The sequence below is a fragment of the Pecten maximus genome, chromosome 12 (assembly GCF_902652985.1).
Source record: "Pecten maximus chromosome 12, xPecMax1.1, whole genome shotgun sequence".
Taxonomy (NCBI): domain Eukaryota; kingdom Metazoa; phylum Mollusca; class Bivalvia; order Pectinida; family Pectinidae; genus Pecten; species Pecten maximus.
The window spans coordinates 20,360,718-20,420,774 of NC_047026.1; the positions used below are offsets into that span (position 1 = coordinate 20,360,718).

Here is a 60,057-nt window from a genome sequence, read left to right on the forward strand (position 1 = left end):
GTTTTAGCGCAGGATCAGTTACGAATAAACCGAAAGATTTCTCTTTTATTTTTCAATGGTCTCTGTGAAAATCTTTCTATTGTTAGCAGGTTGTTATTGTTTATAATATTTATACTTAGAATTGACTTTCCTTATAAATTTAAAGGAGCATTATCTTAATTTTGGAACTCGTAAAGCATACGATTGCAATATAGAGATAGTAATTTAAGACACCTTTTGCAGCGGTAACTTTGCGTCAATGTTGATGCAAAAGAGACAAATCTGTGAATTCGTCGACAAATATTAAATTTTGGGCTTATTTAATGTAGGCTCTTATATATCACTTATTGTGGTTTAGGGTGTCTTTTCATCACATCAAATCTGAAGCAAACCTATTTATGTAAATAAGCATGCATGATCTACAAAATTGTATAATTTTTAAGTCAATTTGTCATCAAAATATGTTAATTAATTAATTTTACTAGGTATGTGTCGTCCATCTTGTTTTAAATTGATTTATTCATCAAATATCTAATTTAGAGCTTTTTTACGTATGTATAATTTTTCCAGAAAAAAAAAGATTTGGGACACGTTACACTGTATATGATTGGATAAAGATTTTTTTTAGATAGAAAAATAAAAGCGATAACAAGATAAAATTACCCAATATAAACATAGATAAATTTTCAATATCAATATCACTTTTTTTATCGGAATTCCGACAGAGAGACTATGAACACGTCTGTATATAGAGTATAATAATGTATATGGACCATGGGTTAGGAATTCGTGTACAGTAGTCTGTATATTTCAACCTCTTTGTGTGCATTTGATACAAAGGATTGTTTACTTAACAGTTAATTGCTGATAACATGATCATGTCATTACTTAAAATATATTTGATACTTTTTTTTAGTATTATAACAACTTTCACACTTTTTAACAAAAACGCGTCTTTCAATAAATTTGCTAATTGTTATATAAAATATACAAACTTACACTAGTCAAAATTACATGTCAAGCTATACAAAATACTAAATGATTACTATCAAGATAACAAGTAATCATTTTTCATGTTATCTTGCATCACTATTCCTACCTTGTTATTCAGCAACATGTAGCAAGTACATAGGTATTCTTCTAAATCCAATTGGCTTTGTTTTGATAGTGACGTCATAATAAAAACAGCTATGCTTCTGTTAGGTTTTTCCCGCTAACACTTTTATTTCTTCTGACACCACATCGTTACGTTAATCGATGAAATTCAAAACAAAACATACACAAGTATATAAAATTCCTTCAGTTTTATTAAGATATGACTTTCATTCAAAGTACTTGCCAAGTCAAGATATATCTAAATTCCAATCCAATATATACTCCAGGAGTAGAACGTATAAATTCACAAATAATTCACAAAGTAAATAAGAAAGCCTGAAGTTGAATAAATTCCAGCAGTATCTAAATAAAATCCACTCCAATTCTTTTAGAAGTAACCAACTTGAAGAAAATAACTGTACGATACAAGGTTCTGCTAAGTTCCTTACTGACATTAACTAAACTACAACTCAAAACCATAAACTAAACTACTCTACACATTTCTATACTTTCTATCTAAAACTAAGATAATAAAATCCAACGTCTCTCTGTTAATAAGACCAACTCCAAACACTAGCCCTAAAAACTCTCTAAAACTAACTCCTTGTTCCAGACTCACTCTGAAAACTCCTCTAACCACTCGATGTCCAAAAAGCCCCTGCTCTAAGTTAACAGCCCTTTATATATGGCCAGCAAACTATTCTTGACCAGTGACATCCCTTACTTAACCCCACTACACAATAGATGCTAAACTTAAACACCAACACAGTCTAATAAAAGAATGACATCATGGTCAAGTTCTAAATATACAACCTCTAGGAACCGACTATAAACAGATCATAACCTCATACCTATTTATACCTCAGCATGCATATCTATTTTAAGGCAGTCCACCCAATGACCACATACCTATTTATACCACAGCCTGGGAAGCTATTTTAAGGCAGTCCACCCAATGACCACATACCTATTTATATACCAGAGCTGAGAATCTATTTCAATGTAGCCCCGCCCCCTGGATGATCGCATACCTATTTATAAACCAGTCCTCCAGACTGACCAGGCGGCTATGCATATACCAGTCCTGGAGACTGACCACGAGTCTATTTATAAACCACCCATACGGACCTAACCCAGCCTCTGATAATATATACACACCAGCCTCTGAGAGTGACCACCAAGGTACAATATATCATCCCCAGAAGGAACTGACAACTATTCACATCTAACATACTTAAGACCTAATAATTACACCACAGGCTTAAACAACCTCCACTGGTGTTAACTCTATCAATTACTACTCTAAACCTTATCTCTGATCTTCACAGTCGCCAAGGCCATTTAGAGGCCACTTCCATATTACCACTGAACTGACCCTCTTCAATTTACCTCTTACATTTTACTCACCTCAAAAATAGGAATCAAAGAAAAATCCAAATAAATGAAAATGAGAACCTCACAAATATCTCCTGCCAGCTTGTTTTACTCCTGGAAAACACATTGGAAATATAATGATCACAAATAAATTTTATTGTCAAGTTCACTAATTTTATCCGTCACTGCACTTCTAACCCAATATGGTAGGATAATTGTCCTCACGTACTACAATAGAATGTCCACAGTTTATATCTCCATTAAACGCCTTAGGATTAAATCCAGAATATTTTAGTCCTTGAGATAGTTATCCAGTCCGTATAACACTTAACTAGCTATTCTTCATATTTATTTTTCACGAAAAAATGTCTCTAGTATTTCCAAAATACAGTTACTTAAGCACATTCATAAGTCATTTCTCCATTTCCAAATTATTAAAGTTCAAAAAGGACGCACGCTGCAGTGTTACTTAGTCCATTTATCTTCCTGTGCTTTTCGTTTGACTGTTCAGTCACTCTTTACTTTGTTTAACCCAGTTTAGCTTTAAATCCCAAATGTTGATTTTTACATAAAATGATGGTCCAGACAACTTTAATTGACGGTCCTCTTCGAAATCTCCCTAGATCCCAGATCGTACTCTGTTAAATCCATTAGGTACATTTGTGTATCCAAGAACGATGTCTGATTTATAAAATTTAACACATTAATCCGAATGGAACTTGTAAATTTCCACATTATGTTTTCTTCCAGAATGACTTCGTCATAATAAAATCAGAAATTCATAGACTTTCACATATCACCTCTATAAGGGCACTGGTAACTCTATCGAAAAAACACTATTACTTTTAACAATAATGATAATCACACAGATTGCTTAGCACTAAACTGAACTCGAGATATCCAACAAAAGAAACGAAAATAATCACACTAATAGAATTTTACCACAAATTCTATAACACACGCGGATTTTACTATAAAATCACATACTGAACTGATAAATCCAAAGAATATGGGACCACTGATAGAATTTCACCACAAATTCTATAACACACGCGGATTTTACTATAAAATCACATACTGAACTGATAAATCCAAAGAATATGGGACCACTGAAAGAATTTCACCACAAATTCTATAACACACGCGGATTTTACTATAAAATCACATACTGAACGCAAAATATTAAACAAATAATATTCACACTATCACAAATTCTATAACACACTTCAATATGACCTACTGAGGTATAAGTATAATCTCAAACACTTTAATAATTCCTCAGAAATCAGAATATCTCATTTGTAATCCTTCCGAATATCCTTTGAATATATCAAACAAAAAACTTTTTAAAACATTCTCACGATTCACAATTCCATTGGCCAAACAAAATAAATCCGCAGAAGACAAAGCTATCATTTTTCGTATTTTCAACATGGCATTCCTTGAAACATTCTGATTCACAATCACATTGAATCCAAACTTAATTCCTGATGACATCCCCGTTGCAATCATTTTTGTATTTCCAGTATAAAATCAACACCAGCTAGCTAGGCACACATCTACATTTCTCAATACTCTTGAGAATGATATCACTTTACACTTCCAAGATTCCTTTGAAACCGGACATTAATATTTCCAACATTTAACTTTTCATATCCAAATCTAAATCAAATCACATCTAATGCCTTGGCCAACAGTTTCTTAACTGACCCTACCAAAGTCGATTAGTGTATATCTCTCCCCCTTAATTTCCTCTTCAACCAATCAGATCACATATGACGACATTTTTCACCAATGAAAATCTTAGCATCTACAATGTCAACTTATCCCCCATGACCTGTGCATGTACCTTAGCTTTGATAGCAAAGGGTTCATAAACACATTTAATTGTTTTCAGTGCTTGACGGGTCTCAAACAGATATAGCACATCAAGGAATGGACCAAACATCATCCTGTCATACGCTTTGGGGTTCTCATTAAACACTGTGTTCTGTTATCTAGTTGTCCACTCCTAATTTATCAAACTACACTGATTTCTAGCTCTCCTTTTCAAGTTCTCAGGACCCGTTCCTCTCAATTGCCCTATTGACCACATCTGGAATTTTTCTGACACCTTTGGTGGAACAGCCTGTCTGTTGGTCACCCATAACTTTTCTTTTAATGTGCCTCTCTGACATACTCAATGTTTGCTTCTTCTAATCTGTTCTTAAATTATCTGATTAATTCCACCGTGACTTGTCTCTTATTAATTAACCACATCATACCATCTTTCCTGTACTCAAAACTATTTCAAATTAATTCCTATCCAGGGTTCACTTCATGAACTATCTCTATGTAGGTGAATTATAACTAAACATCCAGTCACCAACATTACACTCACAGTTATCTTCTCAATAAATCCAAAATTGTCAGTTTTCAAAATCCGATTTACACAGGACATTATCAATCAAAACACCTTCTCCATATTGCTACTTTCTCTACATGTTCAATAATTTCTCCCAAATTATAAACACCTATCTATATCTCGAGCAATTACTATCCATAATTGTCGATAACACCAAACAATCCATCTATGACTGTATTCCTGGTGATCTCCTGCCAAGAGTAGACTCCCACTCCAGTTCTTTTTATACATTCTGTTGATAACCATTGTTATTCGTGAATCTAGCTGATGAACACCTCACCTACGTGAACCAATGAGACTTATGTTATCAGATTCCATGAAAACACAAGATTGTTCATCACCATATTCCGTCCAGCTGTCGAACACAAATATGATAATCAAAATATCACAGCTTAGAATGTATACCTTCGATTAACTAATACAAGCAATGTCAAACACTTCCAAGGCCTTAGCTATTTTGAAATCCCATCAAAATATGACACAATTGGACAATAACGGAACATTTCCTAGTTTCTTTTCCAGCGATATCTCGTTTTAAAATCCCATTAAAACCATCTCACTAAGACAACCGGACAATGTGTATTTCCAACTTGACTCTGTCACTGCACTGTTCCGAAATCTCATCAAAACAGTCTCTCATGAATGGACAGTGTTCTGACATTCCGATAACATTTTCCAAGTAAATGATCTTTGCACAATCGAATCACAAGTTATTCTAACATATCAACAATACATTAATTTTATTACCGGATGTCCGTTCTATGTTCTAGTCGTTAGGCGATGACAGGCATTCTGTAGTTCATGGTATATTTTCCAGGATCCCACTGTTTTAAGTTGTATAAAACAAAACAATACCTTGAAGCAAACATCAAATTCATGGAACCAATTTTACAACTGAGTTCAGGTGTTACACACGAAATACACACATCGTCCGCATATAACACAAACAGACATTCATGTTGTCCACATATCAGATAAATAATTAAAAGTTCCAAAATAATTCCGCATAAGCAAGACATTTTACTTAAACATGTCAAGTCTGTCGCTCGAAATCTGGATTAACTTGTTACTGGCTGTATTCCATTTCCGATTGCACGTGTTAAAGTTTGTATCCCACTTCTGACACCAATTTGTTAGGTTTTTCCCCCTAACACTTTTATTTCTTCTGACACCACATCGTTATGTTAATCGATGAAATTCAAAACAAAACATACACAAGTATATAAAATTCCTTCAGTTTTATTAAGATATGCCTTTCATTCAAAGTACTTGCCAATCAAGATATATCAAATTCCAATCCAATATATACTCCAGGAGTAGAACGTATAAATTCACAAATAATTCACAAAGTAAATAAGAAAGCCTGAAGTTGAATAAATTCCAGCAGTATCTAAATAAAATCCACTCCAATTCCTTTTAGAAGTAACCAAGATGAAGAAAATAATTGCACAATAAAAGGTTCTGTAAAGTTCCTAACTACATATCACTAAATTATGACTCAAAACCATAAACTAAACTACTCTACACATTTCTATACTCTCTATCTAAACTAAGATAATAAAATCCAAAGTCTCTCTGTTAATAAGACCAACTCCAAACACTAGCCCTAAAAACTCTCTAAAACTAACTCCTTGTTCCAGACTCACTCTGAAAACTCCTCTAACCACTCGATGTCCAAAAAGCCCCTGCTCTAAGTTAACAGCCCTTTATATATGGCCAGCAAACTATTCTTGACCAGTGACATCCCTTACTTAACCCCACTACACAATAGATGCTAAACTTAAACACCAACACAGTCTAATAAAAGAATGACATCATGGTCAAGTTCTAAATATACAACCTCTAGGAACCGACTATAAACAGATCATAACCTCATACCTATTTATACCTCAGCATGCATATCTATTTTAAGGCAGTCCACCCAATGACCACATACCTATTTATACCACAGCCTGGGAAGCTATTTTAAGGCAGTCCACCCAATGACCACATACCTATTTATATACCAGAGCTGAGAATCTATTTCAATGTAGCCCCGCCCCCCTGGATGATCGCATACCTATTTATAAACCAGTCCTGGAGACTGACCAGGCGGCTACGCATATACCAGTCCTGGAGACTGACCACGAGTCTATTTATAAACCACCCATACGGACCTAACCCAGCCTCTGATAATATATACACACCAGCCTCTGAGAATGACCACCAAGGTACAATATATCATCCCCAGAAGGAACTGACAACTATTCACATCTAACATACTTAAGACCTAATAATTACACTACAGGCTTAAACAACCTCCACTGGTGTTAACTCTATCAATTACTACTTTAAACCTTATCTCTGATCTTCACAGTCGCCAAGGCTAATTAGAGGCCACTTCCCTACTACCACTAAACTGACCATCTACAATTAACCACTTACTCACCTTAAAAATAAGAAACCAAGAAAAATCCAAATAAATGAAAATGAGAACCTCACACTTCCAAGTGATATAAATTCCATGACTATTTGCGTTCTTTTCTATAGATATTAATCCTGATGAAACCCAAGCAAAAATGAAAAATGAAAAAAAAAATTATTTAAAAACTAATATATTATAATACGTATATTCTAAGATATATTTCCAGTCTCCTCCATTTTATTGAAATTCATAAAAGGCAAACAAAAATTATTATGGCAATGGGAATACTTTTTTTAAATACCCCCAATGAATGGCTGTAGCAAATTGTATGACACTATTTTAATGTATGTTTGATTATCATTCTTCCGTGATACAATTAAATCACAAATTGATCACAATGAACATTCTGCCTACAATTGTTTTTCAATAGCCACAGAACTTAAGAACCAATGAAGTGTTATCGAAATTATTTAAAAGGAGAATATCTGTCAATATCTGTGTTCACATGAGGACGCATTTATCAGGCAATGTAAAAAATCCCTTGTTAAATGCTTCAATTTCACTTTCATCAGATACAATGCTAATGTGTCCTTAATAACGAAAAACACTAGAAAATGTCTGCAAGACATAAATCCCCATGCTGCCACTTAATTACGGAAACACAACAATGTCAGAAGTATACTAATAATTGATTAGTTGTTACATTACATCGGGACGGGATGGGACGGGACGGGACGGGACAGGATGAGATGGAACAGACATGATATGGCGAACACTAAATATTCCCCCCCCCCCATTTCATGTCGGGGCATAATTATTGGCTATATATACACCCTACACAATTTGGGAATACTAGATGGACAACACTTACTATGCACGGTTTCTAAAGCTGCAGATAGATGAAAAAGAATAAATCTTGTAGTCAAAATTGGGACCTTTTAAAAAATGCAAGTACATGTATCTGTTAAGGCCATTAATTAATTTCAACAATACTTTAATGGGAAAATAACTAGTTTGGTCTTTTTTGGTCATTAAAGATGTGGTGTAGTATAGAACACAATTCAGTTGGTTAGTACATGTATGTATTTGATATCATTTTATTGTTCTATATAAGTATTAGATCAGGACAGGAAAACTAATTTTATAATCACTGGTCCTTCAGGCAGGTTTGGGATCTGAAAGTACTTGGCCAAATGTAAAACATAGTGGTCCAAATAAACTAGCTGAATTAGTAGTATCTGAAATTACTCTAGGGAAAAGATAAAAATTATGTGAAATGCACTTCGCAATCGGGCCTGTAGTCACCAGTGTTTGCTTGCCCCCTGACCAAATCTACTGGCCAGGCCAAATGGACCCAGACTTTTTCCTGCCCTGTAGATACATGTATGTTCTGCCTCTATATTTCATAAACAGCGAACTGACATATCATATCATTTTTTTAGGACAATCAATGCTACTTCTTTATGACTTTGGCATCTTTTACCACACCGTCATTAGTATGGTATGGAACATATAATTCCTATAGACTGATGGCCAGTACAACAGTTAAAGAAATAAACTGTGTGTTAAAACGATGAAAGGTTTAACACTGATGAACATATTTAATATTCCTTTTGGAAATCCTGTGCCTTAGTCAAATTGAAAATATCATATGTTTCTGTTTCAAGAAATCCAAAATATCAAGAGTGTCTCTTATAAACATGTTTTAATGTTATTTCATTATACACATTTTTTTATACGTGTCATTCATCGTCCCACAATGAGGGGTCACACATTGTTTCTTTGTATGGAACACAGTTAAATAATTTACATCCGTAGCATTCTTCAAATGTCTGTACTTTATAAAAAATGTAAAACAAGAAAAAATACACCAGAAATATGAAGGGTCCACAAAGACATAGAAGGATGATGCGGCAATGCTTCTGCTGCTTTGTGAAGGACAAGAAAGGTAGAAATAATACAGAGCAGAAGAATCCCAAGAGGAATCCGGATATGATGCTGTAATTATCAATGTAAGGAAGGGTACCACACATCAAGAATATGACAAGAAGTCCACAGATCTTGGTCAATTCCACAGCAGGATTTCTGACAAGATGCCAGTAATGTACCAGTTCAGCTGTGATCAATCCAGCCATTCCAAACACTGTCGCTGTGCCACCTACATGTGGTATGTAGGGACTAAATATAGCAGCAGTCTGAAATAGTAATACAGAACAAAGTCAAATCATTGTTTTCATAATTATTGGGCAGACCAACCTTTTATCCAAATTTTAATCTCTATTCTTTAAGGATGCTTTACACCAAATTTTGACAAAATCGCATCATTCCTAGAGAAAAGGGATTTTAAAAATGTGCTATATTCCCTGATTGGGCCCAACATATCAGCCCAGCCTCTCAACCCCAGGGAGTCAGTCCCATCATTTGTATAATTTTGAATCCCTTCAACCTAGGGATGCTATCAGTCAAATATGAGTTACATTCTATATGCATTGCCTAATGTAGTTCCAGAAAAGAAGTTGTTTATAACAATATAGCCAAAATGCCCCTTTTTTGCCCCACCCTTCAGCTCAAAGGGTCTGTCAGTCCCGCCATTTGTACAATCTTGAATACCTGGAGATGCTACCAGTCAAATATTAGTGATATTCATTGCTTATAGTTCTAGAGAAGAAGTTATTTAAGCAATATAACTCAACTGATCCCTTTTGGCTACACTACTCTTCCACCAAAGGGTCAGCCAAACAATTTGTACAATTTTAAATCCCCAACATCTAGGGATCATGCTTCTAATCAAAGTAAGTTAAATTTCAGACCAGCAGTTAAGAAGTCATTTGAAGAAATTGTTGATGTACAGATGCCTTGGTATGCTATAGCTCACCTTGTTGCTACATGTATAGATTTTTTAAAAAGTTTTTACTTATTACAGATCACAACTGAAAAATGAATTGTTGAAACATTATAACAATGAAGGAGTATCAGAGCGTATCAGATTCTAAGTGCCCTAATTAAAATCATACAACAAACTATTACCTTAACAAAACTTCCAAGGAATACATGTATATCCAAAATAATATTTTTGGAACCTTAATAAATTGCAGTGCTTAACATATTTGTATATTTTACATGTTGATCATGTTTTAAGGGACTACATTATGGATTCTTCTACCTTGAGGGTGTGTGGTAGATTTCTTTCATGTTCCAAGGTAGGGGATGATCATTTTTCTCCCATCATACTTTTTTATTTTAGCAGGGTCCAGTAGTTTAAATACATAAGAAATATTGCAATGCAATACATTGTTGATGTAACGTGACTGAATTGTTAACATGTGCTATCTGTCATGCCTAGGCACTGGCAGTGAAATCATAACGGAGACAAATCTGTGTATGATGTGAGAAAATCTAGTCAAATAATACCTTTGATAACAGACAGGTCACAAAATAAACCACTCCTTATGAAAGTTCATGTAGTTGATAATGAGATTAACTTCAGCCAAAGTCCACTGTGGTCAGTTTTATCTCTCGGGGGGAAAAACTAGTGATAAATATAGCAATTCCCAAAATACACCCGGCAGTCCAATGGAAAAAATGAAAATTCACAGAATACTTAGCTCTAATGAAGATGCAATTGTTTTTATTATAATGGTAATTATAACCTAAGGAAAAAGTTCTTCCATGTTCTCAGAGTGACTTACCAGAAGTCCACCTAACCCTGTCATAAGATATAAAATAATGAGTCGAAGCCAGCCAAGAGTCTGTTCTATCTTCCGGAAAAGTAGAAGTTGAGCAAGGCTCACAAGGACAGCATGAATCACTCCATGGTGATAGACTAAAGACAGGGGTAGTCTCCACCACTGGATAGGCTCCCTAGGGAGCCATGGTCGTGCAGAGTCAGCCTCTAAGCCTCCCATCCCACAAACTGAGCTTAGGCAATTCACCTTCAACATACATATAAATTACAATTGACTTTTACATTATATATATATATATTACTGAAATGCCTATCAAATCTAACAAAAACATAAATGGACTCAATAGACCATTACCCAGTAATCAGTTTAACTCAAGCCTGAAGATAGCAAAAAACATGAAGATGAAAGTTAAGGGTATTTATTTTCAATGCCTTTGCTCAGGGTTATAGAACCTGGAACCTCTGGTTTATAATTGGTACACTAGCTATGTTTGTTTGTTTGTTTGTTTGTTTGTTGGGTTCATTGTCCTGTGATCAATCATGGTTATGTTGAGGCTGGGTCTCCTTGTAATAGTTGGTGACTACCCAACAATCTTACTGAACAACATTTGGGAGGCTGATCACAGGCCATCCACAGAAGTTGAGGTAAAATGTCTTGTCCTAGGATACAACCATGACAACACAGACCAGTCTGTTTCTCAGCTTCCTGAGACACACAAACCACCACAATTAGGAAGTGTCAAACCATGCACCTTCAACTGAGGTTCTGCGGCCGGCATTCTAATCAACTGAGCTATCGCAGCCCCGGGTACAAAGCAGTTTGTATTTTTGCAGGGTAACAAATACATGACAGTGTCTGAATTAACATTCAGCACTGTAGAGAGTAAATATACTAACATAATTTTTGTTCCATTAAAAACATCTTTGAAATACCTGAGGTGGCTTTCACTCAAAATTTTAGCCCTTTCACTTCAGTTATAATAAAACAAGTCAATGTATAATATATTGGTTGATTAGGGCCATTTTTGCTTTTTCAAGGCAAAAAACCAAAAAGGTGTCATTTTTTATTCAACAAAACATCACTTTTTCACCTTGAAAATTAAAAAAAGAAAACTGTTTTTTTTTTAAAGAATGTTAAATGGCACTACCATAGGAAGGGATAGTTTTTATACCTGGCTACAGTGTTCTGGTCCATACACATGAAAGGTGCCTTCCAGAAACTGACAGTGTTCGTGTGACAACAACTGACACTGGCCTCGGAGTCCTGTACAACAGGGCTTCAAGACATGACCCACAGAATTCTGTCCTGATGGCCGCTTACTACACACAACACCTTCTTTCCAAACTCCTACTCCTGAAACAGTGATTATTCTATAAGAGTAAATAAGGTCTTATGGGGTACAGTCCCCGACCAATAACCAGAACTTACAATTGAGATAATAAATCTATACATGTATTGAAGGTTGTCACTCAGAATATTTATTCCTGTGGCTAATTGGACATGAAACACACATAAACTGCTATCTCCCAAGACAAAGATTTCAAATAGAACATCAGACCTACATCTGAGTACAGTTCCTAAGCATATGTTTATTGACAGGAGCCATGTTGGTCTGTGACACCAGGAAAACAACAGAGCCCGATGAAATATAAAGAGGAGATAACTCCTCCTTATGTGATAAATAGAAAAACGACAATGTATTGTATTTTTTTCATAGTGAGCTAATATGTTTGTTCTTCCTTAATCTAATATTCATCATAACCTATCACTGCAAGAAAGGTTATATCATTTCAGTAGTTTTTTGAGAAGAAAATGTTAAAATTTCCATAGTTGGTAAAATAACAAGAGGCCCAATGGGCCTGTATCGCTCACCTGGCTTTACAGCAACTTTGAAGTTGATTGAGGTCATTTCGAAAGATACTATGTTGATTACCTCTTTATTCAAATATCATTGTAAGCTAGTTTTATTCATATTAAAAATTTTCTAGTCCTTCATTCCAGCATTCTATTGGCCTAATATCAGGTCTTGGAGGCTCTTGGCTATCGCAAAATTATTGTTTACAGATTAAAGCCGATTTCACCCCTGTGACCTTGAATGTAGGTCAAGGTAATTTATTTGAACAAAATTGATAGCCCTTCACCCCAGCATGCTACAGGCCCAATACCAAGTCCCTGGGCCTCTTGGTTATTGAGAAGAAGTCGTTTGAAGATTATAGCCTATTTGACCCTTGTGACCTTGAATGAAGGTCAAGGTCATTTATTTGAACAAACTTGGTAGCCCTTCACCCCAGCATGCTACAGGCCCAATACCAAGTCCCTGGGCCTCTTGGTTATTGAGAAGAAGTCGTTTGAAGATTATAGCCTATTTGACCCTTGTGACCTTGAATGAAGGTCAAGGTCATTTATTTGAACAAACTTGGTAGCCCTTCACCCCAGCATGCTACAGGCCCAATATCAAGTCCCTGGGCCTCTTGGTTATTGAGAAGAAGTCATTTGAAGATTATAGCCTATTTGACCCATGTGACCTTGAATGAAGGTCAAGGTCATTTATTTGAACAAACTTTGTAGCCCTTCACCCTAGCATGCTATAGGCCCAATATCCAGTCCCTGGGCTTCTTGGTTATTGAGAAGAAGTCATTTGAAGATTATAGCCTATTTCACCTCTGTGACCTTGAATGAAGGTCAAGGTCATTTATTTGAACAAACTTGGTAGCCCTTCACCCCAGCATGCTACAGGCCTAATATCAAGTCCCTGGGCCTCTTGGTTATTGAGAAGACGTTGTTTGAAGATTATAGCCTATTTGACCCATGTGACCTTGAATGAAGGTCAAGGTCATTAATTTTAACAAACTTGGTAGCCCTTCACCCAAGCATGCTACAGGCCCAATATCAAGTCCCTGAGCCACTTGGTTATTGAGAAGAAGTTGTTTGAAGATTACAGCATATTTGCCCCATGTGACCTTGAATGAAGGTCAAGGTCATTTCTTTGAACAAACTTGGTAGCCCTTGATCTCAGCATGCTACAGGCCTAATATCAAGTCCCTGGGCCTCTTGGTTATTGAGAAGAAGTCATTTGAAGATTATAGCCTATTTCACCTCTGTGACCTTGAATGAAGGTCAAGGTCATTTATTTGAACAAACTTGGTAGCCCTTCACCTCAGCATGCTACAGGCCCAATATCAAGTCCCTGGGCCTCTTGGTTATTGAGAAGAAGTTGTTTGAAGATTACAGCCTATTTGCCCCATGTGACCTTGAATGAAGGTCAAGGTCATTTCTTTGAACAAACTTGGTAGCCCTTGATCCCAGCATGCTACAGGCCTAATATCAAGTCCCTGGGCCTCTTGGTTATTGAGAAGAAGTCGTTTGAAGATTAAAGCCTATTTCACCTCTGTGACCTTGAATGAAGGTCAAGGTCATTTCTTTGAACAAACTTGGTAGCCCTTCAACCCAGCATGCTACAGGCCAAATATCAAGTCCCTGGGCCTCTTGGTTATTGCGAAGAAGTTGTTTGAAGATTATAGCCTATTTCACCCATGTGACCTTGAATGAAGGTCAAGGTCATTTCTTTGAACAAACTTGGTAGCCCTTCACCCCAGCATGCTACAGGCCCAATATCAAGTCCCTGGGCCTCTTGGTTATTGCGAAGAAGTTGTTTGAAGATTACAGCCTATTTGCCCCATGTGACCTTGAATGAAGGTCAAGGTCATTTCTTTGAACAAACTTGGTAGCCCTTGATCCCAGCATGCTACAGGCCTAATATCAAGTCCCTGGGCCTCTTGGTTATTGAGAAGAAGTCGTTTGAAGATTAAAGCCTATTTCACCTCTGTGACCTTGAATGAAGGTCAAGGTCATTTCTTTGAACACACTTGGTAGCCCTTCACCCCAGCATGATACAGGCCCAATATCAAGTCCCTGGGCCTCTTGGTTATTGCGAAAAAGTTGTTTGAAGATTATAGCCTATTTCACCCATGTGACCTTGAATGAAGGTCAAGGTCATTTCTTTGAACAAACTTGGTAGCCCTTCACCCCAGCATGCTACAGGCCCAATATCAAGTCCCTGGGCCTCTTGGTTATTGCGAAGAAGTTGTTTGAAGATTATAGCCTATTTCACCCATGTGACCTTGAATGAAGGTCAAGGTCATTTCTTTGAACAAAATTGGTAGCCCTTCAACCAAGCATGCTACAGGCCCAATATCAAGTCCCTGGGCCTCTTGGTTATTGAGAAGAAGTTGTTTGAAGACTACAGCATATTTGCCCCATGTGACCTTGAATGAAGGTCAAGGTCATTTCTTTGAACAAACTTGGTAGCCCTTGATCCCAGCATGCTACAGGCCTAATATCAAGTCCCTGGGCCTCTTGGTTATTGAGAAGAAGTCGTTTGAAGATTATAGCCTATTTCACCTCTGTGACCTTGAATGAAGGTCAAGGTCATTTCTTTGAACAAACTTGGTAGCCCTTCACCCCAGCATGTTACAGGCCCAATATGAAGTTCCTGAGCCTCTTGGTTATTGAGAAGAAGTTGTTTAAATGAAAAAGTTGACGCCGGACGGCGCACCATGGCATAAGCTCACTTGCCCTTCGGGCAGGTGAGCTAATGACGCCACAAATACCGGTAAGATCTTTATTTATAGGTATAGTTTCTCAACTAAAATAGGATTCTGTCTTTAATCATTTAACATTTAAAGAAAATTGTGGCACGCCGCACCATGGCATAAGCTCACTTGCCCTTCGGGCAGGTGAGCTAATGACGCCACAAATACCGGTAAGATCTTTATTTATAGGTATAGTTTCTCAACTAAAATAGGATTCTGTCTTTAATCATTTAACATTTAAAGAAAATTGTGGCATTTATTCTGAAATAATCGCTCTTTTGAAAAATTGCATAATTTCTCCAAAACGTTTATACATGTAGATATCGAGAAAATTAGCATGCATAGTAGTTTAATTTTGCAACAAAGCAAATGATGGCACAAAGATCACTCATGTCAATTTTCATGACAACCACTTCATTTTTTCCTGACTTCGTCATATTCCCTTAAGTAAGTACCTGGTACATGTAACTTGAAAACCATGCATTTATTAATTTGCTTAAGTACTGATTGGTACGTACATAATGAAGATCATATAAGTTCAATACCTACATTAACAAACAGTAAACATACAAGAGTCTGTCGAATTCATTTTAAATGGTTAGCTTTAATGAAACAAATCTATCAAAAATTCTAACATTTGCAGTAAAAAGTTATCAAAGTTTTACCATTGGTGTTATTTCCACACTCTGATTGAGTTGTTGTTCCTGCAACATTTCTTCTGGCAACTTCACAGCAACCAAGTATGCTGGTTTTACTGTATCCATCTTTACCAAAGTCTATCTGGATATCAAAGTCTTCTCTCATACATGGGGCATATAGAGCTCCAATACCTAGAAACATATTTCAAATATACATGTATATACATGTATACACGTATATTGTTACAAAAGTCTTCTCCCATACACAGGGCAATGTACGGAGCTCCAATACCTATTTCAAATATGAATTGTTAAAGATGTCTTCTCTCATCCGAAGTCTTCTCTAATACATCGGGTATATAAAGCTCCAATACCTTTTTCAAATACGTTTATATATATTACTACCAAAGTCTTTTCTTATAAACACAGGGCATACAGAGCTTCCATACCTAGAAACATATATTCCATATCCTAACTGCCTGTATTTCTAAACATCATTTCACCTTTATTGAATGGTTTCAGTTTGCAGAGGATTTCTTAACAATAGTCCACTTATTTCAAAACAGAATCTTATGTACACAAAAAACACAAAATATTATTGTATGATTCGATTTCATTAATGCTGTTAATGTTTATTCCATTTGATATCCAACATCTGCAAATATATCCAAGCCTTCAATATTACATGACCCTGTCTAATGTAACCTCCAACCCTACAAATAAATCATTAATCCTTGTCATCATCATCCATATTGCCTTCCACATCAGCATCTTCCTCGTTACCATCATAATCAGGCATAATCATACATAAAAGTTAACATAATCCTGCATAAACAAGTTGTCGTCATCATCATCATCATTCCAATTTTTTTTCTTTTAACCAAAACAAACTTTTCCTTGGCAGAGTCACTCTTTCCAGTGGCAATATATCTTTGACATCTATAACTATCTTTAATTGTATTAAAGAATTCAAATGTATTGAGCAGTAAAAGCAGCTCGATCATTCTGTATGCTGGTATATACTGTTTAATAACAGGTCTTTTTTCATCGGTTTGGGGGGCATTTTTGTCTCATTTTGGGACAAAAATTGGTGAATTGGGAAAGATTTGTTCAGGAATGAACTGCAAATTTTGGGAATTTTTCATAATTTTAATTGGGAATGAGGCATGTCTCTTTCACAACATAGCCCTCAGAAAAAGTTCTGAATAATAATGATAATTTCATTAGCAACCCTATTTACTGTGGGTTAATAAACAGAAAATAATCCAAAGATAAAGTATTTTTTACTGCAAAGGAATAAGTACATGTAATACTGTAGCAGTAGTTCAAAACTTTGTATTATCGGTAATGTCTTTGCTTCGATCATTACATTTCCAAAAACTACCAGGCCTAGGTATGAGTTACAGTTCCTCATACAGAGTTACACAAGATACAAAGAGGAGCTCAGGTTATATGTGAGGCCATATTTACACAGAAAATAATCTGTTGTGAAGATGTGATGAGGCAACTTGGAACTGAAACCACTGAAGCTTTGTATTTTTTTCTAACCTGAAAAGGGATTTTAAACATGTTTGCCCAATCTACATCTGTATATCAGTCAGATCATCAAACATAAAGCTTTATTTCTTTTACCTGATGGTTTTATGTTATTTTCTTTTATCAACTACAATATCTAATCATAAAACATCTTTGAACACCTGACATGCTTGATAAAAGTTTTCAGTTCACTGGTATAAAGTGGCAGACTTAATCATATAGATCTATTAAATCACATGCTGAGATAACCGAGATGTGAACGAAGCTGTGGTGTTGCAGAAAATTTGTCACAATCTAGTATTTAAGTGAGATTTAACTCATTGAGGGTATAGAAACCTCTGGAAGTATCTTTTAAAACATCAGATATGTTAACCAGGCCTAGCAAAATATTATTTTCTCTCCTACTGTATATATTCACTACAACTTGCCAGTAAATATGTATCAGTGTGATTTTTCATGATATTAACCTGCCATTTCTCAGTACTATATGTAATATAATCCTCTTGTCAAATACAACTCTCTTGATTTTATCTGACCCACAAATCCATTAATATTTAAACAGAATGGAAGTATATTTATTCAGAGTGGTGTATTTTCTTTTTCTTACTGATTAAATATCGCTCCGAAGGTCCTATCCACACATTTGGAGGGATCCATTTGTGGACCGTCTCTGTGCCCATGAATGTCTTTACTCCTGGCTTTAAGCTCCAGCTTAGGTTCCAACCCTATATATGTCAGCTTTCCAAGTATACAGGTCACAACCACTGATATCAGCTGCATCTGTGCAGAGGGAAAGAAATTCCTGTTTGGCTACTTGATTTTGTGTTAAAATGTTTTGGCAGCCAATCATAACATTAATGAGATTGGACAGGCTAAAATACTGGTACCGTAACAGAATGTGTAAAGTGATGACCAGTTCTTAGTACCCGGAGAGACATGATGACTCGACAGTATAGCTGGTACCGTAACAGAATGTGTAAAGTGATGACCAGTTCTTAGTGCAGGAGAGACATGATGACTCGACAGTATACTGGTACTGTAACAGAATGTGCAAAGTGATGACCAGTTCTTAGTACCCGGAGAGACATGATGACTCGACAGTATACTGGTACCGTAACAGAATGTGTAAAGTGATGACCAGTTCTTAGTACACGGAGAGACATGATGACTCGACAGTATACTGGTACCGTAACAGAATGTGCAAAGTGATGACCAGTTCTTAGTACACGGAGAGACATGATGACTCGACAGTATACTGGTACCGTAACAGAATGTGCAAAGTGATGACCAGTTCTTAGTACACGGAGAGACATGATGACTCGACAGTATACTGGTACCGTAACAAAATGTACAAAGTGATGACCAGTTCTTAGTACCCGGAGAGACATGATGACTCATTAGCTTATTGAATACTGTCAATCTCCAATTTCAATGCAATGTTTGGTCAATCACATAGCAGCACTTATAAATTATTATAAATTAAGGAAACAAATAACCAGCTAGGAAACATACTTTTATGGCAGAAAACAGATGTCTATTGTGAAAATATGATATGTATCAAATATTTCTTCAATATATAATGTATGATACCTGGTACATATACATGTATATGTAAATAGGTAAGCAACTCTTAAACTGTACATCTATAATGATAAAAACTTCTGATCAAAGTTTAAGGTGAATGTTCCAGGTTCTATCTAGCCTATTGAATGTTCAAATTAGTAGTCTATATACATGTATAAATGAATAATGCAAAAAATACTTACTGCAATAAGGATGTATGTAAAAATTGTCCTGTGCTCATGGAGTGATGCAAGATGAAACTTAATATCTGTATTACTTTTAACTGTACTCCTCTTGTCAAGGGAAACAGTTTTCTTTAGTTCATGCCACTCAGACATTGCCTTGCTGTTCTTTGGATTCTTGTAGTACTCTAACAAAAGTACAAACAATTACAGACTGCATTTACTTGTTCCAGGAAAACATATATGGGACAGGGGGGGGAAGGCATTTTATTAAACTACATGTGGTGGGGTGGATCCAAATTTAAATCACATCTATGGGTTGGTGGGGTTTGAAATCAATTCTGTCATAGGGATCCATGCAGGAATTGATCTTTTAGAAATAGAATAGTTTACAGAAGACAATTTAAATCCTGTTCCATGAAGTTTGATTAAATTAAACACCAATTAATTAGCTTTGTTCCTTTTGGCATTAGTAAGAATAATACAAATGTTGGTATAACTCATAAAAGGAGGGCATATAAAGGTATAATAATCAGTGCATACCAGGATTTCTTTTAAGGCATTAAATTTTCTTGGTGGACTTTTAATGTCTCTTAAAAAATAAGAAAGTATATTTTGCTATGTGATATGTCAGGCCATGTTGTGATTCATGCCAGGGCGTTTTCTCACTGGTTTGAGAAAGGGCCTTTTTGTTTCATTTTGGGAAGAAAATTGGTGAATTGTGAAAGATTTTTTTTCAGGAGTAAACTACAAATTTTGGAAATTTGGCTTAAATATGAAATAATTTCAATTGGGAATGGGACCCATTAGCGGCCCCAAAAAGCCCCATGCAGAAGTTGAAAAATGTCTTTATCTCTCAGAAATCATGACTAGATATGCATTTTATTTTTAACTGATAATACCTCACCTTTTGCCACATTTATTATTTCATCAATTTGTTGAATTCTCCAGTCATAATTCACCTTCAAGGCTTCCTTGGCATCCTGCAGCTCATCCACCTGAATTTTCTGATCAATCTGAATTTTCAAAAAGACCCACAAGTCCAGAAAGTCAATCTGTATCATTTCAGAAAAATGATGGCAAAACATTTTAGATTTTGATAATACAGGATGCACATGTAATGAAAATTTAACATTTTATTTCCTTGGTCAGACCATGTTTTTATACCCAACCGAGTGTCCTTAACCCATTCACCCAATCATGCTGCAAACAAAATTTTGTCAAAATAGTTTTAAGACATTTCAGGATAAGTAGCGTTTTTGGAAAAAATAAATGACAGATAGACAATGGATGCCAGGCCATACCTAAGGTAAGTTCAGTCCATTCATGATCAGTTATTTACCACAATTCTTTCCTCAAATATCTCACTTTTGGAATCATACTAATAACAATTTCAATCAAAGGTATATTTCTTACTTTAATGATTATTGCACTAAAAAACAGTGATTTTTTTTTATCAGGCATGAGACCAAACAAAGCAGTAAGCTAGAGACAAAACATGTACTCAAAATCAATATTACCTCTGCATACAGTTTGAAATGTTTGTAGCCCTCATTTCCAAATGCTAAGTCTTTCAGAGACAGCTTTTCCTCAGACTCCTGAAAAATACATTTCATCATTTGCAAAGTCATAACTGTCAACTATTAAAATCAAATCGCCATTTTTTAAATTATTCTATTTCAATCAATTTAATAAATGGCTAAAAAGATTTAATGAAAAAATGCAAGATATTTATTGTTTTAGCAACCATGATTTTTCTAGTACTGTGAATTTCTTTTCAAAAATCCCTATATTACCTATATACAAGATATAATTCTATACTGTATAGTTGAAAGCATGTGTATTTTGAAAAAATAAATATTTAAATCAATCTAGTTTTGAGGTAAACTCCAGTACTTGTTTGCAACTACACTTGTAGGAGTGCATGGAGTAAATTTAGGTTCAAATTTAATCAAATATATATTAAATGATTCATATCATTAAATAGTCATATCTCCATGAAGGGAGAACTTGATGACAATGATACAAAATCTTATTTATTTTACAAGTGAGACAGACTAAGATAATAATAGAGCTTTACTTTACCTTACTTTCAGACTCTTCTGCATAAAGAATATTCTCTTCTACACAAAGGTCTGGCGAATCATTGTTGTCCTGTTCTAATTTCTGTTCCTCTATATCATTCTTCACAAAATGTCTGCTTTCTGTGTTTGAATCAACATCATTGACATCTTTGACAGAAATTCTAAGAACAGTTGTACTTTTATGTTCATGGTTTCTCTCCTCCTGTGAAATTTCAATCTCTTCATCTCTTCTTTTAGGGTCTGTATTTGAAATTGCATTTTCAACTTGATCTACAAATTTTCCTTCATCTGTCTTGATACTTTCAGAAACTCTTTCAATTTTGTCATAAGTTGGAGTACGGCTCATTCCTTCTAATTCTTTTGACTGATTCTTTTCTTCAGCCCTCAACAACACTTCAGCACCACCTCTTTGTATTTTGAATTTTACATCATCATCTTCATCCTTCAAAATGCATTGTTCTTTAGTGTCAATGTTTTTGGGACCCATTACATCAGCATCACTTTTAGATGAGTCTGCACATTCCAGTCCACTTTCTGTATTTGAATCAAAATTATCATTGACATTTTTGACAGATATTCTAAGAACTGTTGTACTTTTATGTTCCTGTTTTCTTTCCTCCTGTGAAATTTTAATCTCTTTATTTCCCTTAATTTTGCTTCCCCTTCTTTTAGGGTCTGTATTTGATATTGCATTTTCAACTTCATCTACACATTTTCCTTCATCTGCCTTGAGATTTTCTGAAACTCCTTCAATTTTGTCACAAGTTGGATTATGGCTTATTCCTTCTAATTCCTTTGATTGGTCCGGGCTGTCTTCAGTCCTCAACTTCACTTCAGTACTGTCTGTTTGTACTTTGTACTTTACATCATCATCTTCCTCCTTCAAAATACCTTGTTCTTTAATGTCAATGTTTTTGGGATCCACTACAGTGTCATCGGCATCATCATTTTTTGCTGCCTCCTCTTTTTGTTCAGAAGTGCTTTTTTCTGCCTCCTCTTTTTGTTTAGAAGTATTATTATGTCCATTAGCAGAACAATTAGTATTGACAGAGCATTTCATATGCTTACCAACATCATTCATCTCATTGTCACCGATAGCATCACTGGATGCTTTAAATGTAGCTTCAATCTGATCCACAAATTCTGTTGTTTCATTATATTCCGGTATTGTGTCCAGACTTTCACGTCTAGATGATATCACTTTAGTATCAATTTGTTGACTTTGAACTGTAGTTTTGTGATGACTGCATTCGGTTCCATTTTGAAAATTTTGAAATGAATTTCTAGTGGCAGAATTATTTATAGAAAGAACAACATCTGACACATTTGAAATGTTAATGTCTTGGTGAAATCTATTTGATCTGTCCATTATAATGCTGACATGTCCTGATTTAGGATGTTTTCTGAAGCTGTTGCTACATTTCAGATTTGTATCTGTTGTTTCATCAGGCAAATGATCAACATCCCTTCCATGTGATGCTGATTTCTTCATGTAAACAATTTCTTTTTTGTCATTTTCAAGTGCCTTTTTAGTCTTGTTATATTCTTCTGATTCTTGTGCTGTAAGGTTGTGTAATGCATCCTGTAAACAGTTCACCATTTCTTCATCAGGCTGTTTTATTCTGCTCTGGAATATGCTTGTAATCAAACCATGGTATTCATATTGCTGCAAATGTAAAGATAAATTTATCAGAACACTGACAGCCTGACAGGTCAGCAATTAGGGCTCCGCCATGTAACTATATATCCTCATAATCATCAAGAAGATATTTTACCTACCGCTGCATGACGATGGGACCGTTTGACATTTGAACTTAAAAAACAATTGCAAGGAAGTAAACAATACATTATACATTTACTATGATGAGACAATTGTTTACTTAATTCCACTCCCATATATTAATTTATGGGCAAAGTGTAATTGAAATGTCAATAGTGAATACCAACTGGTACAATACTCCTTTGTTCTTCGACTTTTTGACCAAAATAACCTAGACCTTGCAATGACCTTGACCTTTTGCCAGCTGATTCTTTATTTAATTCTGACCAACTTCATTTCATAATATGTTATAACAAAATGATCCAGTGACCTTAACCTTTATTAGCTGACTCCTTGTTTATGTCTGACAAATCTTGCTTCATGATGTTATAACAAAATGTTCATCAGTGAAAAGATACCAAATATGACCCTAACGTGTACCTTTAAATTTGGACCTAAATGTCTTCGTCTTTTGACTTTGATTTTGATCTTGACCTTATGAATTTTATAAAGGGGTTGTGGCCTTGAATCTAGCTCACTGCACATCGTCTTGGTGTAACTACATTTGTATATACATACTGTGGGCAAATATTATATTATGCTCTTTACAGGAAAAGAGCAGATGGAAAGATGGACAGATGAACGGATGGAAAGACATACAATTAATTAAAGCAGCAACTATGCTCTCTCAGAAAGAAATACTGAAATTAACTGACCTGGAAATTGACTGCCAGTTTTTATATAAATGTGCCCTTTTCTCAACTTTTAATAATAAGTTTTGGATTATATACTTTTTTAAAATTTAGTGCAGTTTTACATCATAAACAAAGACAATGTAAACAAATAACATTTTGAAAAGCATTTAAATTATAGACCTAAATTCAATGACAATTTGATTGGATGTTAGAGTTCAATTACCTGATTTAATTCATCATCTTCCTGATGCTGACAAAGACCAGCCATTTCACAAAAACAACCCTGAGAGGCTCAATTGGTCTAGCAGTCATTCATTTCAGTCTACACGATCTGGAATACCTGTTTAAACTAATCATTCAAATAGAGAATATTACAGTTTTAACCTAGATTTTTTTTCTAAATCTTAAATGTTTATCATCATTTTTAAAATCATGTGCTTGTAATTATATGATTAGTCCCAATTGATGATTTTTTTCTTCATCTCCAATAATCGCAAGTTATTTTTACCTAAAGCACAGAAATTAAATAATACATCAAACTATTATCAGTATAAAGGCATGCTGTTCTTGTCACTTTATCATGTATAACATTATTGCTAAACATGTCTAAGAAATTTGTATTGCGCCATTATCTAATATGGAGTTAATTTAACCATTCTAAGAGTGCCACGGTGGGGAGCAACTGTCAAGTGATACAGTATACTGTCTTGAAATAGGGTTGATACATGTAGTAGGCACGTAGTGCTTTAACCTTCAACTTTACTTTCACTACAAAGTCAGTGTTCACTTTCCTGACAGTTTGAGAAATTCAAGTAATCCTAATTTACGAAAGTAGTCTCCAACTCAAACAGTGAAACACAACTTCATGTAATGAGGTATCATGATTGTAAAGCCTACTGCACAGTAGACAATCTTAAAAGTTGGTCAAAAAACGTAGATCGCGATTTCTATAATGAAATGGACACAAATGAAATATCGAAATAAACAACAACAAAAATACAATAACTCTTGTAAATATAGTCGAATAAAAAAATCTGTTCAGAGAAACAAAACCTAAGCACTTAGTACATTCTAAGTAGTCTATAGGCTATATCCAGTTTCAAAGATATTGGTTGAAAAATACAGATCGCCCGACAAAAATCAAATAATGAAATAAACAAAGGGCTTTCATGACTTTTGAACAAAATGTGAATCAAACTGTCTCTCAGGAAAACAAAACATCTATCATGGTTATAAAGGGGGTTATAAAGCCTATTAAGTTTCAAAGAAATCAGTTGAAAAAAATTAGGATAGAGTCGAGATCTCCCGCAGTCTCGGCAAAAAAAATCAAATAAACAGTAGGCTACAGTAACCTTTCATGGTAAAACGACAACATACCATGATTATAAAGCATATTGAGTATCAAACAGACTGGCCAATACTTGTAGGAGGAGATATCCAAACAAAAAAGTTTACTACGGCCTTATCTTTATACCTAATGCTAGAAGCAGACGACACATTTTTCTTCTTCAAACTCTTCTTATCAGGACAAAATAGTCGATAATCTGGAATTAGTTGCACTTTTTCATCGTATTCAGTTTTTCATTCATTTGCATAATAAATGAAACAAAATATTTAAAAAAGATAAAATACACATTTCAGTCTAATTCATTTTGTAATTAAGAAAGAAACATTTAAGAAAATTTACTTAAAATTTATCCCATAATTTATAAGAACTCTTCAAAACGGGAGACACATTTGTGATAGGCGGAAGTGGGTTGGTTTGGAAGAAAACATTTGAGGAGACGAAAAATATTAAGGATTTATTTTGCAAAATGGCATCAGATGGAGGGGAAATTTATCCTTCCCCTTCCTCTAAAGGAAGAGAAACGGTATGTTAACATCGATATCGTTGCATATTTTCAGTAACGCATCTGGATCTTAGCCTAGGGGAATGTGGCAATTTCTTACCAGGCGTTTACAGAATTTGGTACCGAAATTTAAGCCTAAGGTTCCTTTTTTGCATTTATGAAAGCAAGTGACATTAAGTTGATTTATTTCTACTATCAGTCATGACTTACAACATTACACAATAATTCACATTTAATTTGTCGATTAGATATCGCATCTTTCAGCAAAATGCAATATCAAACCTTACCAATTAAAATGCACTATAATAAATACTGACCAGTATACTTAGATTTCAAATGGCACACTCCCCCTCTAGGGAAAAACTCGTCAGTAACGCTAAGTATAAGTTCCTACATGCATATACACCAATGTAACAGAGAACATGATATATTCAATTAATTCCCATGCCTCCGCTGGGGATCAAACCCAGGACCTTTGGCTTTATATATAGTCTTTCACTCAACTGATCAGGCTATATATAGCTTATGAGAAGTTCTTTTTAGCCGAGCAGTATGTTGCAGATGGGTTATATAAATGAAATAAAGAAGGTTAAGCTCCTGCCTATATATCTTATTGATGACTAATTATAATATAAGAGGTGATGAAATTAACTAAGTGACCTGTTTAATTTCTATGTACAAATCTATAGCTAGTTTACATATATATTAGCGTAGCAGGGTTTTCCTGGACGCAGGTTTTCTGCGTCTAGGACGCAAAAAAATCACGAAAGACTCGCAAAAAAAATGTATTTGCGTCCATGGGACGCAATAATAAATAGACAAACGTCTAATTAAACTACATAACCACATCCATCGCTAAAAAAATAACTTTTTGTCGGTGTTGTGCCGTGTTCATTTCTTGCTGGTATCAATCAATGTTTTTACAAATCTAGGCCTGAGCCCCACTCGATTTGCACTCTTCTCAGAAGAGAAGCTTTCTAAGAAGATCGCATTCCGTTATATATAAATCGAGTTAACCGGTAGAATATAACCCAAAACAAACTAGTTTTTTTAAGTTTTCTCAAACACTATGACACAAACACATGCATGCATGTGTCATATATCCTTCTCTAGTGAAATTTATCACTCGCACACTTCAGGGATCACCATGGCTTCAGATTTTACTATGCAGGGGAGGTTTTTTCCAGCACGCCGCAAGACCAATATTAACTAATTAAAGGGAGATAATTTGTTTACATGAGTTATGTCCCTTTTCCTTTTTAGGGAGATGATTTGTTGTGCAGTAGTTATTTCCCCTTAGAAATTGTTTTCAGAAGTAATGAAATCGAAGCGTCTAAACAACTATGATGTAGACAAAGTTTGTAACTATGCAGCGAACGATCAGAAGTTTCTTTGGTGGCTGTAACGTTAACAAACAAATTGCAGCAGATGATACATCTGATGATGTGGTGAATGAAAGTCTGTCTTCAAGTAAAAAACGACAGTTAAAAAATGGGACTCCTGAATTTCTGCTGGGACTCCCAATTTTAAAGTTGAGGAGTCCCTGGGACTCCCTAAAACAAAATGACAGGGAAAACCCTGGCATAGTGTAATGGAAACTTTGTAACGACAACATATAGTTGTAATGGTTTTGTGAGACATCATTTCTCAATAATTTTAAAAATGTTAATATGGTTATATATATATTGGTTACTTATTAAGTAAGTGATAGATACTTTTGATGATTTCAGTCGGACTTTCTGATGATGATAGTTCGTACACTTTCAACCAGTGCTGACTTTGAGCAAAGGGAAAAGGAGAAAGCAAGAATCGAGAAAGCTTTTAGACAAAGTGACAAGTGTCTTGGAGAACTTGTGACAGGTAAGATTTTAAAAAAAAATATTATTCAATTTCATAAATATTTTGCTTCGGCTGTTTTGAACTTGTGTAGTATTTTTGTTGTTCTGTATAGCAACATATCTTTCTTTTTTGTACCTGTTAACTTTTTTGATTAAGGATTGACTATTTCAATTATTTTAATGTTTAAGAATGATTTGCACACTCTGATGAAATTTATGAATATTCATTAACCCAAAGGTTGTGATAGATTTGCCACAGTGAACTGAAACTAGACATCAATATCAGTATACATTTGGTGTATTTGGATTTTTTCAATATATTCAATGAAGGTAATAATAATATGTGATTATTGGCATTAGGAACAGATGCACCAACCTTTTATCGGAAAAATATAATTTGTCATTGCTCCTGGATGTCATAAACTTTAATCTCATCTCAAAAATGTGATATTAATACAGATTACACTGAATATATATTGACTCGTTGTTGTGTTCTGTTGAATAATTTCTGCTTTCCTTTTCAGATAATTATGAAGATTTAACAAGAATTACACAAGCCTTCAGTACTATAAGCAAGAAAATATATGGTAATTATTAGAAGACATTTCAGATATGGATCATGTCCCAGTGTCTGAATTGCGGTAGTATAAGTATGATCATGACCTTTAGCTTGTTGTGGCAAAAATTGTATACTTTTGATATATTTGCGTATATTTGCTTGAAAATTGTAAAGGGAAACACAATATTGCATTACCTTAAAACAAATTTATTTCCATCTTTACAGAGTCTCGTGATAAGATAAAGAAGATTAAAGATGATCTAAGCAGCTGTAAGACATTACTTCATTGTAAACGTGATGAACTTCGACGACTTTGGATTGAAGGAGTGGAACATAAAACCATGGTCTCACTCCTCGATCAAATGTAAGTACAACATAGATAGACACATGCAAAATTGGAAATGATTTAATTTTGATGGGTTGATGGCTTAACATCCTCACAACAGCCATGGCCATGTAAATGAGGTAGTAAGGTAACCTTATACTCTACACATCCTACCACTAGGCTAAAGGGAGATTCCCACTAGCCTGAGCTAGTAAGGTTGATCCTACCACTAGGCTAAAGGGAAATTCCCACTTGCCTGAACTAGAAAGGTAACCTTTACTCTTAACTTCGTATGAGGATGCGGACATAGTGGAGCCTTTATACAAATTATTATTTTTACACTTTACATTTTACAAATCTCATATTGAACTAAATGAGTATTACTTTCAGAATCTCTTTATTTTAGATGAGCAGACAATTCAATATGACTGTATTACTTTGTGTTTCCTTTGCTTCATATGATGTTTAAAGCAGTGATTGTCAGTTGCCAAGTCAGAATGACTTGTTCACATTTCATTTATTCTTCAGATTGACATTATGTACTTTATGGTAATGTACTGGTTACTACATTTCAGAGAACAAATCAAGGAGGTTCCCACCAAACTGGACAACTTCCTCTTGACAAAACACTACCTTCACGCCACAGATTTGGTGGTGCAGGCAGGTAGGACAGAACATGAGGATTTGGACTTATTAATATCTTTGTTTAAGTTACTACAATATGAAGATTTAAATTACTATGATTTGAAGATTTTAAATTGAAATATTTAGAACTTTACCGGCTGTTATTTTGATTTCAAAGGAGGGAGCTGGTCAAAGGGAGACAATTTAGAGTAAAAAAAGCTAGAATAGAATCTGTCATTATTCGATATCCAGAAATTGATGGCTGATTAATTCTTATCAGTATTAAGACTGTAGTTGTTCTGAGTTTCAGTATAAAATCAGATATCTTGACATTTTTTCATGTTTCATGATAGATTGTATCATTCTCATCCCTTACACAAAAACTAATCTACTGATTTATAAAAAGGGAGAGAGTAGATGTACTCTAGAATCAAAGTGTAAATTGTATCTCTATGTTACTATGCACCATTTCTTGAAAAAAAAGAATGAAAAGAAAACATGTTAATTCTCAAATGCAGTTTAAATCTAAAAAAAAAAAAAAAAAAAAAACCCACATTAAGCAAAACATGATGGAACACCAACAGTTGTGGTGTTAATATTTAATCATACACTGTATGTATTGGTGTTACTCAATTTCTATACAACATACCTGTCACTTAAGTGCTGCAGATGTTTTGAACTAATTCAATAATTTGGGTATTATGATGGACTAGTTATGAATAATATTGTTTATGTGTTTACAGTTGCAAAGCTGGAAGGCCCATTATCAGGAGTTATGGCTCTAAGAGATCTGAAGTCTGAATTAACAACACGAAAGGCGGTACTGTATACATTCACAATTATTCTTAAAAAATTTCCACAATTTCTTAATTCATACCAATTACTAGAATTAAATTAAAACATACATATTTCTGTGTTACTGCTAAATATTGTATAATATTAATATAAACATAATCTAATATTAATATGTACCATAAGTGGAGGGCAAGGGAGTTTCATATCACATGTAAGTCTCCCTCCTCAATATCAATAAAAAAGTTATATATAGCAGACAAGAATTGTATGTAAGTTACCTGACAAATTAATTACATGTATAATAAAATATCTTGTTTAAAGGTGAGTCTATATAAACAGGATTTTTACAGTGTAAGAAGAGAATGTGTATTCTGCAAACAAAGTAGCATAGCTATATATAGCAAACTAGCCATTCACCATTACTTAGTTAAGTGAATAGAAGTGACAACTTGAAATATAGCCTCCTTGTTGTGTATCCTTATCAAAAGTACAAAATTAATATATGATACAAAAGGTTTCAGAATATTTGGTTGAAGATTTTTTTTTAATTTACTGAATTTATTATGCATATTTCGACAACAAAAATAGGATTACCATGTATATATTAAAAGTTCCTGATATGACACAAAAGATTTATAATTTTTATGAAGATTAATTAAATTGCAGCAACTGCATGAAGTTTTGATCGGTGGGCTCAACAAGCAGATCTATGTGACAGTTCCTGCCACCCAGAAACCCTAGCTATAGACGCACCGATTCTCTCACACGACAGGGAGACTACCCTTCTCTGGAGCGTAAGAAACGTAAGATATCGTCCCGAATCTTGCTTTATTGGACTGAATGGACTTAACAATTTATATTTCAGCATATTATTGCCATATGATGAATTTCCCCTTGATTTTGTCTCTGGACAACTTGTAATCAATTGCTGTACAGTTATTTAAATTCGCGGAGCTAATATTTCGGGATTGTTCAAATCCGCCCTGGTTTGCAAGTGTTATGTTTCATGTGAAACCTACATTGACATTTTGAAGTAAACAGGTATAAAAATTTGTGTGCATATCTCAAGCCATTTTAATTTAAGTTCATAATCCTTGGTACAGTGTATAAATGTATACAATGTACATATTTTTCACTCTTATTGACCCGAATATAGCAAAATGAAATCTGCACATGGATATTACCAACTATATATACACTGTATATTGTAAAAGTCTTTATTTAATTCTGATAGAAAACTGTTTTAATGTGTTCTAGGGTCTGGCCAGGATATGTTCCCAACTGTGGAGACATATTCCAGAGAGGAAATAAAAGAAGACTTGAACTCTAACCCTGAGGAAAATCCATCTCACTTCATCGCCCTCATGGTTGAATCTCTTTTTGTTCTGAAAAAAGTTCCAGATGGAGCCGAGGTAAAATAAAATAATTGTGTGGTCTAACAATGACTATATAAATTCAAATTTGTGATCGTTATTTCTACTTTTTCAAATGTTTGGCATGTTTTGGACCTTATTTTATGGCGATCGCCCTTGCCTGCTCTTGTGCCTAAAAGTTTTACTGTGTTAAAACTCCTTTGTGCTGGCCCCAGACTTTCGGGCAGTCATCAGGTTTGTTAAGTCACCTGAACTGAAGGTTCATGGTGAACTAATGCAATCACCTTTTGTCGTCTGTCATGCACTAACTTTTTCTTGTAAACATAATAACTTGCGTAAATCTGAAAAGATTTTTATGAAACTTGGTATGCAGCTTAATATAAGTTTTGTAAGATGGTTCTGACCAAGTGTTGTTATTTTCCGGGTTGGTCAGAAATCCTAGATGGCTGCTATGGCCAACAGTACCATTACACTTGCTACGGAGTATGTATCAAACACAGGTGACTAATAAGGCCCAAGGGCATCTTGTTAAATTTGATGACCTTGACCAAATTTCATTGTCAAAGGGATATATGCACTATTATACAGGAAAAAAAACTATTCTGAAATAACCAGGATGCCTGAATCTCTTCTGTGAAAAATATTAATGGTTTTTGGTGATTGCAAAAAAAAAAGAAACTGGTATATTATCAATATTAACACATCAATCAATTCCATTCTACCAACATTTATGATATTATAGGGACTGAAGATCAGGATACAACCAGAGTTATCTGCCATTGTAGCGAGAGCTTCCCAGCAGGTGGTGGAAAAGTAAGTTTCAGAAGACAATTCTTTATTGTTTGATATCAGACATTTATGTCAAAGATTTCATGACCAAGCTTCTTAGACTTAGGTCATAGTTTTCATCTTACCAACAATAGTCATTGTCTGTCAGCTTGAGGGTGTTTGGAACCATCCATGTTATAAATATATATGTTTGTGAATATTCTTTGAAGATAGTTCCCAGTCCTAATAGTGCCTTAACCTTTATCTAACTTGGTATGTGTCTTTACTTGCCTTCTCATCATAGTGACCTGATGAGGCAAGAGTCGGGGTATTGAATTTGGTTTTGATTTATATTTTTGATGTCCGTCTAAACAATCCTGATTAATACATCAACTTAACAAGGCCATATTTTGGGGTGTATGAAATTCCATGGATGCTACACCTGTAACAAAAGGTGGTAATAAACTAGTGGTGTACCATATAGTGGCTTTGGTAATTTTAAGTGAGTTAAAACATTTTTAAATTTAAGAGTTGAATTTAAACGCATTTGGTTAGACATGCCAATCTGTTGGAAATTTTTTTCAAACATTATTGTTGATTTAAAAATTAAATACATTACATGTAATTTGTACAAAAAAAAATCATGATAAAACTGTTGGATCATGATAAAACTGTTGGATCATGGGTAGTTGGTCTGTATAACAATGTGTAAACGTGCAAGTGTATTCACACCACTTGAGTTGCTGCCCAACTTCGTATGTTCCAGGTAAGAACATTTGCTGACTTTATTCTCAATGGCGTCAATATTTAGCGGTTCATATTTCAGTGTTTCAAAACTACCGTGTGGTAGTTGCTAAATTAGCTAAAATTTGCACCTCACAAAAATAACCTGGTATATGTATGCTTACCAAGCAATGACATAAACACTGCAAGGCATTTTACATTTTATTCATTCTTTGCCTCAACCATGTTTGCCTGAATTAATTTTTATGATTGAAAAATACAGTGCATTATCTACCTTTTCTTTCAGTTCTTGCCAACAGGGGGAGCTACTAGCCAATAATAACCAGCCAAGATTTCTGTTGGAGTTATTAGTGATAGTGTTTCAACAATTCAGATTGGTCGCACACATGCATAAAATGGTCTTACGGAACCTCAATCGAGTTATTGTAAGTATATTTTGTTAATTCAGCTTTGTTTATTAAATTTCATTCATTTTCCTAGCATTGTTTTTTTATTCTATGCAACAAATCAAATTTACTGTGAATAATCATCTGAAAAATATTATCTAATAGTCTACAATGAATTTATACATTTCTTTTTCAGAAGTTCAATATTGATCATTGAAGTTTTAATATCATACATTGAATTTTGTATTATGAAGTTTTTGATTCTATCATCATCTTTTGCCTATAATTATGTTGAAGACAAGCCCGGCTTTTATGTGGAATGTTATCACTAGGAATGTGAATGGAAAGTCTTATTTGAAATTTTATTTCAGTTTTTAGCTATTTGCAAAGTTTGCATTAATTTTGATAATGTTAGTATTCGAATGCATTTTACAATTTAAATTATGCTAAACTATTAAATGGTATTCCATATACCTGAACAATACCCAATCATCATTCCATATTCATGGACTGTCCTGTCAAGGAAATAACAATATATATATATATGGTTGTCAGAGTTTAAGGAAAGATCAATTATTATGCACTCCTTATATAATTATATATCTACTGAATATTTACTTTTTTCTTTTTTTTCATTACTAACCCGTTGTAAAAACACATGTTTAATTATATGAAAATTTAGATGAAGAGAGCATGATTAGTTTTAATGATTTAGAAAATTTGAAGCATATACATAGAAATAGTAAATAGATACTGTGATACCCTTACGGTAGGTACTTGACGGCGTCAAATTTTCTTTTAAAGAATCTCCTTGAAGAGACTAAAGTACTCATTTAAAAGATAAGTTGTCAAGACATTGAATCTTAAAACAAATACAGTGATTTGAAACTGAAGGAATGCAAAACTACTGCAGCATAGTTAAAGTTTATTATAAAGGGTTTCTTTTATTTACTTGATGAATGTCAACATTAGGAAAATAGTTAAAAGTTGTGGCTTTCTTTGATTTAAAGTAGGATAAGTATTCCAGTGGTGTTATAATATTGTTATCGGATATGAAACCCCAAAAAGAACGAACAGTTTGAAAAAAATGTACAGTATTTATAAAGATATCAAACCTAATATTCTATTACATGTACTTGGTTGATGAGCTGAAAAGCTTCACGTAATGAACTTTTACAATTGTGTAGTTTATACATATACTTACTCAGTAAAAAACAATATGAGAGTGGAGGTTGGGGTCAATCTCTGACATAATCAGCAGTATTGTGTATGACCATATTGTTGCAGCGTTATCACTTGGACCTTGTAAACCAGCGTGGTAGGGATGTTGTCTAATACATGGGTCAAAGTTCGAGTCCACTCTTGCAAGTTTAATGGCTTAGTTTGACATTCTATCCCAAGGAAATGTGTGAAATATCTTTTCTTTTTGTACCAGTTTGAATTCAGAACTCGAACCCTGTTGTCACTACAGTGTAATCCTAATGTTGATAGGTAGATGTAGTGTAATTTTATATACTTTGTTCAAAACAAATTTGAAATATTTTAAAGCCGACCACCGCTGAACAACAAGAGGAGGTAACTGTTATCATTATTTTGGAATGAACTGTTGTCACCTTCAGATGTACCCTGCCATTTACTAAGCACCAATCTATCTATGGAAATTAAATCTAGCATTTCAGTCTGTACATTTTGACTACCTCATTGTGATCCAACAGCTATGTATTTTGAGGTCAAACATTATCAAAACATCATTTTTTTTTACTTCAGGCATTCTGAGGGGTTGTTTCAAATCATTTTTGAAAAAAAAAAGAAGTTGGAAGGTAACTTTAAAAAAGTTTGAATACATTTTTATGCTGCAGAATTTTTTTACCTGGTAATGTGATGTATTTTATTTTAATAAAATCAAAAATAAATAGTAAATAACACTATAAGCATTGTATATTTATCTGCAAAATAGCCCCTGCCCAGAAATAAGCCCCCTTCTTGTGATCGTGTGATCAATCTTAAAAAAAGTACCAAGCATATTATACATGAGTGTGCATTATAAGCAATTCACAAATAAACCTCAAATTTTGACACTCAGCTTTTACACTAGGGGAGGGGGCTTACTTGTAGATAAATACTGTACTAAACTTTTACACTAGGGGAGGGGGCTTATTTGAGGATAAATACAGTACTAAACTTTTACACTAGGGGAGGGGGCTTATTTGAGGATAAATACAGTACTAAACTTTTACACTAGGGGAGGGACTTATTTTAGGATAAATATTGTACTAAACTTTTACACTAGGGGAGGGGGCTTATTTGATGATAAATACAGTACTGAACTTTTACACTAGAGGAGGGGACTTATTTGAGGATAAATACTGTAATTAAAAATGGTTTTAGTTTGACCTGATATGCTCATTTGCAAGATATTCATGGAGGATAAAGAAATTAACAGACTTGACCGAATGCTTGATTTGATTATAGATGGATTGAGTATACACCATTTTTATTATGCCTTCGTTGTACGAGAATAATTTTGCATCCTTGCAATTGTCTTATGTTGTTGCAAAATATTTTTTGCTTTATTTTTGTATTTTCCAGATTGTTTTGTATTTGTCCGAAAATTGATTGATCATTTAATTCATATCCTTTTTGATGGGTTGAAACTGGTTCTTGCATGTATTTCTGGCCAAGGGATGTAGTTTTAGACTGTGTTATTATTAAAAATATTACTTGATAGTTTAAACTTTAACTTTGATTTTGTGTAAAATTAAACACTTCTAGTCTGAGTATTGGCAGCATTAAGTGACAGGCCGCAATAGCTCAGGTGATAGAGTAGCAGACAATATAAGGTAATTAAAGACTCCAGATTAGTGTTTATAAACCCCTACCTGGGGTAGTTGGGGTTTCTCATGAAAGCTAATTAAGGTCAATGTAGACCGTTCTGTTTTGTTTGGTTGTGCCTAGGTAGCACACTTCACACAAATTGCTCTGAATGTTCCTCAGTGAGGAAGCCATCAGCTACTACAAAGAGACTCCACATAAAAAAATTAATAACATTAAGAGAGATATCATAACCATATTGTAAGATTTCCTTACATACTAGATAGAGGTTAATCTTCTTCTGAATCAGTAAAATCATAGAATTATGTGGTGTTGATTGTCTGGGCTTTTAGTGAAATTAGAAAGGAAGTGATCCTTTACCTGTTTTAGTTAGCAATTAACCACATATACTGTTACTGTTCGACGAAGAGAATAACATGTTTGTGTTGCATGTGTAATGAATCATTTACACCAAAACACTTTATGAAAAATTATGATGATTTTCAGAATATCTGAGATTAACATTTCCTGGTTACTAATATAACCTGTACAGAAGAGTTGATATCAGTGGTCTGTCTGCTATCAACAGAAACAAATTCAATGAAAATAACAATGTTTTTACCGTGATGTCCCTTTAAAATTAATGTTATATTCAGATTAATTACAATAAGTAAAATAATTAAGAATAAGATTACTGGAAAACTTTATTTAGAAATAAATAAATCACACAGCCTGGTCTTGACAGCTTACCTCCCTTTGTTTAGGCCCATTTGGATTCACACTTTTGGTCCTTAAATGCTCTGATGACACCAAGCATCACTGCTGAACTGTAGCATAACTAATGACCTCTATCATCACGGATGACCTCTAGCATCTCTGATGACACCAAGCATCACTGATGACCTCTAGCATCTCTGATGACTCTTAGCATCTCTGATGACACCAAGCATCACTGATGTTCCCCAGCGTCACTGATGACCCTCATCATCACTGGATGATTCCTAGCATCTCTGATGACACCAAGCATCACTGATGCTCTCTAGTATTACTGATGACCCAAAGCATCACTAATGATCCCTAGCATCACATGATGACCCAAGCATCTCTGATGACCCCTAAAAGAATGAAACAGTTATGTGATGCAGTTTTATGTAAATTTCATTGTTCAGCATATATCATATCTACAATAAAACATGTTTATTACGAATCCCAAGTGAACAGAAGAAAGACATGTTATTTGTTAATAGGGTTTTAAAAAATCTAAGGTTCAACCAAATTTGAGGATTTTAATTTTTTTTGTTATAAGCAGAAATTCATTGTCAAGCCTGTTCATCTTAAAGTTTAACTATATTTTCAAATTAATATTTTAAAACACTGTTCACTAATATGTGTCATTAGTACAATCATCTATATCACCTGCCACTCACACCAACACACACACACCTGCAGTTTCTCCATACAATGGCACTTATGCTTTACACTATGGAGCCCAAAAATCTTGGCTAAAAATAACTCTGATACATTTATAAAATTCTTCAATAAATTAAGCGAAAAAAAGTTTGCACCATTTGTAATGGGTTAATAAAAAAATATAAATGTCAAGTTTTATGACCAATTTATTAAGCAAATTTCATCCTTTGCTTTGCTCTTTAATTTTATTGATAATAAACATGTTTAGTTTAAAAACATATACATCATTGTTTTATAGTGTTGTTTAGATTGAAAATCATGAAGTCTTGACTGTTAACTTTGTTTCAGTATAAATACTGTTTCTGGGTATATGCTTATTGCAGATTTGTCACTAATAATGAGTTATTTCTTTATATACAAAACCAAATGTCTTAGAAATGATTGTACCCAGGAACAGGTATCATGCACACGACCAAGTGCTAAGATCGTCTGCCTCGTCCTGTCTGTCTGTCACCTTCGTCACGCACCATCTGGTGCTCAGTGCTGTAATAATATCAGCTGTCTTTCTTAGGTGTAACGTGCAAGGGAGATTACTCAGTTGATTCCTCGAATAATCAGCCTGTTATTAAGCCAATTCCCCTTGTTATATTTTTGCATAGGTCATAGTGTAATAACCCTGAGGCATTTTTCATTGACCTAACTAGTCAGAAATTGATTGTGATGTCATAATATGGAAATGACGTGAATATGCCAACCACATTTTGACTATAAAACCTGTTAAAATGAAGGTATTCCAAGTTATGTGATAAAAATATCTTAGATTTGTTTTTATTTCATAGAATATTTTATATAAACTGTTTCAAAGTTTTGATTGTTGTCGTGCCAAGACATAATTAATTGTAACTTCACAAGACCTGTTTCAGAGAATCTAGTATGGAATGAAAACTCATTCAAGATCATAATTATATACCCAGTATATATTGGACTATTATATTTTGATGAATTTTTCAAATACCACAGAATATTTGTAATTTTGACTAAAATATATATGAGAAAAAATAATATGTAAGTTTCAAACTAGGGGGAGATTATCTATTATTATAATTTAGCAATTCTTTACAAAAAAACTTAGGGGCTGAAGGCCAGTCTAGATACAAGATGATTTATTTTATGTTGTATGTGTACAAAAAACATTAATCTGTATAGCAATCTTGAACACAAACAGGTTTAAAACAACAAATAAAATATTATATGAAATATAACAGCATGACATATCAAAGTATTAATTTTAAAAAATATTCAGTCTAACACATAGCACAGCTATTATAGCAAGGTCACAAAGCAGGGTGTCAAAACTCTAACACATAGCACAGCTATTATAGCAAGGTCACAAAGCAGGGTGTCAAAACAAAATCACAGCATGCATATGTCTGACAACAAATAGACACCAAAGAAGCAAAATGATATAATGAATTATATAAATGTTCATGTATGTGTTCAAAATCTATATATACCATATTCAGGTATTGTCTGATGGCTTATTTGTGTGACTATTCACATCCAGGTAATGTTATGTCACACTGTCTGTGTGACTAATCACATCCAGGTAATGTTATGTCACACTGTCTGTGTGACTAATCACATCCAGGTAATGTTATGTCACACTGTCTGTGACTAATCACATCCAGGTTATGTTATGTCACACTGTCTGTGTGACTAATCACATCCAGGTTATGTTATGTCACACTGTCTGTGTGACTAATCACATCCAGGTAATGTTATGTCACACTGTCTGTGTGACTAATCACATCCAGGTAATATTATGTCACACTGTCTGTGTGACTAATCACATCCAGGTAATGTTATGTCACACTGTCTGTGACTAATCACATCCAGGTAATGTTATGTCACAATGTCTGTGTGACTAATTACATCCAGGTAATGTTATGTCACACTGTCTGTGTGACTAATCACATCCAGGTAATGTTATGTCACGCTGTCTGTGACTAATCACATGCAAGTAATGTTATGTCACACTGTCTGTGTGACTAATCACATCCAGGTAATGTTATGTCACACTGTGTGACTAATCACATCCACCCTATATCCAGCATTCTGATCTGGCAGCCCCACATCATGACAAACTTATACGTCATTACATACCCGATAACCCGCGAGCAAACTAGTACGTCATTACATACCCGATAACCCACGACAAACTTATACTTCATTACATACCCGATAACCCACGACAAACTTATACTTCATTACATACCCGATAACCCACGACAAACTTATATGTCATTACATACCCGATAACCTGCGGACAAACTAGTATGTCATTACATACCCGATAACCCACGACAAACTTATACTTCATTACATACCCGATAACCCACGACAAACTAGTACGTCATTACATACCCGATAACCTGCGGACAAACTAGTACGTCATTACATACCCGATAACCTGCGGACAAACTAGTACGTCATTACATACCCGATAACCCACAACAAACTTATACTTCATTACATACCCGATAACCCACGACAAACTAATATGTCATTATATACCCGGATAACCCGCGAGCAAACTAGTACATCATTACATACCCGATAACCCGCGAGCAAACTAGTACGTCATTACATACCTGATAAGCCGCAACAAACGTTTACGTCATTACATACACGATAACCTGCGACAAACTTATACGTCATTACATACCCGGTAACCTGCTGGAAAATTTGTATGTTATTACATACCCGATAACCTGCGACAAACTTATATGTCATTACATACCCGATAACCCTGCGGGCAAACTTGTACGTCATTACATATACCCGATAACCTGCTGGAAAACTTGTATGTTATATATACCTGAAAACCAGTGGGCAATACACCAGAGCAGGCTATCTACAGACTTGAAATGATAATACTAATCTATCAGAGTGGGCAATACACAGGAAATACAATACATCTGACTTCAGTTTCTTCATTATAAGCAACTTCTTGATAACTTTGAGGACTAGCATCACAACATGTGGACTTTTCTGTGTTTTTTTATGACCCTAGCTCATTATCAGGAATATAGGACAGGTTTAATTAAGTCAAATTGTTAATTCACAATTGAAAATGTTCAAGAGAACATTAAAGGCTGATGTCACAAAAGTTTGCATGTAGCTTATTGAAATGAAAGACTAGAAATGTTAGTTTTGTTCACATAATTATGTGACCTTATTCCACTGATAAAGACAGATTGTGATTATTGTCTAGATTCAAAATTTTCATCGTGGTGCAGTTATCTTTGCCGTGCTTTGCCTGGGGTGAAGGGCATCAGACCTTGACCTTCTTTTAAGGTCATAGAGGTCAAGTACAGACTGCTGAACACTTCAGATTACTGCTATGATGCTATGAAACTACATTTTATGTGAAAAAATCCTCATGTCACCATTACCTCTTTATATTAATGTATTAAATTATTTTATAGTATTAAGGTAGCAGGCTTTTTGGCTTTTCTAGTAGAATCAGAATTGAAGCAAATTTTGCATGACAGAAAACAGCTTACATTTGAAATGAGCAGCATTTAATTGTGTTATGACAAGTAATATTATATATATAATAAAATGTTTTGACAGTAGAGAATATAAATGATATCAGAGGAAAAGAACATGGTTATATCATTTAAATGTAAGGATTGAAGTCCTTGTACTGATGTGACGACTCTGAATCTATATTGACATTCCTGGCGGTTTCCAGTAGAGATCTTTTAACTCTTGTAGAATGTTCAACATTTGTTATGGGTGTGACATCAGGATATTTTGAACACCAACCAGGAAGCTGAATTTATAATAATATATTTTTCCACAACACATCTTTTTTTTTTGTACTATTAATATTGATTAATATTTTATTGGTCATACCTCAGTATTTACCCAAAATGTTTTTACCATACAATATGTAATAATAGATGAAAAATATACTAATTCAATAGTCTGAAGATGTACTGATTTTCGTTAGAATGACATTTTGTTTGTTATTGATGATCATGATTTTGATGTTTTACCAGAAATCTGGCGTCCTGATCCGCGGTGAACAGATGTATGATATGACAGATGTATGGTCCAAAATACAAGCTGTGGTAAGTCTTATCAATGGACAACTTTAACTTAGTACTCTTCTAATGATGGGGCCATTAGATTGAATGTTGAAATTTCAACAAAACCAGTACATGTACAAGAAAATATAGAAAGGAATTCAATTAAAACTCCTATTAAGAAAGAGTGCCAGTACTGATTGGCATTGTGGAAATATTACTGCTTTTGCTTTTTAGAAAAGATTGGTTAAAAATAGAATAAGTATGAAGCTTATAAATGTAGAAACAACTCTTGTGTATTCTTTTTAGATAGAATGATGGATGTTTGGCTTGGCCTGATTTAATTTTTCTTATGTTGTAATATAAAATCCTTATTTAAGATTTCAAATTCCCTGATTTAATACATAAGATTTATGTTATTATGAATGTTCCCTTAATAAGGAGATCCTAAGTTAAGGAAACTCTGGTAAATTTACAGATTGAGTTACTGCTCCGTGAATACCTTGATGTACAGAACACCGCTGCTTCACGACAACGCGCCCCCAGCAGCTTTGATGAACCAAGTACTGATATCAGCCAATACTTCTCAAAGAAACGACCAAACAAACCTAAAAAGGTGTTTTTAAATCATCATCACTCATTAATTATACCAAGAAAAATTGTTATGTCTCGTTTTCAATAATGTGTAGATATTTGTAGATTTTAAATTTAAACTTTACTTTCTTCAAATTTAATTTAATAATTTCATTTTTACTCAAATGTAAATCAGATGCTTTATTTTGCTGAAATGCTTTATTTAAATTGACTAGATTCAGACAACATAATTTTGTTCTTACTGGTAAGCTGTCAGTGAAATAACATTGTCAACATATATTTGTTTTGAAATGTATTTGAAAATGATGCCCCTTTTTCTCGTTTTTATTACAAAAATATAAAAATATATTTTAGCCAGCCTTGTTTCGCTTTGATGCATCCATCCATGCGATGAGCACCAACAGTTATGTTGAGGATAGTCGAGCCTTTGATACAGTAAGTATTTCAATTTGTACATTTGCAAAAATATTCAAAGTCAAAATATTCTTATATAATAATATATTTCTCAAAAATTGCTTTTTGTAGATTTAAATTCCTATCTTGGTAATGATCTACCGGTATTTGATTTTTGGGCCAATATGATTTTACTTTTAACCTTAAAAGTGATTTACTGTAACATATTTTCTGAAATGTGATTGTTGAAGAGAATATAATCATATTTTACATTATTTTAACATGTGATTGGGGGTGCTGTATTTGGTTTGAGCCAATATCTATACTATACATGTAAATTTAGGTAGTTATGAAATGTAAAAAGTTTTGTACCTGGTAGTATAAACACTTTACTCCATTTTATGAATTTTGACTTCACAACACCTCCTGATCAAGATGAAAACTGAAACAATATTAATTCACTTAAAAACAAAATGTACATGGCTTAGATAAAAAGGATCGCTATGACTTACTCATAATTCAAACAGCAATTACTGGATTCTTTAAATACAGCATCGTCTTGTATACAATGAATTAATGATTTTTTCAAGCTCATTTAGAGACTGTGAAATTATTTTAAAACTATTTGTTGTTTGACTGTTGTAGAGTGACATGTTTAATGCCAGCATGTTAGCGGAGATGGGGCTGGATAAGCACCAGATGGTGTGTAAGCCAAGCGTCTACAACATCACAGGTATCATATCACCAGTACTGGTATACACCTATATGTTGTTTAAGAACACAACACATTTATTCTCAAATAACATCCTTCTTTTGTTCGAAATTTTTTGTTCTGAAGTTTGAGGAGGGCTTATTTTAAGATATTTGTTAACCTTATTTTGGTTGTTTTAAAATTGAATGTTCTGTAAAATTTGATAAAGAGCTTATTTATGAGTAAATACGGTATGTCAAAAATTGTTGTTACCAATATTAATGAGTTATTGAGTATTTTTTGTACAATTTATAATAAGTAATGTGAACAAAAAATATGTTAGCGGTAATCATATTTTAGCATAATCATATTTTAGAGCTTTTCGCAGTAGAAGGTCTGTGTTAAATTATGATTGCACTAATTGGACTTTCTATATACTGTTGCTTTTTTGCATCAGTATACTGGCTATAATCTGTTAAAATTCGGAAATGCACTAAAATTTGAGTGCACCAAATAATGTATGTTTACAGTATCACAAATGACATTTCTATCTTGAATTTCTATATCCCAGTAGATAAGTTATAAAGATCTGTTCTTGCTCATTAGGATTAACATATTTATTAAATATATTACGGTAAAATTAATGTTGAAAACACTACTTGCAATACATTTACGGTATTCATACTTTACTACTGTGTTGCAGCCATCTTCAAGCCATTACAAGATTTCATCAGGGAGGTAGAAGATGCTATTGCATGTATGGATGGGTCCTCAAGTCTTCAGGCCTTCGTCACAGACTTTGTCCAGGATATCTTCCTCGGCCAGGTCCACTACTCCATCAAGAACAGCATTGAAGCTGCCACCATAGGTAACCTACCACAAATCTAGCTTTTATCATATCCTAAAAACAATAGATGTTCCATAAATTACTTATAGCAGTATTGTTGGTTGATATGACTTATAAATGACACCATATGGTGTACAAATAATGTAAGATTTAGTCAAGTTTTATAGGAATGGATTGACATTATATCGCTTCTTAATTAAAAAAAAAAAGAAACATTTTTACTGAACCTGTCTATAAAGGCCATTCAAGGGACCTGAGAAAAGTGGTCTTTATATAAAGGTTCTTAATGAGACAAGTTACCCTTATAGCCAGTTTGACTCGGAGTACATGTATTTATTACCGGTAAATTTAGAAGAATTGCCTTAACAGAAATTCTTTTAATGGATGATGGAAATTGATGTATGGAATCTGATGTATTGTCAACATATATTCATTTTACACCTCAATATAGCACTTAAATTATAGTAGTTACCTTATATATACATCAGTAAGCCCATGTCTGGTAATAAACTGGCCCATTTTTATTGCAATTAAGTGAAAATGCCAACAACTTCAGTTTAATTGTCCTGTAATAAGCCTGCCCCTGTTAAGGTTTATGTGTTGGCCCCCTGGGCTTATTACAGGATAAATACGGAAGTTGAATATCATTATTATCAGAATTAGTACCTAGTTGTGTATAATGGATGTTTCTGTGTAATGGTCATTTGTCCTGTTTTGTGGTCATTCTGCTGCTGCAGTGGACGAGGAAGAACAGTGTAAGTCAGCATGTTTCTGGCGGTCAGTTTGGCCAGATATTTACAGTGGTCAGCTTCGTACATCACCTAAACTTTTATTTTCCTTATTTCTCGATTTTATTGTACTCCGCTTGTTATTCGTTTGTCATGAGGTTAATATTATTTTTGTTCCATCCATATGGTCATATTCTTACTTTATAAATTTTCAAACAAATTGCTTAATCAGCTCTGATTTTATTATGAATATTGATCAAAGTGTCATATGTGAAGGGTTTAAGATATTGCCATCAATTCTTGAAAATTTTGATTGAAGTATTGTAATTATGTTCAAAATGACATCAGAAGGATTTCTGCAAATTATCTTTATATATCTAGATTGAGTATGTATGTTCACATTTTATTCAGATTTCTAAGTTTAATGCCTTCTTAAATATTTCAAGAAGTTTCATGAGAGATTCTGGTAGTAATGGACTTATTATACTGTATATGTGAAAATAAATATATTCAACACAGATATTTCAATATTCTGGAAAAAAAACAACAATATTAAATTGCAGTCAGAATATTTTGTGATTAGAATCATTAAGTGTACAAACTTATTCGCTTTTCTGTTGAATTGGTCTCTAAAATTATATGTAAATGGATTTTGACAGAACTCAGATAATCATGATGGCTATATGTCATATATAAGATCAAGCTCATAGAAGCAACCGTATATTAATGTTATAGCTAGAATAAAGAATGCCTGTATGACTGACCAGCATCAGAAGTGAGAGACAATATGTCCAGTAATTTTTTCCTCAAAGTTGGACCTGTTATATGGACTTGATTTTGAGGTTCTCCGTACTCATCATTAATGTCTACTTGTTTTGTCTGCTGTGTGTCCTACTTGATTTTGTGCTGCCTGTTGTGTGTTGTCTTTACCTGAAAACTTAGTTTGTAGTGACTTTTATACCCTCACCATTTTATGGAGGGGGTATATAGTGTTACCCTTGTGTGTCTGTCCTGTCGTGTACCGTTGTGTCTGATCCTGTTCCAAATTGTGTCTGATCCTGTTCCAAATCATGTCCCATCCTGTTCCAACTCAATGACATACAATTTCTGGCGAAATCTTTGGTTCTTATTACACCGTAACAGTATTATGACATAATCCTCTACACCTTATCACCAATCTGGTGGTCATTGGTCAACATTGAATGGTCAAAGGTGACGGTGAGACTCCTTTGACCCCTTCGACATGTAATGCATTACTCTGGATCATTGTTATATCTTAAGAATCCCTCTACAGATTTTAATCATGTTTACATCATAGTATCATAACATCAATTTCTGCAACTGGTCATGTTCTGGTGGAAATCAGCTAAGGTCAAAAGGACAAAGGTCATTGACAGGACGATTCAGTGGCTCAGTGATACTAATATGCCTGAGCATAAACTCCAATTTCCACCTAAGAGATTTTTTTTTTTAATATTGGTTTACATGATATTTATGTGGCATTAATAACTTGAAGATATTTTCCAATTGGTTTTTGAAATCCAAAGTCATGTCAATGAAATTATTTAATTAGTTTGCAGCAATTAATTAAAACGCCATTTCTAGTCGTGTATGTATAAAAAAAATTATTGAAGTGATCAATTTCTGACAATTTCTCTTCCCACAACATGATAAAAAGTGAAACAACTAGTATAACTGTAGTTGCTAACATACTATTTTTCCAACTGCATGTTTTTGTTCATGTGCCTAAATAAACATATCACAAAATTAAAACATTAAAAAGATTCACCTTTTCTCACCCAAAATGTCAGATTTTTCATGGTTGTATGTAATGATGATATCTGTCTGTACCTACATAATGTATGTACCTTATTACATACTCGATCAGTAACTACAATTATATAGATAGCATGAAACAGTTTCTTTATTTCTATCTCATTTATTCCTTATTTTCAAACTAAAACCATCCATGAATTAGTTCATTATGTTAATAGGATGTCAAATTATACAAAATAAAATTCATTTAAACTGAATTAAGATTATTTTGTAAAATATTGAATGACTAGTACTTCCCAGAAATGCAGTATCAGAATGTTATTTTACTCCTACTGACCAAATGAATGACAAAAAATCTATTTCAGGTTTATGCAATCTTTTGACCCTATGCTGTGTCTGTGTTTTGTTTGTTTATATTTTAGACTTTAAACTTAAATGCACATTGGTTGTTTTTTTTCTGAGTATTGTAATTATTTTCTCACACTCTGCTACTTTTCTGATGACTGTTAGCTCCTTATTTATGATATGGAGTATTTAGTTTACCAGTATATCATGGTGGACCACAGTTACTGAGTTGGTGTAGCAAAGAGCGAACACAACCTCATGTGAAAAAATAAGATGTGTGGTTTGAAACCTAATTCCTGGGAGGTTCGTGTTTCTCAGGAAGCTGAGATCAAGAACCATTCTGTGCTGTCATAATTGTGTCCATTAGAGAATATTTTTACTCATATTTCTCTGGATGCACCATGTATGTTGTCCAGTGAGGTAGCCACCAGCTACTACAAGGAATCCCTGCAAAAATTATGTTGCCATCATTTACATCCTTAATATGATCTGGCCTTTAAGTTGGTGTATGATTTTAAAGTAGCTGGACAGGATCTTCTTATCATAGGTTAAAACTACCATGATTGTTTCAGTCAATAGAAATCGTTCATCATTACCTAAGGCATCCTCATATTGAGGTCAAATGTGATCTTCACACGTAAATGTTCACTGGTAAAACTGTAAGCTAGGTCATCAGGGTTCTCATGCAGAGATCATAACTGTTACCTATAAATAGAAAGGTTTTTGTCATTTTCCTCTCATCGTATTCTGTCAGAATTTTGAAGAAAAAAAAAAAGAAAAAAAAGAAAAAAAAACCTCCACATGTACTTCAATGTCAGATATTGTACAAAGATTGTGCGGAGTACATGCATATGCACAGTGTACTATTATATCATATACAATTAAGATCACATCTTTCAGGATCAAAAATCCAAGTCATTGTTACTATAAACAGTAAATTATTTTCACTGTCCTCAAATTCCCTATATGTCGCAAATTCAGAAATGTGTTAAATATTTAAAATACCTGGAGCATGTTTTGTGTTTCAAGATCTAAAGTTTAGGTCACTCGCACTGTACGTTAGAGTATAAGTAGACAGTTGTCATCTCATTTGTCTTAACCCTCCACATTTTGATAAGTCTGTGAAAAACGGAATATGGGCATGTAGCACTTAACTCTAATGGTTCCTTAAACATGTGTCCTTACCTGGATTTTGAGTTGACATCAAAAAATAAAAGTCTCTTTTACAATTTAGATTAAAAAAAATATAGTTTGTTCATATGCTCTTATACATAGTGAGAGAGAAATGTCTAATTTCAATTGACAGTGCATAGGAAATTTTAGTTTCTTAATGTTTTAATTTGAAAATAATTTTTTAAAGTCCATATATATACTCATGATAATGAAATTATATAAGAAGCTTCTTACAGTTTCTGTATTTGGAAGGATAACATCATGTTATATATTTACGTTTTTTGTTTTCATTACAGGTTTTGATTCTCTACGACATGTTGTTGATCACAAGACACAGAGAGACCTGGGTGTTTCTCGCCCCCTACTTACAGTGAGTTGTCTCCCTTCCTTAACAGATTTTTAAATAGATATTTCAGTAGAAAAAATGACATCCAAGTTATGTTGTATCAATTTCAGTACCATCATATTTATGTCAAGTAGATCAATACACTTTGTAATTGTCTCCCTTAATTAGCCAATGAATGTCCCTACCAACAGTTTCTCTCAGTCCGTCCTCTCAGTTTTCCACACTTTTCTCAGCCATGCTTCAAGGATGCTGGTAAAAAATGATATGTAGCTTTAGTATAAGTAGCTACAGATCAATTTAAAGTTTAAGGGTTTTTGGGTCAAGGTCAAGGTCACTGTTACTATTTTCAGCTGGGGCTGGTAGGGAACATGCATTGCTTTGGTAATACCCAGCATGCTTGTTCATCTCATATTCATTCATTCCTGATCCATGGTGCTTTACAGTCAGCCTTTTATTTAGGAGTAATATAAACCTTTTCTTAATTATTTGTATTACAGAGTACAGTAATTGTTGATAAGAACATACAGGACTTGCAGGAGTTGATGCAAGATCTGCCAACATATGCTGACCAGTTTCTCAACATGATCTGTAATATTCTAAAGGACTACAGAGACACTTGTCACACAGCATACAGGGGTAAGTCACAGAGACACCTGTCATACAGGGGTAAGTCACAGTGACACCTGTCATACAGGGGTAAGTCACAGAGACACCTGTCATACAGCATACAGGGGTAAGTCACAGTGACACCTGTCCTACAGCATACAGGGGTAAGTCACAGTGACACCTGTCATACAGCATACAGGGGTAAGTAACAGTGACACCTGTCATACAGCATACAGGGGTAAGTAACAGTGACACCTGTCACACAGCATACAGGGGTAAGTCACAGTGACACCTGTCATACAGCATACAGCGGTAAGTCACAGTGACACCTGTCACACAGCATACAGGGGTAAGTCACAGTGACACCTGTCATACAGCGGTAAGTCACAGTGACACCTGGCATACAGGGGTAAGTCACAGTGACACCTGTCATACAGGGGTAAGTCACAGTGACACCTGTCATACAGGGGTAAGTCACAGTGACACCTATCATACAGCATACAGGGGTAAGTCACAGTGACACCTGTCATACAGCATACAGGGGTAAGTCACAGTGACACCTATCATACAACATACAGGGGTAAGTCACAGTGACACCTGTCATACACGGGTAAGTCACAGTGACACCTGTCATACACGGGTAAGTCACAGTGACACCTGTCATAAAACATACAGGGGTAAGTCACAGTGACACCTGTCATACAGGGGTAAGTCACAGTGACACCTGTCATACAACATACAGAGGTAAGTCACAGTGACACCTGTCATACAGCATACAGGGGTAAGTCACAGTGACACCTGTCATACAGGGGTAAGTCACAGTGACACCTATCATAAAACATACAGGGGTAAGTCACAGTGACACCTGTCATACAGCATACAGGGGTAAGTCACAGTGACACCTGTCATACAGGGGTAAGTCACAGTGACACCTATCATAAAACATACAGGGGTAAGTCACAGTGACACCTGTCATACAGGGGTAAGTCACAGTGACACCTGTCATACAACATACAGAGGTAAGTCACAGTGACACCTGTCATAAAACATACAGGGGTAAGTCACAGTGACACCTGTCATACAGGGGTAAGTCACAGTGACACCTATCATAAAACATACAGGGGTAAGTCACAGTGACACCTGGCATACAGCATACAGGGGTAAGTCACAGTGACACCTGGCATACAGCATACAGGGGTAAGTCACAGTGACACCTGTCATACAGCGGTAAGTCACAGTGACACCTGTCATACAACATACAGGGGTAAGTCACAGTGACACCTATCATAAAACATACAGGGGTAAGTCACAGTGACACCTGTCATACAGCATACAGGGGTAAGTCACAGAGACACCTGTCATACAGGGGTAAGTCACAGAGACACCTGTCATACAGGGGTAAGTCACAGAGACCTCTGTCATACAGGGGTAAGTCATAGAGAGACACCTGTCATGCAGGGGTAAGTCACAGAGACCTCTGTCATACAGGGGTAAGTCATAGAGAGACACCTGTCATGCAGGGGTAAGTCACAGAGACACCTGTCATACAGGGGTAAGTCACAGAGACACCTGTCATACAGGGGTAAGTCACAGTGACACCTGTCCTACAGCATACAGCGGTAAGTCACAGAGACACATGTCATACAGCATACAGCGGTAAGTCAAAGTGACACCTGTCATACAGCATACAGGGGTAAGTCACAGAGACACCTGTCATACAGGGGTAAGTCACAGTGACACCTGTCATACAGGGGTAAGTCACAGAGACACCTGTCATACAGCATACAGGGGTAAGTCACAGTGACACCTGTCACACGGCATACGGGGGTAAGTCACAGTGACACCTGTCATACAGGGGTAAGTCACAGAGAGACACCTGTCACACAACATACAGGGGTAAGTCACAGAGACACCTGTCATACAGCATACAGGGGTAAGTCACAGTGACACCTGTCATACAGGTGTAAGTCACAGAGACACCAGTCATACAGCATACAGGGGTAAGTCAAAGTGACACCTGTCATACAGCATAAAGGGGTAAGTCACAGTGACACCTGTCATACAGGGGTAAGTCACAGAGACACCTGTCAGACAGGGGTAAGTCACAGAGACACCTGTCATACAGCATACAGGGGTAAGTCAAAGTGACACCTGTCATACAGCATACAGCGGTAAGTCACAGTGACACCTGTCATACAGGGGTAAGTCACAGAGAGACACCTGTCATACAGCATACAGGGGTAAGTCACAGTGACACCTGTCATACAGGGGTAAGTCACAGAGAGACACCTGTCATACAGCATACAGGGGTAAGTCACAGTGACACCTGTCATACAGGGGTAAGTCACAGAGACACCTGCCATACAGGGGTATTAAGTCAGAGACACCTGCCATATGTCACAGAGACATGTCTCATAATGCATGCAACTCAAGTTCAGGCCTCTTGGTCAATAGCTCACACTGTATACATACATATTATAAATATGCAGAATTTAGTGATGGGTAAAATTATTTTTTTAATGCAACATCTATTCAGCCTTTTCATTCTGATGAAACAAACTAGAGAGCTGTGATATAGACAACATCTATATTTGAAGTTGTGATGAAGGTCTGTAATTGTTGAAATAAACTATTATTTATGACCTCTACATGTATGTTCATAGGACTTTGTGTTCTATAAGTATATATATATTTGTTGTTATTTTGACTTGTAGGTATGGTTCAGAATGACACAGACGAGAAGCGCATGATCAGTGCAATGTGGGCCAAGGACGAAGACATCAGCAGGTTTCTCAGGTAAAGTCAGCTGGTAACCGTATCAAAGTTAATACGATCTTAGAAGACAAAATGGATGATATTTTGTAATCCTGGTTGTGTTAAATTACTCTGTTAGACTGTAGCGTTATGGTACATAGGAAGAGTACAACCAATATACATGATTGGGTAATCCTAATTAAATGGTATTTGTGACTTATTTGTGTTGGTATACTCACTTTAATACATGGTACAGGTAGCACATACATTTCTATATGTTAAAATTTTCAAAAATGTTGATGTAGAATTTATCCCTTGTAGGTTGTAGATCAATACCGTCCAATAAAAAGTGTTTAACAGTAAATGGTTCATTGCATGAGTTACACTGCATCTTGTCTTCACATTCCAATTGATATCAAGATGAAATACCTTAATCAGCAGTGAATCAGACAATGTAACCTCAGGGTGGTTTGTGTTCCTCCTGGAGGCCGAGGTTATGGAGGGGCCTGTGTTTGGGCAGGATTCCAAATTGCTATAGATTAATAGAATCTTACATGGGTCTGCTTCCTGGACAGGGATATGTCAACCCATGTGTAAGAGTTGGGCTGGTCAACATCAAGCTTGCTGAGTGCTTGCTAAGCCAAACTCTTACCAAGTGTCGTACTGACCAGCCAAACTCTTACACTTGGTTAAAATATCCCTGTCCACAGAACAGACCAATGTTGGATTTTTTCTCCCATACTTAAAAATGAACATGTAAAATGTTCACGATCGGGTCGAAACAGGGAATTACCTGGTCACAATAATTGTAAAATGTCAGGGAAGTGATAGAGTGACATCACACCAACAATTCATCATTATAACATCATACTGTGCGTCAGCATTCTTTTCCCTACCCTGGTAAAGACAGTTTGTCTTTTCCATACCAAAAATGGAGATTCTATTGTGAAGTTTGGGAGAAAACATAATGTAACAGGCCTCCCATATAATGTTCAGTGAGAAAGTCACCAGCTACTACATGGGGACTCCTCAAAATTACTTTGGTTGATCAAGGGGAGATAAACCCAGCAGACAAACAATAAAATATTCTCTGTTATTTTCCCTCAGATCTTTGCCAAGCTGGCAGGTACTCCAGCCAATGGAGGGCCAGGATCTGAACCAGGCGATGTGTTCAGAGGAGGAGATGAGGACGCTCAACTCTAAGGAGGTCAACATCCTCATCAGCAACCTATCCTCATCAGACTCCATGATTCCCCAGCAGGAGATCATCACCGACTCTACACAGATGAGGACCATCGCCAACTATCATCAAAGTCTAGTATGTATACCTGGCTAAATCAGCCCCTGTATAATCTGAATCCTTGTACTGACTTAGATATTTGGTCAGGTCATTTTCTCTCTTAAATCATAGTACTGTTTTACAATTGTTAAAACCTGTCTTATACATTTTTTTCTAATTTAATTTCAATTTATACATGACTTGAAAAAGCAAATAATTATGCAGTTTCGTTGATGACAAGTGGTTGTTCTTGACAATGGGTCAGTTGACCAATAAATATCATAACACCTATGTTTATTTTTTCAGGAGTGGTTCACAGGTAGACTGGGACAATTCGCCCAATCACTGTCGTCCAAATCTGACAGGCAGGGTTCACAGAAATCATCAGTAAGTTAAGTCTGGAATCTGTTATAGAAATAGCAATGTTAACAAGTGAAGATGCACGACTATATATAATCAGTTACAGAATGGCAATATATATGATGTTTTAGTGTCACTTGTGATGTAACTGTGACATATCAACAAGGTATACACACAGGGGATGACTCCAATAGCAGCATCTGTCTCATCTGTATAGAGGTTTCCTTTTGTTTAACTCTTGAAAGAATTAATTGATTTTCATGAAATGTTTTATAAATGCAAATTTAATGTACATATACATTTACATACGTACCATAACAATACAGAGTTGACAGTCAGTGGCCATTGTGGATCTAAACATAATCCTAAAGTGACTTCCGTATGATAACTACTGTCAAATCTGCCTTAGTGACCCCCTTTTTTAATTCTCCTGATGCATTTTGCTCTGATTTAACCAACTCCCCTGTCTAACACGACTAATGACCTTGTTTTTATTCCCCCGCCCCCCTACATAGATAGCCAAAAACTTATATTTAGTGTCTTTGTTTACAATCTGATTAAAATCAGCTGTTACATGGCTACGTTTACTATGCACTACAGGCGTAGTGCATAGTAAACGTAGCCATGTAACAGCTGATTTTAATCAGATTGCTTTATTTACAGCCAAAGCTGAAAGTTGAATAAAATTTGTCGTAAAACTTTAGTAAATTCTGTGATATGATTAAAATGAAATCTCGGGTGAGTTTTTAGGTTAACAGTATATAATAAACATGATTAACATACAGAGTACAGTGCTATTCTTTGTTGTCTTTACCTCAGACTATAAACCAAAAACATTAACCTGTGTTAAGTGAACACCTGTCTTATATGTGACCTTTTTAACCAGTTCCCTTCGAAAGTCGCATAAGACAGGTTTGACTTGATTTGACTCTAGGGAGAATCTTTAATTTTCTTTAAATACTTAGTACTGTATATACCTCTACTATTTGCCTGCTCTATTTGCCTGCTCAATTTGGATTTTGAATTGTCCATCTCGGAATTTTACTCATTATGAAAATGGTTATGTTAAACTTTGTATTTTTGAATAACTTGTTTCAGAAATATCCTCCAGTGTCTCACAAAGCTTTAGAGTAAGTACTGCGATTGTTTGTGTCACCAATTCAAAAGAAGGCAGACATATTGTTTTGAGTGCATTGTATTAGTTCTTGTTCTCCTGTAAACATGTATGCATTTTCCACCAACACTATACAGTGTTCTATAGTCAGGTCGCAGCGACCTTGATTTTAAGGTCAATTCAGTGTAATAATTTGAAATTTTCAATCGTGTCAAGGACATATCTTTTGAACAGTTATAAGATGTCTGAAAGGTTGAAGAGGAAAGCATTTTTTTTTTTTTTGATAGGAATGATTTTCACACAAATAATACTTGATATCATTGTAGGTCACTAAACACATTGGAGAAAGATTTCCAGGATCTAGCTGAAATCTGTCTGCTTCTGTTACACTTAGAGGTCAGAGTTCATTGCTTCTACTACCTGGAATTGGTCGCTAGAAAGGTAAATATAGTAACAAAATCATGATACCTGTAAAATACCTGGACCTTAGTAACTAAGTCCAATGAAAGTATCGTGATACAGTTGTATTTAAATGATGGAGATTGATGTTCTGTGACTTCACTGGTAGCCCTGTATCTTGGCAACTAAGTTGTAACTCATCCATAGATAATGAATGTTTTCATTATAGAATGTACTATGTATTCAATGATCATTACTTTTTTTTTTTAATTTCAGTCCAACTATGCAGGACCGATAGATGACCTTGACCCTGACTCCAATGTGTTGAAGTTGAACAAAGATCTGACCGCTATGGAGGAAATGTTGTCACAGAGCCTGCAGCCCAATAAATTTAAGTCAGTAGATATTGTAATTCTAACCTATATTTATATCCATACTATAGAATAGGTATTTATAGCTAAAGCCTTTAGTGTAGAATATTAGGCTCCTTGGCTTCTTGTCTGGATACCCAAAGTTTATTGGTTAATTGACAGATAAATCAACTGAGTTTAATAGTAGAGATTGATCATAACAGGCTAAGAGGCCAGGTTTATCAATTCATTACTTTATCTAGTTGTTTTGCTCTATTTCAGACTTCTTTTAATTGATGATCTTTGCATCTTTGCCTGTTGTAATTGACCTCTACAAGTCTATATCTACATAACATAACATTTGGACTAACTTTCATATAGGTGTACATTGTATAAATACATCTCCAATTAATGTCATTTGTTACATAGAGAATTAATGTTATATGTACAAAACATCTTAAGTTCTATACTTTTACATTCATTTGTTAATAATTTCCTTGACAGGTATATATTTGAAGGGCTTGGGTTCTTGGTGGCTTCAATATTGATGAACAGCATACAGTTTTTACCCAAGATCAATGAGAACGGCATAAAAAAGATGTAAGTGAATAAAAATGTATAGAAAATAAAGTGTAACCTTCATAATCAGAACTAATAGATAAGAGAAAAGTCGCCTGTCGGTCTTCATGGGTTCTTATCAATCTGTAAAAGATTAATATAATCTATGTAGTATTTCTGATTCAAATATCCTTGATTGAAGATCTGATATATTAGTTATGAAAGACATCAAATTAATTTCGATACCTTTTCTGCTGTAAGTTTAATCCCAGGGGGCAAACACATAATCTCCCGACCCACAGTGCGGGGTGATCTTATCGCAGGGCAGTGAAAAGGCACCTGTTGACATTTCTAATGAACTACATGTACTTTATATTGGGCCGTGCTTATTACTAGGGAATGGGTTTATTACCAGATATATACAGTAATGTGGTTATACCAGTAAATTATTTATCTAAACCATGAAGATGATTTATAGGTGATAACCATTCAACAAGCTTATATTTCTTGAATCTTCTTTGCATGAATGAAAGTGTTAGATTCTCAAGATACTGAAATATAGCTGCTTTTAAGGACTATTCCAGAATTTATATCTGTGTGTGTGTGGGTGGATGGGGGGCACTTGTATCAAAATTTGATGGGTGGTGGGGTTATTTATTTCTACTGAATATATTTCAATATTTGATGCCTCCCACCACTTTGACATTGATAATTTTGGAGCAGCCCTAAAAAAATGATATTGACATAAATAGGGAAAAATATTTCCGAAATACAGAATTCAGAATTACATTTATAATACAATAATTAAAAACTTCCATTCATAATTTTAATGTGTGCTATGCTTTTTTCTCTGTAACAGGTGTAGAAATTTGTTTGCGATCCAACAAAATTTGACCAACATTTCCATGTCCCGAGAAACTGACCTGGACATGGCTCGCCAATACTATGAACTCCTCTACCTTAACCCAGACGTAAGTTTTAAATCGTTCTTTTTGCTTGTAATAAAACGCAATTATCTCCTCTTGGGTCATTAATGTACAAGTTTACTAATTTCATTTTTTTGATATTTTGCACATTTAACTCTTACTTCTTTTTTATAAAAGTTTTAAATCAAATTCATTGATTTAAAATTAAATATATATTTTTACACTGCTCCTTGATTAGGAAATTAGGTAATTAGGAAAGTATATTTAATGTAAAAAAAACTTTTTGTTATTCATAAATTTTAGGGTGATATGTATTAGATTTTTAAACAGAATGTTTTGATGTAAAAATTAAGTGTATTCTATGCATAAAAAATGAATACGAATACCAAAGAAATTGCTTTACATAGTGAAATAATGAATTTGTAAACAATGTACAAAGAACAAAGCAGTGATATCTCTTGATTTTAATCAACAACTTAAATCTTAAGTTTGAAGAGATATTTTCTCATGAAGACCTTTACAACATAGTTCTAAATTATCAAAGTTTTGAAGACTGATTTGTATCCAATTCTCACATGACCCATCTTTACCGTAGGACATCCTAACGGCCATAGCTGAGAAGGGAGCCCAATTTACTTATACCGAGTACTGTCAACTTATCCAGCTGTACCACCGGAGCCACCCAGGAGGAGACCCCAACCAGCTGGACAAACGCATGCAAAGGCTGCGCGAGATTATAGAGAAAGGACAGAATGGAGTGGCCTGAAAACGGCCATCTTGAGTGAAACATTGTTTATAATGTTTTTAAAATAATAGCAAGATTATCTGCCCGCACCATTAGAACGTAAAATTACAAATTATTGTGTGAAGGTGTAAAACCATGGTGGCAGTTTCTCATTATTAGTCCGTGCCAGGTATCTCTGTCTTTGATAAGGGGTCAAATAACTAGGAGACTTACTCCCAGTTTGGACCAAACAGCTAGTCAAGATACACCTGTCTTCTGTAAAATCTGTTTCCAAGAATGTAGATGAAGGACAAAGGTGGTTTTCGAAGGCAAAAATAAGAGAAAGTGAAAGTCTTTGTTGTCAAGAAAATACAAATAATTGTGGCATCTATAGACCGAGTGTGTTGATGTAAAAATTCCAGGAAGTACACATCGAATTAGACTTATTGGGACACTTCTGTCATACATAACTAGTGGAAATAACAAAAAGATCAAATGAAATTCTTCTCTCTCTATTACCACATCCGAATTTGTATGAACTTTACCACTTTTATTGCCAGAATATTTAAATATAATTCCTGTCATATTCTGTGTGAATCAATTCCTAGGATTTCTGAAAATCGATGAAAACTCACTGCATGTTTAAAGCCAGCATTAAGCAATTTGAGTATATTGATATCACCAAAAACACATTTTTCAAAGATATTTATGTTTGTGGTAGATAACACTTTAAATCCATTCCAATTTTTATTCTAGAAATTAGTTGTGACCTTCAAAACTAAGGTTTCAAAGTTTTGAGATTGCTCTCATAGAAAACTGCGTTTGATGTATAAGGATTTGTTGCTATCGCTTCCACAAAGCCTTTGAACAAACAGAAATCACTATGTAATTTGTAGGTGGAATATATGTACCTACTTTTAGTAAAAGATTAAAATGTAATGTAGAAGATTTCGCCACAGATCCTTAACTGATACTAATAATAGGCCTATCAATTGTCTTGCCATCCCTGTATGTCAAACGTACCATCAATCAATTATGATAAATTGATATAGGAAACACATTTTCACAATTTCTCATCTAAGGGAAGTAACTCTGCTACTACTGATGGTTGTGAAGCAAAAACTGATGGACCAACACGAGATGTGATGCCAGACGATAAAACAGTGTTCCTGTTAACTGCTGTTTAGATTTGTATGTGCCCTTCAAATTTTGACATGCATATGATGGTATACCTTCTGCATATGTCTGTCTATCTATCATTGATTGGTTAAATTTTCATGCATATGATGGTATACCTTCTGCATCTGTCTGTCTGTCTATCATTGATTGGTTAAATTTTCATGGTAAGTTTCTTTGGTGCTCTACAGTTAAACCAGATGATATATTATTGTCCCAAGTTTTGGCATGAATGTTATTGTGGGGTAAAACACTGATCATGTGGATTTAATTTGTAAAAATATTTTACATTTTTTTTTTACATGTTTGGGACTTCATTTTATTGAGATAATTTTTTCAGTGAAAGATTTGAATTGGGTCAGACAGTCATTTTATTCATCCATTTACAGTGCGTTTGTTTTTTCATGTATTTGTGTTTTAAAGCAGGTATTGTTAACTTTAAAACTTAAGTCATTGATGGCTTTGCATGTAGTGCTTATCATGAACGAAATTGAAAATACAGAATAAACTTTCCAGATACAGTATTAATGTTAACAGATATAACGTGCATCTTCTTTAAATGCCACTGTTTATGCTTCTTCAGCATTTTGTAAGAAAACTTACATAAATGTACTGTTAAGTCAAAATTTATCTGCATTGTTTAATGATGTTATGTATTTTGTATCCTGGGCCTGGGTTCATGAATATTTTGTAACATTAGGAAATTCCTGTTGTTTTAGCATTGTACCGTAACTGTCATTGTGAAAGAATTTTCTTGAACTCCAGTGCTATCAAAGGGAAAAACTAAATGTTAAGGAATATTCATTAAACTAAGGCCTGATGCTTTAAGTGCAATATTTGATATCGAGACATACCGTATGACTGAGTTGGTATGTTTTTTGTGATATGCGAGATTTTATTATTTATATGAACATGTTTTTGTCTGAATAAATTAATGTGTGAAAGTGACACCAAAGTTGCATGCAGGCCATTGTTATTTGCTCAAGTCTTTCCTCATAGTTTTGGCATTATTTAACATCCAATCAACTGCTATGGAATTACCTTTCCAGTGAAACAGCTGTATGTCTGGTGGGAGTGTACGTTTTGGGAGGCTGCAATATGTTTTTGTTTGCCAGCTTGTAGTATCACGGAACTGATGTTGACTGATGCTGGCCACACCAGATATCTGTCTGTTAAAATGTCTAAATATCTCTTGTATGGGTCAAGAAAAATTCCGAGAAAATATAAGAGTCTATACGAGTGGTATAGTTGCTTTTCCTGCCTAACGCTCAACATTTTAGGAGTGGGGTTCGCCCATTGTCAGTACAATGTGACCAGGTTGGGCGTTATGTTAGGCAGTATGCTTCACGG

General features: G+C 34.7%; 2 protein-coding genes across 2 annotated transcripts; one reads left to right on the forward strand and one right to left on the reverse strand.

Moving 5' to 3' along the window:
* Positions 1-8,066: 8,066 nt before the first annotated feature.
* On the reverse strand, positions 8,067-25,515 carry LOC117339379. The gene is given in 12 exon segments (XM_033900939.1): positions 8,067-9,451; positions 10,946-11,188; positions 12,114-12,295; positions 16,200-16,364; positions 18,316-18,412; positions 18,414-18,488; positions 19,475-19,641; positions 20,361-20,469; positions 20,974-21,051; positions 21,539-23,203; positions 24,215-24,340; positions 25,466-25,515. Coding segments are annotated over 11 exon segments (3,279 nt in total). The 5' UTR covers positions 24,260-24,340; positions 25,466-25,515; the 3' UTR covers positions 8,067-8,998.
* A 214-nt stretch (positions 25,516-25,729) lies between these two features.
* On the forward strand, positions 25,730-59,666 carry LOC117338913 (exocyst complex component 4-like). Its single transcript, XM_033900276.1, has 29 exons — positions 25,730-25,862; positions 27,572-27,701; positions 28,204-28,266; positions 28,464-28,602; positions 29,139-29,227; positions 29,931-30,007; positions 30,649-30,722; positions 30,848-30,912; positions 31,240-31,394; positions 32,098-32,168; positions 33,154-33,292; positions 34,802-34,828; positions 41,542-41,613; positions 42,047-42,184; positions 42,517-42,597; positions 43,201-43,288; positions 43,950-44,114; positions 44,831-44,848; positions 48,412-48,485; positions 48,959-49,097; positions 51,782-51,863; positions 52,929-53,139; positions 53,407-53,487; positions 54,559-54,590; positions 54,901-55,015; positions 55,250-55,368; positions 55,828-55,923; positions 56,741-56,852; positions 57,403-59,666. Exons 1-29 carry the CDS (start codon positions 25,806-25,808, stop codon positions 57,571-57,573), a joined length of 2,880 nt encoding a protein of 959 aa, XP_033756167.1. The 5' UTR covers positions 25,730-25,805; the 3' UTR covers positions 57,574-59,666.
* Positions 59,667-60,057: the final 391 nt, after the last annotated feature.

What these genes read in the sequence shown, in the direction of transcription:
- LOC117338913 (XM_033900276.1), top strand. Translation starts at nt 25,806, where the DNA reads ATGGCATCAGATGGAGGGGAAATTTATCCTTCCCCTTCCTCTAAAGGA. An exon ending in ATAGTCGAGCCTTTGATACA is followed by an intron (nt 42,598 to 43,200) that starts GTAAGTATTTCA and finishes TGACTGTTGTAG; the next exon opens with AGTGACATGTTTAATGCCAG. An exon ending in GTGTCTCACAAAGCTTTAGA is followed by an intron (nt 54,591 to 54,900) that starts GTAAGTACTGCG and finishes ATATCATTGTAG; the next exon opens with GTCACTAAACACATTGGAGA.